The 72,089-nt window shown below is 40.4% G+C and overlaps 1 protein-coding gene and 1 pseudogene across 5 annotated transcripts; both read right to left on the bottom strand.

Annotated features, from left to right (window-relative positions):
- The window catches only part of LOC112609246, a 22,749-nt pseudogene extending 2,284 nt beyond the window's left edge, over positions 1 to 20,465 (bottom strand).
- A 1,703-nt stretch (positions 20,466 to 22,168) lies between these two features.
- On the bottom strand, positions 22,169 to 71,718 carry GOSR1 (golgi SNAP receptor complex member 1). Of its 5 annotated transcripts, none has more exons than XM_025361260.1 (9): positions 71,631 to 71,718; positions 67,806 to 67,920; positions 64,775 to 64,862; positions 64,325 to 64,432; positions 59,160 to 59,251; positions 55,975 to 56,049; positions 34,939 to 34,968; positions 26,362 to 26,444; positions 22,169 to 24,113 (listed from the first exon to the last, which is right to left on the bottom strand). In XM_025361260.1, exons 1-9 carry the CDS (start codon positions 71,659 to 71,661, stop codon positions 23,989 to 23,991), a joined length of 747 nt encoding a protein of 248 aa, XP_025217045.1. In that variant the 5' UTR covers positions 71,662 to 71,718; the 3' UTR covers positions 22,169 to 23,988. The 5 variants fall into 5 exon arrangements, with proteins under 5 accessions (XP_025217045.1, XP_025217043.1, XP_025217042.1 ...); XM_025361258.1 differs by having other exon boundaries at positions 34,939 to 34,963; XM_025361257.1 differs by having other exon boundaries at positions 34,939 to 34,963; positions 67,800 to 67,920; positions 71,631 to 71,690.
- Between the last annotated feature and the right edge of the window lie 371 nt (positions 71,719 to 72,089).

The following is a 72,089-nucleotide window of genomic DNA, read 5'->3' as shown; positions in this document are numbered from 1 at the left end:
ATATGCACATAACCTATGATCTACCAATTCCACTTCTAAGTATATACCCAACAGAAATGCACATACAACAGTGTTCATAGCTGCACTGACGTTGTTAGCCTCCAACTGGAAACAACCTAAATGTCCATCAATAGCAGAAAAAAAAATAAATTGTGCCATATTTACATAATGGGATACTTTACAAAATGAAAATGAAGAACTGTCTGCAACAATGTAGGTAAATCTTAAACATATTGCTTAGAAAATGAAATCAGGCACAGGTGAGTAAGTGCTTTTATTTGCATTTATGTGAAATTAAAAAGTAACCTACACTGTTAGAAATCAGGACAGTGGTTACCGTTGGATCCAAAAGACTAGGAGAAAATACAAGGAGCTTCCTGGAAAGCTGGTAATACTGTGTTGCTCGATATGAGTGCTAATCACATAGGTTTGTAACCTTAGGAAAAACATATCAAGTTGTACACTTAGATTTACACAAGTTTTCTGTAAGTTTGTTTTATTTCAGTGAAATCTGTCTCTGACACCCAAAGTAATTAAGAACACATAAGTGAGGGCGGTTCCAAGATGGCCGAATAGGAACAGCTCCAGCCTCCAGCTACCAGCGTGAGTGACACAGAAGGCGGGTGATTTCTGCCTTTTCAACTGAGGTACCGGGTTCATCTCACTGGTGCGTGTCAGACAGTGGGTGCACGACAGTGGGTGCAGCCCACTGAGCGAGAGACGAAGCAGGGTGAGGCATTGCCTCACTTGGGAAGCACAAGGGGGAAGGGAATTCCCTTTCCTAGACAAGGGAAACCATGACACACAACACCTGGAAAATCAGGTCACTCCTACCCTAATACTGCGCTTTACCAAGGGTCTTAGCAAATGGCACACCAAGAGATTATATACCGCGCCTGGCTCAGAAGGTCCCACACCCACGGAGCCTCCCTCATTGCTAGCACAGCAGTGTGAAATCTAACTGCAAGGTGGTAGCGAGGTTGGGGGAGGGGCGCCTGCCATTGCTGAGGCTTGAGTAGATAAACAAAGCGGCTGCAAAGCTAGAACTGGGTGGAGCCCACTACAGCTCAAGGAGGCCTGCCTGCCTCTGTAGACTCCACCTCTGGGGGCAGGGCATAGCCAAACAAAAGGCAGCAGAAACCTCTGCAGATTTAAATGTCCCTGTTTGACAGCTTTGAAGAGAGGAGTGGTTCTCCCAGCACGGAGTTTGAGACCTGAGAACGGACAGACTGTCTGCTCAAGTGGGTCCCTGACCCCGGAATAGCCTAACTGGGAGACACCCTCACTAGGGGCAGACTGACACCTCACACCTCACGCGGCCGGGTACCCGTCTAAGACGAAGCTTCCAGAGAATCGATCAGGTAGCAACATTTGCTGCTCAGCAATATTCACTCTTCTGCAGCCTCTACTGCTGATACCCAGGCAAACAGGGTCTGGAGTGGACCTCCAGCAAACTCCAACAGACCTGCAGCTGAAGGTCCTGACTGTTAGAAGGAAAACTAACAAACAGAAAGGACATCCACACCAAAAACCCATCTGTATGTCACCATCATCAAAGACCAAAGATAGATAAAACCACAAAGATGGGGAAAAAACAGAGCAGAAAAGCTGAAAATTCTAAAAATCAGAGCACCTCTACCCCTCCAAAGGAACGCAGCTTTTCACCAGCAAAGGAACAAAGCTGGATGGAGAATGACTTTGACAAGTTGAGAGAAGAAGTCTTCAGACGATCAAACTGCTTCGAGCTAAAGCAGGAAGTTCGAACCCATTGCAAAGAAGCTAAAAACCTTGAAAAAAGATTAGACGAATGGCTAACTAGAATAACCAATGTAGAGAAGTCCTTAAACGACCTGATAGAGCTGAAAACCATGGCACGAGAACTACATGACAAACGCACAAGCTTCAGTAACCGATTTGATCAACTGGAAGAAAGGGTATCAGTGATTGAAGATCAAATGAATGAAATGAAGCAAGAAGAGAAGTTTAAAGAAAAAAGAGTAAAAAGAAACGAACAAAGCCTCCAAGAAATATGGGATTATGTGAAAACACCAAATCTGCGTCTGATTGGTGTACCTGAAAGTGACGGGGAGAATGGTACCAACTTGGAAAACACTCTTCAGGATATTATCCAGGAGAACTTCCCCAACCTAGCAAGGCAGGCCAACATTCAAATTCAGGAAATACAGAGAACACCACAAAGATACTCCTCGAGAAGAGAAACTCCAAGACACATAATTGTCAGATTCACCAAAGTTGAAATGAAGGAAAAAAATGTTAAGGGCAGCCAGACAGAAAGGTCGGATTACCCACAAAGAGAAGCCCATCAGACTAACAGCAGATCTCTCGGCAGAAACTCTACAAGCCAGAAGAGAGTGGGGGACAATATTCAACATTCTTAAAAAAAAGAATTTTCAACCCAGAATTTCATATCCAGCCAAACTAAGTTTCATAAGTGAAGGACAAATAAAATCCTTTACAGACAAGTAAATGCTGAGAGATTTTGTCACCACCAGGCCTGCCCTGCAAGAGCTCCTGAAGGAAGCACTAAACATGGAGAGGAACAACCGGTACTAGCCATTGCAAAACATGCCAAAATGTAAGACCACTGATGTTAGGAAGAAACTGCATCCACCAACGAGCAAAATAACCAGCTAACATCATAATGACAGGATCAAGTTCACACATAACAATATTAACCTTAAATGTAAATGGGCTAAATGCTCCAATTAAAAGACACAGACTGGCCGGGCGCGGTGGCTCAAGCCTGTAATCCCAGCACTTTGGGAGGCCGAGACGGGCGGATCACAAGGTCAGGAGATCAAGACCATCCTGGCTAACACAGTGAACCCCCTCTCTACTAAAAAAATACAAAAAATGAGCTGGGCGTGGTGGCGGGCACCTGTAGTCCCAGCTATTCTGGAGGCTGAGCCAGGAGCATGGCATGAACCTGGGAGGCGGAGCTTGCAGTGAGCCGAGATCACGCCACTGCACTCCAGACTGGGCGACAGAGCAAGACTTCTTCTCAAAAAAAAAAAAAAAAAAAAAAAAGACACAGACTGGCAAATTGGATAAAGAGTCAAGACCCATCAGTGTGCTGTATTCAGGAGACCCATCTCATGTGCACAGACACACATAGGCTCAAAATAAAGAGAATGAGGAAGATCTACCAAGCAAATGGAAAACAAAAAAAGGCAGGGGTTGCAATCCTAGTCTCTGATAAAACAGACTTTAAACCAACAAAGATCAAAAGAGACAAAGAAGGCCATTACATAATGGTAAAGGGATCAATTCAACAAGAAGAGTTAACTATCCTAAATATATATGCACCCAATACAGGAGCACTCAGATTCATAAAGCAAGTCCTTAGAGACCTAAAAAGAGACTTAGACTCCCACACAATAATAATGGGTGACTTTAACATCCCAATATCAACATTAGATAGATCAACGAGACAGAAAGTTAACAAGGATATCCAGGAATTGAACTCAGCTCTGCACCAAGCAGACCTAGCAGACATCTACAGAGCTCTCCACTCCAAAACAACAGAATATACATTCTTCTCAGCACCACATCTCACTTATTCCAAAATTGACCACATAGTTGGAAGTAAAGCATTCCTCAGCAAATGTAAAAGAACAGAAATTATTACAAACTGTCTCTCAGACCACAGTGCAATCAAACTAGAACTCAGGATTAAGAAACTGAATCAAACCGCACAAATACATGGAAACTGAAGAACTTGCTCCTGAATGACTACTGGGCACATAACAAAATGAAGGCAGAAATAAAGATGGTCTTTGAAACCAATGAGAACAAAGACACAACATACCAGAATCTCTGGGACACATTTAAAGCAGTGTGTAGAGGGAAATTTATATAGCACTAAATACCCACAAGAGAAAGTGGGAAAGATCTAAAATTAACACCCTAACATCACAATTAAAAGAACTAGAGAAGCAAGAGCAAACACATTCAAAAGCTAAAAGAAGGCAAGAAATAACTAAGATCAGAGCAGAACTGAAGGAGATAGAGACACAAAAAAACCCTTCAAAAAATCAATGAATCCAGGAGTTGGTTTTTTGAAAAGATCAACAAAATTGATAGACCACTAGCAAGACTAATAAAGAAGAAAAGAGAGAAGAATCAAATAGATGCAATAAAAAATGATAAAGGGGATATCACTACCAACCCCACAGAAATACAAACTACCATCAGAGAATACTATAAACACCTCTACGCAAATAAACCAGAAAACCTAGAAGAATTGGATAAATTCCTGGACACATACACTCTCCCAAGACTAAACCATGAAGAAGTTGAATACCTGAATAGACCAATAACAGGCTCTGAAATTGAGGCAATAATTAATAGCCTACCAACCAAAAAAAGTCCAGGACTAGATGAATCCACAGTCGAATTCTACCAAAGGTACAAGGAGGAGCTGGTACCATTCCTCCTGAAACTACTACAATCAATAGAAAAAGAGGGAATCCTCCCTACCTCATTTTGAGGGCAACATCATCCTGATACTAAAGCTGGCAGAGACACAACAAAAAAAAGAGAATTTTAGACCAATATCCCTGATGAACATCTATGCAAAAATCCTCAATAAAATACCGGCAAACAATTCAGCGGCACATCAAAAAGCTTATCCACCATGATCAAGTAGGCTTCATCCCTGGGATGCAAGGCTGGTTCAATATACACAAATCAATAAACATAATCCAGCATATAAATAGAACCAAAGACAAAAACCACATGATTATCTCAACGGATGCAGAAAAGGCCTTTGACTAAATTCAACAGCCCTTCATGCTAAAAATTCTCAATAAATTCGGTATTGATAGAACGTATCTGAAAATAATAAGAGCTATTTATGACAAACCCACAGCCAATATCATACTGAATGAACAAAAACTAGAAGCATTCCCTTTGAGAACTGGCACAAGACAGGGATGCCCTCTCTCACCACTCCTATTCAACATAGTGTTGGAAGTTCTGGCCAGGACAAACAGGCAGGAGAAAGAAATAAATAAAGTGTATTCAATTAGGAAAAGAGGAAGTCAAATTGTCCCTATTTGCAGATGACATGATTGTACGTTTAGAAAACCCCATCGTCTCAGCCCAAAATCTCCTTAAGCTGATAAGCAACTTCAGCAAAGTCTCAGGATACAAAATCAATGTGCAAAAATCACAAGCATTCTTATACACCAATAACAGACAAACAGAGAGCCAAATCATGAGTGAACTCCCATTCACAATTGCTTCAAAGGGAATAAAATACCTAGGAATCCAACTTACAAGGGATGTGAAGGACTTCTTCAAGGAGAACTACAAACCACTGCTCAAGGAAATAAAAGAGGACACAAACAAATGGAAGAACATTCCATGCTCATGGATAGGAAGAATCAATATTGTGAAAATGGCCATACTGCCCAAGGTAATTTATAGATTCAATGCCATCCCCGTTAAGCTACCAATGACTTTCTTCACAGACTTGGAGAAAACTAAAGTTCATATGGAACCAAAAAAGAGCCCGCATTTCCAAGTCAATCCTAAGCCAAAAGAACAAAGCTGGAGGCATCACGCTACCTGACTTCAAACTATACTACAAGGCTACAGTAACCAAAACAGCATGATACTGGTACCAAAACAGAGATATAGACCAATGGAACAGAACAGAGCCCTCGGAAATAATACCACACATCTACAACCATCTGATCTTTGACAAACCTGACAAAAACAAGAAATGGGAAAAGGATTCCCTATTTAATAAGTGGTGTTGGGAAAACTGGCTAGCCATAAGTAGAGAGCTGAAACTGGAACCCTTCCTTACACCTTATACAAAAATTAATTCAAGACGGATTAGAGACTAATGTTAGACCTAAAACCATAAAAACCCTAGAAGAAAACCTAGGCAATACCATTCAGGCCATAGGTATGGGCCAGGACTTCATGTCTAAAATACCAAAAGCAATGGCAACAAAAGCCAAAATGGACAAATGGGATCTAATTAAACTAAAGAGCTTCTGCACAGCAAAAGAAACCACCATCAGAGTGAACAAGCAACCTACAGAATGGGAGAAAATTTTTGCAATCTATGCATCTGACAAAGGGCTAATATCCAGAATCTGCAAAGAACTCAAATATACAAGAAAAAAACAACCCCATCAAAAAGTGGGCAAAGGATATGAACAGACACTTCTCAAAAGAAGACATTTATGCAGCCAACAGACACATGAAAAAATGCTCATCATCACTGACCATCAGAGAAATGCAAATCAAAACCACAATGCGATACCATCTCACACCAGTTAGAATGGCAATCATTAAAAAGTCAGGAAACAACAGGTGCTGGAGAGGATGTGGAGAAATAGAACACTTTTACACTGTTGGTGGGACTGTAAACTAGTTCAACTATTGTGGAAGACAGTGTGGTGATTCTTCAAGGATTTAGAACTAGAAATACCATTTGACCCAGCCATCCCATTACTGGGTATATACCCAAAGGATTATAAATCATGCTGCTGTAAAGACACATGCACATTTATGTTTACTGAAGCACTATTCACAATAGCAAAGACTTGGAACCAACCCAAATGTCCATCAATGACAGACTGGATTAAGAAAATGTGGCACATATACACCATGGAATACTGTGCAGCCATAAAAAAGGATGAGCTCATGTCCTTTGTAGGGACACAGATGCAGCTGGAAACCATCATTCTCAGCAAACTATCGCAAGAACAGAAATCCAAACACCGCATGTTCTCACTCATAGATGGGAATTGAACAATGAGAACATTTGGACACAAGAAGTGGAACATCACACACCAGGGCCTGTTGTGGGTGCAGGGAAGGGGAGGGATTGCATTAGGAGATATACCTAATGTAAATGATGAGTTAATGGGTGTAGCACACCAACATGGCACATGTATACCTACGTAACAAACCTGCACGTTGTGCACATGTACCCTAGAACATAACATAAAGTATAATAAATTTTAAAAAAAAGAATACAAAAGCATGCCTCCTATTCCCAGGAGGTTTTAGGCAGTGGTTTTAGGTATCTGGATTATAATGTAGAGAAATAGAGAGGTCCTAGACTCATGTCAAAGACAGTAAGGAAACTGGAAATCAGCTATTCCATTCCACTCAATTTACGTGTGAGATTTGCCTCAGAGAATTTAATGACTTCCATCATGTGGCAGGGCCTGGGCTCTGCTATTCCACATGCTTATTGGGGAGGTAGTTTTTGTAGAGTGGGGCATATGATAGCAATCATCTTACGCCGACTGTACTACCCACACTTCAACAATGTCACGTTCATTATTTATTTGGTCTCAAAAATCTGAATGTGTGTGTGTGTGGTGGGGGCATGTATTACATCCATTTTAGATATAAGGAAACCAGAACTCAGAGATTAAATAGCTTGCTCAAGGTCACTTAGTCAAAAAGAGGACCATCCTAGTCCTTAAAAGAAAAATTTTAAATCTCAATAAACAACACTCATTCCTAGTTGAAAATGAACAATGTAGAGAAAGATAAGTCCTGTAGAACCCGCATGAACCAAGACCCCTCAAGTGATAAGTGAGAAATATTAGCCACTTTGCTCTTTACTATTCAAAACACTGATCCTTGCCGTTATAGACTGGAAGGTCTACCTTATTAATCATATGTATATTGTAGTGGCTTATATTGGTTTGTATTTTAGATGATAGACCCAAAGGAAAGAAATCTGAGTAAAATATAGTAAAATTGGGTAGCAATTTTTCATTTAAAGGATCATCACCTAAGTGCTACCATTTGAAATCCCATGCAATTTTGTAATTCATGTGTCAGGACTGTGCCATTACTGTTACCTAGATTTCATTGGAATTGCTGGTTTCACAGATACTTTCTAAGTGTCTTTGATATCATTTACTTCCTTCTTCTACCCCTATCAATGGAAGCTGAGAGACGTACATATGTATTTGCTTTCAAATTTCCTCGAATAAGTCTGACATGCATGCTCTGTTAAATGCTCCTTTTAAATGACAGTATTTGTTTAGTAAAATATTACAGTAAAATAAAAATAATTGTTCCATGGTTAAATAAATTTGGATTGAATATAGCAGGGATGAAAAAACCACTTGGCTGATGCTGGGACAACTTGCCAGCCATAGGCAGAAGATTGAAACTGATCTCTTCCTTATACCATATACAAAAATTTACTCAAGACGAATTAAAGACTTAAATGTAAAATCCCAAACTATAACAACCCTGGAAGATAACCTAGGCAATACCATTCTGGACATAGGAATGGGCAAAGATTTCATGATGAAGACACCAAAGCAATTGCAACAAAAGTAAAAATTGACAAACAGGATCTAATTAAACTAAAGAGCCTCTGCATGGCAAAAGAAACTATTAATAGAGTGAACAGACAACCTACAGAATGGGAGAAAATTTTTGCGAACTACGCATCTGACAAAGATCTAATGCCTAGCATCTACAAGGAACTTAAATTTATAAGTAAAAAGCAACCCCATTAAAAAGTGGGCAAAGGACATGAACACTTTTCAAAATAGGACAAAACATGCAGCCAACAATCATATGAAAAAAAGCTCAACATCAATGATCATTAGAGTAATGCAAATCGAAACTACAATGAGATACCATCTCACACCAGTCAGAATGGCTATTATTAAAAAGTCAAAAAATAACAGATGGTGGCAAGGTTGTGGACAAAAAAAGAAAGCTTATACACTGTTGGTGGGAGTGTAAATCAGTTCAACCACTGTGGAAGACAGTGCAGCAATTCCTCAAAGACCTAACAAAAGAAATACCATTTGACCCAGCAACCCCATTGCTGGGTATATACCCAAAGGAATATAAATCTTTCCATCATAAAGACACATGCATGCCTATGTTCACTGCAGCTCTATTCACAATAGCAAAGACATGGAATCATCCTAAATGCGTATCAATGGTAGACTGAATAAAGAAAATGTGGTACAGATACACCACGGACTACTATGCAGCCATAAAAAAGAACAAGATCATGTCCTTTGCAGGAACATGAATGGAGATGGAGGCCACAATCCTTAGCAAACTAATGCAGGAACAAAAAAAACAAATACTTATAAGTGGGAGCTAAATGACAAGAACACATGGACACATAGAGGGGAACAACAGACACTGGGGCCTACAGGAAGGAAGAGGGTGGGAGGAGGGAGAGGATCAGGAAAAATAACTAATGGGTGCTAGGCTTAATACCTGGGTGACAAAATCATCTGTACAACAAACCCCTGTGACAAAAGTTTACCTATATAACAAACCTGCATATGTACCCCTGAACTTAAAATGAAAGTTAAATTTCATCACATTGCTTTTTCCTCAGGTGATGAGAGAATAGTGAGGTAAAAAGAGTATTAAATATGGCACAAGAGAAATGAGGAATAAGAGGTTAAAGCTTATATGTAAATATGTATTGTACATTCTCTAATGTGGCTATTTCATGGGGAGATGAGAGCCAAGGAGAGAAATAATGTTCTTTTGGGGCACGGGTTGCCTAAAAGAAAGAACCTAGAAAACTCGAGAAAGTGGCTGGGCGCGGTGGCACATGCCTGTAACTTCTAGCACTTGGGAGGCCAAGGCGGGTGGATCACGAGGTCAGGAGTTCCAGACCAGCCTGGCCAAGATGGTGAAACCCCATCTCTACTAAAAATATAAAAATTACAGGCGGATGCCTGTAATCCCAGCTACTCGGAAGGCTGAGGCAGAAGAATCGCTTGAACCCGGGTGGTGGAGGTTGCAGTGAGCCAAGATCACGCCATGCCACTCTAGCCTGGGCAACAGAGCAAGACTCTATCTCAGTAATAAATAAAAATAATAAAATAAAAAAAATCTGGAGAAAGTTTGGTTCTTGAAGGACCCAAAGGGTGGGGTGGGATAGGTAGGGTGGTGTAGCCCCAGGTCCTCCAGGGCGAGACTCCCCTTTAAGGCAGGGGGTTTATTGATATGGGTATCCCCAGGGCCTGGCCAGTGGGTGTTTGCATTTTTCCACAGAGGCAAAGGGTGGGACTCAAGGTGTTGCTCTGAAGGATGAAGGGAGAGGAGCTGAAGGATGACTTGAAACAATCCCGGCTGGCCCATGTGTGCGAGAGAGAGGAAAACAAACCTGGGAAGGGCCCAAGAAGGGCTAGTTCTTCTGCATCAATAAAAATGCAGTGGGCAGGGACAAAAGGTAGCAACTAGATCCTAGGGAAGGGGCTGACCCAAAGAAACTGACCCAAGCGTCAGGGCATTGAGTTCAGGTTGAAGCCAAAGCATATACAGCTGGCCCTGCACTGCCGTGGGGGTGCAGCAGGCCTGGGCCCTTCATGTGTGCTGGACAGTAGCAGGCAGGAGGCGAAGGGAAGGAAAGCCAAGGTGGGTCACTCTGGGCTTTGGAAGGGAAAATCTCCCTGTTTGCATCCTTAGGTAAAAAGCAAATGTGAAGTGAGAACATGAGCCCCAGCAGGGACTGGCAGACCCTCTCATGGCTGTGGCTCCAGCCTTGTTGGGCCCGAGGATATGGCAGCTCAGGGGCATCTGTGACTGGGGTGGGGTGGGGGTAGGGGTTGATGGCCAGGGTCTCCGAGGAGGACGGTCCTCAGGTCTCTAGAACTGTCCTGAGTCTGGGGAGGTGGGAATGGGATGCAGATGCTTTCCTGGGTGGAGGGAGGGGGATGTGATGAGAGGCTGGGGTCCTGTCCCCAGAAGGGCAGCACTGGAAAGGGTCCCTGGCAGAGTCTCCTAGGAGCTGCAGTCTCTGAGACAGATCTTACCTCAGTCCTGGTCCTGGCACAGCCCCACCTCCATGATCTCCTGATACCAGGCCTGCAGCTCAGCATCCACCCTCACCATATCATCCCTTTGGAAGAAGAGGTGGACGATCTCCACACACCTGCCCAAGGGAGAAGGCGCCTGAGCCTCAGAGAGCAGGAGGCCTGGCTTCTGACCTGTCCTCCTCTTTCTGTGACATCTGCCCAATGCTTTCAGTGTATCTGGAGAGACCTCACAAGACATGCCTTCAGGACATCCCCAACCCTCTAAACACATTAGTGTCTCGTGGAAGGAGATGTGGGTCCTTAGTTCCAGGAATTCCCACAGTTGCTGCCATGCTTCCTCACAAAATCCTGTTTTGTCCCAGACCTCTGTCTCCCCCGACAGCTCCCCTTACCTCCTCTCTCTGCCCCATCCCAGTCTCCTCATTTTCAGAACCACCCACTGTGTCCTCACTCTTCCTCATCTCTCCCCATGATTGAGTTCTCTGCTCCTCCTGTCTGGACCTTCTCATTTTCACTTTGCTTTTTGCCCCATGCTGGCCTCAGGCCAGAGCTCCCCTCCTCCCCACTATGCCCCACTTCTCAGCTCCCCCTCACCCACCGGGCAATAATCTCCCAGGGCCTAAAGCATCATGGTCATGGAGAGCATGTGGGAGTCCCAGCAGGCCATGGGCAGCCAGGTCATCAGGACGACAGAGGGAGCAGCAGGTTAGCTGAGCCGCTGCCCGATGGAACAACTGCACATGGCCCCCTCCACCTGTGCTCACTGCCTGGGACAAGAGAGATGACAGGTCTTGAGGGATGGAAGCACAGCTGGAGAATGAGGACATACTATAAAGGGGGTTCACAGATGGGGTTTTCATATTTAAAGTCATGGCTATAAAAGGCTCAGGGGCTTAAGGTTCAGGACGTTCACACAGGTTGGTCTGGGAGATTTGAAGCTGGCAGGACAGAGATTGTTGGATGATTAGGTGGCCTCGTGCCCCATTCCCTTCTTATTTTAGCAAATATTCCACCTTCTGAGATACGTTGGGGTCAGGTCCAGGTGTTGGTTTCCATGATGTAGTAGATATGGGGGATCAGGAGCTGGCAAGGAGGAGATTGGAGGGGTGGTTGGTGGAGACCATGCTTGGCTCTTTCCTGGTAGGGCCCATCACATAGCACGGAGTCTTCTCCTCTCGATGCTTTCCTCACTGCTGCTGCCTTGACAGGCTGGTCTCCTGCTGCCCTGACACTCACGCTCCCGCTTGCTCGCGCTCTCCGACTTCCCTGTGCGTCGTGCCCTGGAGTCAGACTGACCTGGATTTGAGTCCATGCTCACCTCTAGCTTTGATATTGGCAATGTAATAAACTCTCTGAATGTTGATCTCCTTATCTGTCAGTGGGAGGTGATAACCAGGTCTCTTATTTCAGGCACTATGGTGATGTTTACATCCATGATGTAGAGACAGCATTTTTAGCACAGTGCCTCAGGTACACAAGTCCTCAAATAGCAGCTGTCATCATTACCTCTATTATTTCCACCTTGAGTACAGGTGCCCTTTAAGAATCAGCCCCTTAACTTTTGATTTTTTTTATACCTCCTCTATCATTCACACCCTTATAGCTTAAACTAGCCTCTGCTTATTTTCAAAGCTGTTCCTCCAATCTCTGATCATCCCACTCTTATTGTTTATATTGAAGTGGTGTTGAGTATGGTGCCTTCAGTCAGAATTCGTGGAGCAAAGCCAAGCTATTCTCACCAAATCTTCCCTGGCCCCAGTTAGATACTATTAGGTTTCCTCTTTCCTGCTTTTCTTTGACCCTTAAAAAAGGGGTCCCTGATTCTCACATTCATTTCTTTTATTCCTAACCTATTTGGGGCCAAACATGGTGGCTCACACCTATAATCCCAGTACTTTGGGAGGCCAAGGCAGAGGATCACTTGAGGCCAGAAGTTCGAGACCAGCCTAGGCAACACAGCAAGCCTCTGTCCCTAATTAAAGTTAAAAATTAGCCAGGTACACAGGTGTAGTGGTGTATGCCTATAGACTAAGCTACTCAGGAGACTGAGGCAGGAGGATCCCTTGAGCCCAGGAAACTGAAGCTGCAGTGAGCTGTGATTGTGCCACTGCACTCCAGCCTAGGTGACAGAGCAATACCCTGTCTCTAAAAATACAAAAAAAGAACTATTTTGTCTTCATTTTCAACTGGTTCATATGCAGGGTTTATGCTGTTGGCATCTATCTAAGGTCTTTAATGCCAGACACACGGGACCGGCCCAAAGAATACTCTTGAGGCAAAGATATCAAAGCAGCTCGCATTGGCTTGAACCTGGAAAACTCCATGGAAAGATGGTGAATGTCACAGAAAACCCAAAGTCCAGATGAGGTGGGCAGATACCCAAGGAAAGCAACTAATAATAACAACATGGAGTGAGTTGGCTGAAGGTAAAAAAAATAAATAAAAAATAACAACAACATACCCAAGGATAAACAATAACAACATATTGCTACATAGTAATAGGAAGAACTCACACATCTCTCCAACTCATCCTGAGTCATGCTGTCTGTCCTGTCATTTAATCCCTTAACAACCTCACAATGTAAATTCTGTTATCTCCATTCAGAGATGAGGACCCTGAAACATACACCTGTTAAGGACTGAGGACTCGGACTCCAACAGTCTGAGTCCACAGCCTGCACAGGTAACTTATATTTGCAGGCTTAGCCCTCCTCTGTGTCTTGACAACAACTCAGCTGTCTGCCATGGGAGGAAATGGTTATGTGAGGGAGACGGGTGTACAGGGGGGCTGAACTAGTGAAGAGGGATTCTGAGGTGTGAGGGTGGCCTTAACCTATTCAACCTGGGCATCGGATGGTGAGGCAAAGACAGCATGAAGGCAATCAAATCTAAGATTCCATATTACTGCCTGTCTTATCTATGTTCTCTCAGACCCAGAGGCACCACAACTAGTAACAGCCAGATTTGGGGGTGGAAGTGGTGACCAGCAGCAGAAACACAATCCAGCTGTCCTGCCTGCCAGGCGCTCACTTGCATCTCTTGCCAACTCTTCGAACTCCATGCGTCTAAAACAGAACACCTCATCTTTGTCCCCCAAACTGCCTCCCTCTCCTGACTTTACTGTTTCTGACAACTGCTCTGGTTCATAAGCTTATATCATTTTGCTCCCTTTTTCTATATATAAAATGTCATAAAGATTTTGAAAACATGTTTAAGCAAGCCTAAGTTTTATTATGCTGCTTTCTGCCTGGCAATAGATACTAGACTCACTGTTTTATAAAATGTCAGTATTTCTAGGGAAGTACAACATGACCCCTGTAGGCTCCTAGGTGATAAGGAGCTTACATCTCCAACAGAAGTTCTCCATTCCATCTTGGACACAGGCATGCTGCAGCTACTCTTCCCCCATCACCACGTATTTGATTTTTCTCTTCCATCCACCTGTCACTGCCATGCTAATGTCTTTATCTACCTCTCTCCTTGGTCAGGTATGAGAAACCCGCTGGGCTGCTCGCCTTGCCCTTTGGTCTTCTACCTAAAGACTCCCCACTAGTGGTGGAACATTCTCCATAGATACTATAGTGATTACAGCTATTTCTCTTCATCTCAAACTCTGTTTCCAGATTGTGTTAGTCTGTTCTGCATCACTACGAGGGATTATCTGAGACTGGATAATTTACTAAGAAAAGAGGTTTAAGTGCCTCCTCGTTCTGCAGGCTGTATAGGAAGCATGTTGGCATCTGCTTAGCTTCTAGTGAGGCTTCAGGAAACTTTCAATCATGGTGGAGGGTAAAGGGGGAGTACAGCAGGCATGTCACATGGAGAGAGGGAGCAGGAGAGCAGGAGCAAGAGAGGGGAGGCGCCATACTCTTTTAAACAACCAGATCTTGTGTGAACTCAGAGTGAGAACTCACTCGTTATTGGGAGGACAGCATGAAGCCATGATCCAAACACCTTCCACCAGGCCCCACATCCAACATTAGGGATTACACTTCAACAAGAGAACTGGAGGGACAAACATCCAAACCCTATCACAGATATTGTTTTCTGTTTTTTTCTCATATGTACTGCCTGTCTTTCATGATAAATGATAAATCTCCCAGTGCAGACGCAACACTTTTGCTTATTATTTTTGTTTTCCTACTCTACTCGAGACCCATTGCTAGAGAATTTCAGAGAACCACCCTATAACATGTACTGGATAAATGCTAAGTGACTTGACCTAATGGGATACCTGGGATCTCTTTAATATTTCTAACAACTGCCTGTGAGTCTATAATTAGTTTACATTAAATTAATTTAGACATTAAAAGTACAATCATAAGGCTGAAGGCCCTGGCTCAATTATCTGTCTCCTCCTCTTGCCTCCATTTACAAATTGCCATGAAGATTCTTTGCTGCAGTATCATACGGATGTTTGTGAAATTTTAAGCAGCTCTGTTTACATGTTGTCCCAGGTGCCTTAGATTTCTTAAAAACTAGGCAGCTGTTGGGTTGTTGCTTTGGGACATGGAGAGTGGTAGAGCTTGTACCTTGAAGACAGGGCGCAAACGTGGGAGGCACATTATGGTGACGACAGCAATGACTTCAGCTACCAGATGAGTGTTCAGCAAATAGTATCAGAGCTTGTGCAGTTGGAATCTGAGTTTCAGATCCAGGATTTGGCCAGGAGCCAGGCAAGCAGAGGATCTGAGGGCAGGAACAGTATTGGGGTGGGAGAGCTGAAGCTGGGAGGCGGGAGCCAGAAAGAGGAAGAATTAAGCATTTATTCACCTCTCCCCCATATGGATGACGCTATGCTGGTGTTCTGGGGGAAACATATGGCTAATGTAAGATTATTGCCTTCCAAGTAGTAGGAAGAATGAAGACCCCTCCAACCTGCCTCTCACTATCTGTGGTGCCCTGTGAATGCAATGATAGGTTAAGTGCAGGAGAGAATGGTAGAAAGAAGCCAAGTAAGGTTAACGGTGCTTTGGGAGAAATGTCATGAGGGTCTGAGTCAGGACAGTAGAATGAGAAGGAGAAGCTGGATGTATGAGAACTGACAATTCCTGTCCACTCACTGTGTGAACAATAGGAGTGAAAAAAAATCATAAAAACCAAAAGGAGAAAACATGTTTAAGAGGGAATATTCAGTAGATTCAAAGGTCACAAAGAGGTTGAGTAGCCTCAGGATGAGAACAAAGAGATGCCGTTATGACTCTCAGAAGGTAGTTCCAGGTGAGGAAGGTCAGGAAAAGACAGCAAGCAATCACTGGGTGACTGAACACAAGGTAGACCTGCTGAGTGGGGGTAGCTTTGGGAGCCAAAAGCCAGGAGGCTGGGTCCCTGGGAGCAGAGGTTAAAATGAACAGAGCAAAGAGTTGGCAGGGAGGTCCAGGGCCCTCACCTGGATGACCATGGGTAGCAGCTTCCCAGAAGGCTCCATCTTCACCATGACGAGGGCTGCAGCCTGGTACTGCTTCCCTCTTTGGATCACATTGGCTGGAATTCCATCCAGCAGGATGAAGTTAGCCTGAAACAGGGACCTGTTCTGTGGAAAGGAAGAGTGCATGGATGGTTAGAGTTCAAAGACTACACCTGGAGGGACAGGGCAAAGGGCAAGACACTTACACTCAATCTAGCTTCTTGCCATCATCCTCCATCAGTACCAGTGTTCTAGTGGCAGAGCTGAAGGAAGCATCCAGAGCATCAGGTCCAAGTCCTCTCATTTCACGGTGAGGAAAGAGGCCCAATGAGGGGAATCTTCTCCAGGGGCATGCAGCTTTTTTGTGATGAAGGGAGTTTTAGGACCAGTCCTGTCCAATCCACACATACTAAGCTCTCCTCTTGCCAAAGTGTCCAGGCTTCTTTCTCCTTTACATCCCATTGTCTGCTACCCAGTATGACTGTAACCAGCCTTGTGATTTTTTCCTTACATACTTAATCATCTCCAGCACAGGACCCTGTACCAAGGTGCAGTGGGTTACTGCAGCCTCCCTTCCTCTGATTCCTATTTGGTCTCTTCCCTTCACCACCTCTCCTTGCCACAGTCAAGGAGAGAACCATGGAGGGTAGGAGGCGACATCTGGAGTTCTTTCTCCAAGTGTACCCAAAGCTCGTCCATCCCAGAGGCCAGCACCAGCCTGGAGGGCAGACAGGTGGAGCAGTACTAAAATATTAACAGGACGGAAATAAGTGGAGGGAAATATCATGACATGAACCGAAAGAGTCAACATTGTAATGATGTTCATTCTCCTCCAACTGATCTACATATTTAGTATAATACCAATCAAAATCTGGCAAGTTTTTCTTGGAAGCTGACAAAGTAATTCTGTAATTTATATAAAAATGCAAAAGACCAAGAATAGCCAAGACAACCTTGAGGAAACAGAACAAACCCGCAGGACCTGTACTACCTGGTATCAGGACTTATTGTAAAATTACAGTAATTAAGATAGAGTGGTATTTTCTCAAGGGTAGAGAAACAGACCAATGGAAAAGAATGAAACATCCAGAAAAAGACTCCCACTTAGACAATTGCTTCACTCATGACAAAGCTGGTGCTCCAGTGCCGTGAAGAAAGGATGACCTTGTCAAATGGTGCTGGATCAACTGCATATCCATATAGAAAAATGAATCTTGACCCCTGCCTCAAATCATACATAGCAATCAGTTGCAGAATATTTATAGTTCTAAACTGAAAAGCAAAATAATACAGCTTCTAGAAAAAAAAAAAAAAAAAAAAAACTTGGGAGAATATCTTCATGGCATTGGAGGCAGGCAGATTCCTTAACAAGATATAAAAACACTAGCCACGAAGGAAAAAAATGGATAAATTGAGTTACATTAAAATTAAGAACTTCATCAAAACCACCATTAAAAAGTAGAATAAGGCGGGGCATGGTGGCTCATGCCTGTAATCCCAGCACTTTGGAAAGCCGAGGTGGGCGGGACCAGCCTGACCAACATGGTGAAATCCCATCTCTACCAAAAATACAAAAATCAGCCGGGTGTGGTGGCCCACACCTGTAATTCCAGCTACTTGGGAAGCTGAGACATGAGAATCGCTTGAACCCAGGAGATAGAGGTTGCAGTAAGCTGAGATCACGCCACTGCACTCCAGCCTGGGTGACAGAGCAAGACTCCATCTCAAAAAAAAAAGAAAAAGGAAAGAATGGCTGGGTGCAGTGGCTCATGCTTGTAATCCCAACACTTTGGGAGGCTGAGGCAGGCGGATCATTTGAGGTCAGGAGTTCGAGACCAGCCTGGCCAACATGGTGAAAACCAATCTCTGCTGAAAATACAAAAAAATTAGCTGGACGAGGTGGCACACGCCTGTAATCCCAGCTACTGGGGAGGCTGAAGCAGGAAAAATTGCTTGAATTCGGGAGGCGAAGGTTGCAGTGAGCCGAGATCACACCACTGTACTCCAGCCTGGGTGACAGAGTGAGACTCTGTTTCAAAAAAAAAAAAAAAAGAGGAAAGAAAGTAAACAACAAGTCACAGAATGGGATGGTATATTTGCAACGTATTTATCCAACAAAGGAAAAATTAACTGGAAAAAGACAGTCCAATTAATCAATATGCAAACATCTGAAGGGATATTACATAAAGAAAGATATCCTAATAGCTAGTGAGTATGTAAAAATGCCCAACTTCATTAGCCATCAGGGAAATGCAAATTTCGACTGGCATCATTAAGTGTTGCTGAGGATGTGAATGAAATGGAATATTCACACATTACTGGTAGGCATAGGCATTGGCACAATTGCTTTGGAAAACTGTCTTGACAACGTATCTTAAAACTGAGTATGTGCATCACCTACAATCCAACAATCTTATTCCTAGGTATAATCAACAGAAAAGTGTACATGTGTGTCCCAAAACCCCTGTTTGAGAATGTCCAGAGCAGCACAATTTGTAACAGTTCCCAACTAAAAATAAAAGCAATCGGTCAAGAATGGAATGACTAAATAGAATGTGTGTACCCGTAGAGCGTGACACTCAAGAGTAGTGGTTCTCCACCTTTGGTGTGCATCAGAGCCGCTTGGAGGCTGGTTAAACTGATTGCTGGGTTCCACCTATCTAACTACAGAGAACCTAACTTACATTTCCCCTCTTAGTTGCCTTTATCAAAGGTAAGGATGTCTGCTGATCACCTCTTGAATGTTCTCCTCTACCACATCAGCAAGAGGGAACGAAAGAGGCTAAAGAGGCCCGGTTTCTCACTATTAGGACAAACCCAAGGATATCTCTTATGTCAGGTCAGTCCTGCACCCCTGGCTTTGCTGAGATGCTTATGAGCATTTCCTCACATAACCCTGACAATATAATCAGGGTACAATTATGGTAGCCATCCTTATCACCATTTTATAGAGGAGGAATTGACACACTGGCTGGCTGAATTGCAAAGTTCTAAAATTAGACAGTGGTGCTGGTTGCACAACTAATGTACTAAAGCCCAGCAGTATACTATTTTTTAAAAATTAATTTATTTTTGAGACAGGGTCTCTGTCACCCAGGCTGGAGTACAGTGGCACAATCATTGCTTACTGCAGCCTTCACCTCCTGGGCTCATGATCCTCCCACCTCAGCCTCCTGAGTAGCTGGGACTATAGGTGCACACCATCATGAATGGCTAATTTTAGTTTTTGTAGAGACAAGGTCTTTGCTATGTTGCCCAGGCTGGTCTTGAACTCCTGGTCTCAAGCAATCCTCCTGCCTCGGCCTCTCAAACTGCTGGGATTACAGGTGTGAGCCACTGCACCCAGCCAAATTCTACAATTTTAGATTCCCGTCATGCCTCCTGAAGTTTCATGTTGGTAAGAGATTCCCCTTCACTTCTAGGGCTAAAATACTAGTGGACTGTTCATATGATGGTTTCTGAATGACACGTGACAGCTTTTCAGCACCTGTATTATTTCATCCTGGGTTTCAGGACATCATGAGAAACACTTATCAACACCAAAGATACCATAATCTCCATCCCCAAACTACCTTGATGGTTACTGTTTCAATATAAACAACCACAAATGCAATCATTTAATTTCTAATTTATTATTAAATTACATACCAAAGCTTCTTCTATACAGTCAGAAAATGCACATTTAGATGAGAACAAAAATTAAGTACAAATACAATAAAATTGGTTCCAAGAAGCTATTTTAAAAGCAAAAACTTACAAAGTGCATTTGGAAAATAATAGGTTTTAAAAATCTGTATTGGCATTTTTTCAAGAGGAAACATCTTCCATCACAGGAAAGTCTAGCTGGAATTGATTTTCCTCCTCCTTAAGAGCTAACAGGGTGGGAATGGATGCAAACACTTTGATATTAAAGTGAGCTCTCAGGTACAGAGAAAACGAGAAAGATCCCTCAAGACCATGCATGGTTCAGCTTTGGGCTTCTTATCCACTAAACTCCTCAAAATTTACTTGCTCCTCCCTCAGTTTCTTTTTGCCTACAAAACCTAAGAGTACGCAGGTTTATAAAGGAAGAAACAAGATTAGTTTATTAAGACCGTGATGAAAAGTTCTGCATCTTTTTGGAGACCAGGGTAAACAACCCTTAACCTAACAGGAGAGTGGAACACAATGATTCTAACTTTCTGAGCAGAATCCATTTGTTCTTTACTTACATTTGCCATAAAATTCACTGTAACACTAGACATGGCCAGTTATTCCCAACAACTTAAATCTTCCAAGTTAGAAAACTCAACCCATTTCCAAAAATCGTACCTGACAAATGATCAAAATGAGGTATCAGAAACCAAAAGGCTAGTCCAGTTCTTTAAAGTCATTTTCATCAGGTTGAGATCACTAACAGTGAAACAGAAAATTAATAGTGGGAATGCAAACCCAAGGTGCCTGAATTCCATAGAGGCCAAGAGCCACTGCATCTAAAGGCTCAGTATCTTTTACTATTCGGATGTATTCACACTCAGTATGAAAGAGCTAAAGTATTATTTGGTTCCGGGTATAAGGATTTTGCCCTCACGGTATCTCCTCTCATCACCTGTCTCCATTTTCTTTCATGCCTGATCTGAGTACCAGGCAGTACAGAAAAAGACAGGAGAATCATAGAGAAGGAAAGCCCCTTTCTAAAATGAGAGAAAGAAAAGGTGAGCAATGCAGATTACAGGGAGTCCTCCAGCATCATTAATAAGAACTGACAAGAATGTAGAGATTGCCAGGATAGATGAGCTAAAGCACTTGGATCTGAGTTTGAACTTGAGTGGTGAATTCATTAAACATTTTTACTAGAGTCATCAGTACACATTAAAACAAAATGTCAGAAATACGTCTTTTGGAATTTCCTGCCTTTTCATTGCCATGTCTTTTTTCTTTTCTTTTCTTTTCTTTTTTGGAAACAGGGTCTTACTCTGTCATCCAGGCTGGAGTGCAGTGGTGCAATCATGGCTCACTGAAGGCTTGAACTCCTGGGCTCAAGTGATCCTCTGGCCTCAGCCTCAGTAGCTGTGAGCTAGGACACAGGCACTCCCCATCGTGCCAGGCTAATCTTTTAATTATTTTTGTAGAGACAGAGTCTTGCTACGTTGACCAGGCTGGTCTCAAACTCCTGGCCTCAAACGATCCGCCTGCCTTGGCCTCCCAAAGTGCTAAGATTACAGGCGTGAGTCACTGCACCCAGCCCTATTGTCATGGTTTTTCCTATTTTTTCAGTGAAATGAAAAGTTTTGAGTAGTTACTTAAAAGGATCAAAAAGGAAAGATTCATTATAGTAAGACAATAGTTGAGGGGGCATAACTTCCCCTAAGAGGCAACATATGGATCCAGAAGTAAAAAATTCCTTCTGACCTCCTGGCTGAGACTAGCATTAACAAGTAACTAACTGTTAGCCTCTGAATCTGGCAACTGGTCCATCAGGAGGACAGCAAAAAAGGAGAGAAAGCCAAGGTGGTTAAACAAAAAAGTTAAATGACATGGAGCTAAAAGAGCTCAAATCCCTTCATGGGATCCACATGGAGCCCCTTCCTGTGGACACACACCTCTCTTCCCTTGCTGGAGGTTTCTTTCTGCAAAGAAACCCTAAGAGGAAAAAGCACTGGCCTAGCTGTCTACATGTGGCCCTTGGTCATCTCACATGGGGAGGTTAGTCAGACCTATCTGACACCAACATCTACACCAAGCCTTTAACTTCCTTGGAAGAACCGGTTTATTTTTAAAAAGAAAATAACCAACTTAATTCCATTACTTCACATAAGCAAAACCCTAATGGAAAGGCCCATCAGCCATCAACCTGGTTTGTTTGCTTGGCTGCAGTGAGCTAGACTAGCTTGTGTCCCAGTTCACTCTCACACAATCAGCTTTAATGAATGCAACAAAGAATCAGACCAGTAAAAAAGACTGGTAGTATAATTAAATAAATAACTTTATTTATGATACTTCAGATTTTATAAATGCCAACTACATAGCAAAGTCCCATAAATTCTAACCGAGACACAACCACCAATCAAGGCCCTTTGAAAAATCAAAGATAATAAAGTGTCAGGGGAGAAAAGTTTTGTTCTCCCAACAGAGAATTTAATCAATGAACTTACTACCCTGATCCTTTAAGGTTCACAATGGGAAAAGAAAACTTTTCTTTTAAGGGTACCCTGAATCGATGAACAGTCAATCAACCCATACTTAGAAAAATAAACCCCATAGTTAAGAAAAATATATCAAATGCCCTTCACACCCATAATGTAACAAAACTTTGACACCAGAATGAAAAACTTCTCAGTCTCTGTACCAAACCAGGTGTTAGTCCACCCATGAGCAAGTTCACCTGAATAACAGCATCTATATACCATGATGTAGCTGAGAACTACATGCTGATATCCTTTTATTCCCCGTGGCTCGGACTGAAGCCAATACTATGAATACCACAGTGAATTCCAATGGTGAAGAGCAGCAGTGTAGATGCTGGAAGTCTACAAACCAGGTTGTAGTTCAGTAAGACAAGTCATGAATTTATAGAAACTAAGAAATTATTAACTCAAAAATAATTCTGGTGGCTGGTTTAAAATCTGTCACTGTGCAGGGATGGTAACAGAACACAGGTGCAGAGACAGACAGATTCTGCCACATGCACCCTCAACAGTGAAACCATTCTCCAGATGTTTGGAAATGCTTACCAGATTTGGAATGAACAGATTTTCACAGAGCATGGGACTCCTGGTACATCAGGCAGTAGTCCTTAAACTTTTGCCCATACATTGTGGAACATTTACAAATGGAATTCTCTGGACAGTGAGCCCTCAATGCCTTTTTATATGTGGCTTTTTGAATAGATCACATTAGAAACTGAGCAGTTCCCTTCCTCAGTTACCAGTGTCACTGCTGGTATGATGAGGAGCAGTGGGGGCACTGACAGACACCGGCGATTCGTTTCTTTTATCCTAGTGGAACTGAGATTTCACTTCTTTTCAGTAGAAAATATTAATCCAAGGGAAGAATTTTTTTAAAATGGAAACAATGACTGGTGCCTTAAATACGAGACTGTCATTCTTGATGTTTTTCCAGCAATACAATTAACCCCAGTGTACTTGTAATTTAAAAGAAAAAAAAAGACAGTTTTACAGTGATCTCCATTTCAGACAACCTCAAACGTGCTGAAGTTGGTCCAACAGCATCTCAAAGAATCTATGAAAAACAGAATTTTCCTTAAATATCAACAGAGTTGAGGAGACAGAGTAGAAATCTATAGCACAGATTATCGAGAAGGAACTTGCGATTTCTCATTATGAGTGTAAAATAAGAGGACAAGAATTATTTTTATTCACAATCCAATCTGGTGGCTAAAAGAAAAGCAGTCTTTGGATGTAGAAACCTGGTTTTCTAAAGAGCCCAGCTGTAAGACTTGGCTTGTCATCAGGCTTCAACACTATCACGGAAACACAGAAAACTCTGTTTTTGATTGGTTTACTTGCCTCCTAGGAGACAAAAGCAACTGAAAACCTTTTTGGTGTTTTTTAATTAAAAACAGAAAAATGTGTTAGAAAAGACAGCACAGAAAAACTGTGGCTTCAGCTCAACCTGACCATGTCACAGAGTCCATCACTGTCAGCCTTGCATTCATCCTGCTGGTCAGGCTAATTATCAAGACAGTCAACTTCTCCCTCAGACGTTTCCTTATTCCAGACCAGGGCGTGAAAGTGGTGGTTGTCAAGAGTCCCTGCAGATGTCCCATCAATGGAACGCATACAGCAGCAACAGGATGGTACAGATCCCAATAACACCCCCTAGGATGAGCGAGTCCCGCCGCTTCCTCAGGTTGATCCTTTGGATCAGGCTGTTTACAGCAGGAAAACGATCTTTGGGAAATCTTTATTAAGGTCATAATTGGAAGAAGCCTCTCCGGCAAAAAGTCACAGGAATCACAAAAATAGAGATCAGCAGTGTCTAGAAACAGTGATGAAAGGCATAGGGGAAGAAACTCATACCAAGGGAATCTTTAGCAGATGCACTTGCCCAAACTGGGAATGTGCTGCGGCTCAAGGCCCCTAATCAATACATATCTCCCAGTCTTGTGTGTAACACAAATAAGAATAATAACAGAGAAGGAGGGAGAAGAAAAGGATGATAACAGTTCCCAAGCACTGAGGGTTTACTGCCAGGCTGCAGGACAGGGTGGGAGCCAGCGTGGCCAGGAATGGAGGAACTCTGGCAGGGAGGCACAGGCAGAGCCAGCTCCCATCGCCACCACCGTCCATTTCCCTCCCTTTCCTCATTTTCATTCTCTGTCTCTTTTTTCCTCTTCTCTTAGGAGACTGGGGAGTTCTGCCTGAGAGTTTGAAGATACCTGATCCTTTCCTGCCTTGGATTCAGGCAATTCGTGGGAACCAACCTTAGGGTCTATATAATCAGACACTGGTGAATTATTAACATTTTCAAAGTTACTTCGCAGCAGAAGGCAGATACAGGAGGAAAGTGAACTAAACTTTAGCCCTGACTAACCCACACCCATTTTGTTTGATTTTTTTTTTTTTTTTTTGAACACACATTCTTTTGGAATAACTGTGAAATTCCTGTGTGACTAATTTGTATGAGGTGCTATGCTAGGTTCCGGTATACTACTTTGTCTTAAGAGAACTTAGTGTTGGGCTGGGCAAGGTGGCTCACACCTATAATCCCAGCACTTTGGGAGGCCGAGGCTGAACGATTGCTTGAGCCTAGGAGTTTGAGACTCACCTGGGCAACATGGTGAAACCCCGTGCCTACAAAATATACAAAAATTAGCCAGGCGTGGTGGCACACGTCTGTAGTCCTAGCTACTTGGAAGGCTGAGGCAGGAGGATTGCATGAACCTGGGAGGCTGGAGGTCGCAGTGAGCTGAGATCGTGCCATTGTACTCAGCCTGGATGGGTAACAGGGTGAGACTCTGTCTCAAAAAAAAAAAAAAAAAAAAAAAAAAGAGAAAGAACTTATGGGAGAGATGCGTACAGAGTAGCAGAGAAGAGGTCACAAAGAAGACTGGTGGTAAATTCTAATGAACAACTGAGAAAGGCTTTAGTGTTTTAAATCACCAGCTATCTGACTCACACTTCTATTCCAAAGTTTCAAAAGTTTCACTAAATACAAACTCTTATATTCACTAATTAGCTTTTGCTCTGGCTGGCAATCGAGTTCATAGTTTAGTAGAATGAGATAATGTCTATAACAGCACTCTGTAAATTTTATAGCCCTATCTAAAATGTGATTTTGGACATGTGGTTTTATACTTAGGGTGACAAGGGAAGAACAAAATTCACAGCAGACTGGAGAATAACGGCACACATCAGGATAGTCTTTTCCTTAGGCAAAGACATATCAAACTAAAAGTGACCTTAAATTATCTAGGACTACAAGATACTCAGCTTTTGAAAATTCTAGGTACCTTCCCCTTTGGCAGTTGGGAAGGAAAGCTTTTTTTGCCTAGAAGGCTTGTCTTTTCAGAGGTTCGCTGAATCAAATGACTCAGAGTGTCAGGCTTTTCTGGTTCCCTAGTGGGTTTCTGGGAAGTGGTAATAATCCTATTTAAAATGGAAAACTGAAACATTTTAAAGTAGAGGTTACAACAAACAAGTGGAGAATGTATCCCAGAATTCAGCCTGTACAAACTCTATCAGTAGCTACAGCTCATCTGCACGGGTGGCTGTCTCCTTCCTTCCCCGTTCCAAGCATCTGCCACTGACTTATCTCTAAATGGGAAAAATAACAAAAGAAAAGGCATATAATTTATCATGTTTAGGTAAGAATAATGTATAGTGTGGAGTTCTAACATGAATTTAAAAGCTTTCTAAAATGTGAAAGAATCTGGTGAATAATTTTTAAATTCACATTTATAATTTTTTTCTTCTACATCTAGTAGTAAGAAACTTCTGAGGTGCAGTCTTTTAGGAACAGTACTAAAGAGCATAAACTTTCACAAAGTAGGAATGCACAGTATATTCATATTATGCAATTACTGATGGGCTCTACTGCTACTGAGTGATGGCGACCTGCCCCCTATAAAAAGCACACACAGACACTTCTCCCCTCTACCCTCAAAACACAGAAACTGCGAACATTCAAAAAGGATACTGGCCAAAGTGTTCATTTTGCTGTGAATTGACTTCAACATTCCTCTCTGTGAAGTCATATTTTCTTTTGTTGCCATAGCAATGCTGCAAGGGGAAAAAGATGACAAATGACCATTTAAGATTATCCTGCCTGGAACCATCATGCCCTTAAAAGTGAAAGAAAACTACAGTGAACAACATCATCTTAGAAAGCACTGTGCCAGAAAATAAGGGGAAAAAAATCACTTCCCAAGCCACTTTCCCACTGTGCTTTTTCCAAATGACTCCACTCTTCTGGTATCTTTTTATACAAGGCAGTAGGCCACTTCCTATGTTTGCTTCAAAATAACAAACAAGATAAGACATAAACAGACAAATCACATATTACAAACGCTTCTTAAAATTTAAAGTTTAAAAACTTTAAAAAGTTTAAAAAGAATTTAAAAAGAGACCAGCTACTAAAATATCTTTAATCAGGAAAAACTGTTGAAAGGGAATTATAAAAATAGAAAAGAAATATAAAATATCATAAAATACGCATATACAACCAGCCCTTAATTTATGAAGAGATTATGTTCCAAAATTCTACTTAAGAACCAACTAGGCATGCATGCAACATTATGCTGAGTTTCCAAGATGGCTGACAAAGGTCACAGATTCATTAAACGTGGCTAAAACAGCTGGGTGTGGTGGCTCATGTCTGTAATCCCAGCACTTTGGGAGACCGAGGTGGGAGGATCTCTTGAGCCCAAAAGTTCGAGACCATCCTGGGCAATGTGGTGAAATCCCATCTCTACCAAAATACAAAAATTAGCTAGACATGGTGGTGTGTGCCTGTAGTCCCAGCTACTCGGGAGGCTGAGGTGAGAGGATCAATTGAGCCCAGGAGGGGGAGGCTAGAGCAAGCTGTGATGGAGCCACTGCACTCTAGCCTGAATAACGGAGCAAGACCCTGTCTCAAAAAAAAGAAAAGATTAAGAGAAAAGAAAAAGTCACTTTTTGTAGAACACAATCTCTTCCATGTGACTATCTTGATGTCCTGTTTAAAAGATACTTGAGTTAATATCCTTTTTGAGGGTGGCGGGGGGCAGACAGGGTCCTGCTCTGTCACCTAGACTGGAGCCCAGTGGTGTGATTGTGGCTACTGCAGCCTTGACTTCCTGGGCTCAAGCAATCCTCCCACCTCAGCCTCCTGAGTAGCTGGGACTACAGGCATGTGCCATCATGGCTGGCTAATTTTTTTTTTTTTAAATTTTTAAATTATCTGTAGAGATAGGGTCTCCCTATGTCGCCCACACTGGTCTCAAAACTCCTGGGCTCAAGCTATCCTCCTACCTCCGCCTACCAAAGTGCTGGAGTTATAGGTGTAAGCCACCAAGCCTGGCCCGAAGTTATTACCATTTTGCTATCACTTCCAGGATTATTCATTTCCCATAGTCTTATCTCTCTGGACATTAGAGTCATAGAGGGCAGGGTCAGTATCCACTTTGATATGTAACACACAGAGTGCTTTGCATGTTGACATTATAAATAGCAACAGAAAATGAAATGCTATTGAGCAATTTTGAAAATATTTTTTTTTTTAAATCAAGAGATTGAGATTTGGAGAAGATGATGGTGAGAGTATAAGTTCCTGACTTGACCTTTGGCCCATTTCCTCCATAGAGTAGCACAAGAACAAAAGCAGACACACTGGGGAGGGTCCATCTGAGGCCCTTGAGATCTCCAGGGAAGAAAGCCAGGTGGAAGGCTATACTCTCTCAAGTGAAAAGAGAACCAGGGAACTGACAGCAGGGAAGCTTAGATTTTTCTTCAAGCTTGAGGCAAAGACCTAGGACTTCATTACTTCCTGAGGAACCCAGACAGTGGAAGACAATGGATCTGCATATACAGGGGTTGCAGTGAAACTGCTCCCAGGCACTGCAGCTGGGAAAGGACTGCTACATGCAGCCACAAAGAGGACAAGCAGAGAGCCGACAGTCTTGTAGCTGGTGTGATGCCCAGCCCCTAAGGGGAAGAGCTGCTGGGCTTTGCCCAGTGATGGATGCATCACTACCTGGTATGACACTGCTTAAGAGGCTCTCATAGCTGGACCTATCTGGGAGCTGAGTGAACACATTTTTGGTCAGGTGAGGTCTCACAGAGTAAACCACCATGCATCTTACTGAAGGGAAATCCTAGAGGTAGTATTCTAAACAAATGACACATGAATCAAAACTTGAACTGCAAGATTTGAGATGGCAAAAGAGAAACAAAATTGGGTAAGGAGATATACACAGGTTGAGCATCCCTAATCTGAAAATCAGAAATCCCCAAGACTTCTGATCCCAAGTATTTTGGATAAGCGACATTCAATCTGTAAAACAATATTTATTGAAAAACTTTTGGAATAGTAAAAAACGAACAACAGCAGCAAGAAGACCTCCCCAAAAAAATCCCCCAAAATTGGAAGGAACATTCAAACGGTATGTTGTGTAAGATACATAACTGTCACTTAACACAAGTTACTTCAGAGGTTAAGAATGGAGGGGTACTACCAGGAGACTGACTTTTCCTTTATCCATTTTAGTATTATTTAAGTTGTTACGATAAGAATATTTTGATAATATACAAATGTACTTTGATAATGTATAAATGTCTAATAAAAATGAAAAGAACATTAGAAAAATCCTACCTGAGAGATTAAGAAATGTTAATAACAAGTGAAGGTACACACACACACACACACACACACACACACACACAATTAACATGGACATGCTAGGATTTAGATCACTTTCAACTGAAATCACAGGCAGTGATTATACAGTATTTAGTTATTTAAAAAAATGAGTTAGGGCCAGGTGCGGTGGCTCATGCCTGTAATCCCAGCACTTTGGGAAGCTGAGGCAGGTGGATAACTTGAGGCCAAGGAGTCCAAGACCAGCCTGGCCAACATAGTGAAACGTTGTCTCTACTAAAAATACAAAAATTAGTCAGGCATGGTGGTGAGTGCCTGTAATCCCAGCTACTGGGAGGTTGAGGGTGGAGAATCACTTGAAGCTCAGGAGACGGAGGTTGTAGTGAGCCGAGATCGTGACACTGCACTCCAGCTTGGGTGACAGCGCAGACTCGGTCTCAAACAAAACAAAACAGTAGTATTTCTATTAACTTGAAGGGATGTTTATAACATATTGAGTGATTAAAGCAAGCCACAGAATGTATAGAATATGAATCCTCTAATATTTTCAGAAACAAACATCTTTGGAGATGTTTGTATGACAGTGAAAAAGGTATCAGAAAGTTACACAACTGTCAGTTAATGCAAATTGCTTCAGGGGTTAAGAATGGAGGGGTACTACCAGGAGATTGACTTTTTCTTTATCCATTTTAGTATTATTTAAGTTGTTACAATAAGAACACTATACTTTTATAATATACAATATACAAGTGTCTAATAGGCACTCCAGCCTGGGCCAAAGCGAGACTCCGTCTCAAAAAAAAAAAAAAGAAAAAGAAAAGGGAAAAGAACATTAGAAAAATTCCACTTAAGAAATGTTAAATAACATTTGAAGCTACACACACACACACACACACACACACACACACACAATTAATATGGACATACTAGGATTTGGATCACTTTCAACTGAAATCACAGGCAGTATCTCTGCAAATTTAGAAAATGAAAAGTCCTGGAGAATATTACAGTTCTTCCGGGGTCCCGATTTCCCATGTGTTCTAATGCTGACAATCCCATCTTCCCAATACTTTTAGGCCTATTCTAGAAAAATATCTGTTCATGTGGAAATATTATGGTCTGGTCTTTTTAAATGACATTTCAGAATAAAGAAATGTAATTGGGTAAAACCAAAACAAACATACAAACAAAAAAAAACACATTAGCAGCTCCAAATCCACCACTGTGATTCACCTCAATAAAATTACGAGTCAAGCAATTATTTTAAAAAGTTTTCCATAGATCTTGGAAAAGCTCAAGAATTGAAGGGATCAGTCTCTCTGAGGGAAGAACTGTGGAGTAGGGTTAAAAATGGAGATTTGGGCCGGGCACGGTGGCTCACGCCTGTAATCCCAGCACTTTGGGAGGCCGAGGCGGGCGGATCACAAGGTCAGCAGATTGAGACCATCCTGGCTAACACGGTGAAACCCCATCTCTACTAAAAAATACAAAAAATTAGCCAGGTGTGGTGGCGGGCGCCTGTAGTCCCCACCACCAAGGCTGCAGTGAGCCATGATCATGCCACTGCACTCCAGTCTGGGTGATAGCAATGAGTGATTGGAAGCTCATCCTCTTTTGGAGTCACACCCTTAAATATGAAGGAACGGCCAATACTCACTAGATGTGTGAGAAGATAACATAAAAGACAGAGTTCAAATAAAACCACCCAGCAAACAGAAAAGTGAGGCTGAGCAAACAGGGGCAATAAACGAAGCTCAAGAAACTCTAAAATAAAATTACATTTAATGTTTTCAGAGAGATAAAAGATTATTACATCCACAATGCATACACATAAATGTGTGTATCTATCTCTCAGGAAAGAGCTCATGTAAATTAAATGAAGAGCTGATATAAAAATGTAATAGAAGAATTGGAAGGAGAAATTCAGTAAATCTCCCAGAATGTTAAACAAAAAGATCAATAGAAAACAGAGAAAAGGTAAGAAAGGATCAATTCACAAGGCTCAACACTTAATATTTTTAATATTTTTTTGAATGAAACAACAGAGAAAGAAGAGTGAAGAAAATGATAAAGAACGTAAGACAATTTCCAAGAACTGAAGATGAGTTTCCAGATTGTAAGAGTTCACTCAATGCCCAGAGCATTGGACTGGAAAAGATGCATGCCACTGTGTCCAGCCTGGACTTTAGAAGCAATTCTGGAAACAATGCCTTTAAAAATTTCAAAATTATTTCCAACTCAGAATTCTATCTTGGTTAAGTTAAATAATGAATCAAGAATATGAGCAGAATAAAGACATTTTGGATGTGGGCAGTCCAAAACAATTTACCTCCTGTTCTTTCTCAGGAAGTTACTAAGGACATGGTTCAGCATAATAAGGGAATAAAGTAAGAAAGTGGAGGCACTAATCCCAAGAAATAGGTAATCCAATAGAGGAAATTATTTTAGGATAATGGAGGAAGGACATCTAGGACCATAGCAATGTTGGAGGTGTAGAGAATCACCAGTCAAGATTAGAGCAGAAGGAGGGAGCAATGTCAACCGCACAATACACTGAATTTTTGATCCCCAAATGAAAGGAACACAAAAGAGCTTAACAAACAACTTCCTTTGCATCATTTAGTTCTTATTCATAATTTTTCAGTTTGAGAGATTATGACAAAATATGATACACTGAAAATGTGGTTGTTTTGTAAAAAAATTTATAAGGTATTACAAGTAGATACTATAGTCTTGTATAAAGTAACAGCTTTCAAACCTACACTGGCCCATATATCAATCTTTGAATGATATATGCCTCTGTTTGTTATTATATATTATTATTTTTTTGAGACAGGGTCTCACTGTGCGATGCAGGCGGGGCTGCAGTAGCACCATCACGGCAGCCTTGACCTCATGCATGCAAGTGCTCCTCCTGCCTCAGCCTCCCAAGTGGCTGGCTTACAGATGTGCACCACCATGCCTGGCTTTTTAAAAACAACTTTGTAAAGATGGGGTCTCACTATGTTGCTCCGGCTGATCTCGAGTTTCTGGCCTCAAGCAGTCCTCCCGCCTCAGCCTCCCAAAGTGTTAGGATTATAGGCGTGGGCCACCATGCTGGGCCTGCTTCTGTTTTTTAAACTGGAACTATCACCATTTCCTGTATACTTTGACTCACAAGTCGACAGAGGTTAAAAAATAATTTCTGCAAAGGACTTTGTATTCCTTTGGGAATAGATATCATCACCATACATTATGTTAACTTGTTGAAGAAGCATGATTTCCAGTACCACAAAGTATATCTAGACATACTTTCCCATCTCATTTCATGACTTACAGTCAAGCAGAACGAAATCTAGGCTGTTATTTCAAGGGTCAAATACTTAGAAGCAAAATATAAGCTCTAAATAATATATAATGCTTTTAAAATGATAAATCATTGATATGCTTATGGGAACTTCAACTTTCTTACCTCTTACCTATTCTGTGAACTGAACTCAGTCACGTTTTTTTCAACAACAGATAATACAAGTCATACATTTAAAGGTTAGAAATAAACATATAAATATTAAAAATGCTAGCTCTTTTCAATAACTTGTTGTCAAAGTCTATATTCAGTTACTCACATAGTTTTAAAATGTATCTCTAAAAGGAAAAGGTGAATTTTTCCACATGGAATATGCAAAAATATTATTTGACACAAATTTTACATTCTTCATAAGAAATCATAACTAGCTTTATACTCAGTGAAACTTTTCTTGTAATGCCTATCACATTTTGAAGCAAGGGAAAATACTGAAATAAAAGACCTTCTAATAACAAGTTTTTTAACTAGCAAAATAATGGTAACAATTCAATGGTTCTCAATTGTTCCTTTTCTTTTTTGTCCTATGAGGTACCCCAAGTTTTTATACTCATATTATCAGCCCTTAAATAGGCCAGTGCTGAAGTGGAAGCTTAATTAAGGCAGCCTGGCCCTAGAAGAGAAGTCAGAAAGAAAGGGAAGTAAAGAAAAAAAGAAAAAGGATTATTGGGAAACTTTAAGCAAATAATTCCTGGCAAAATGTGATCAGATCTCATGTGCTGATGAAAAGGAAAAAGTTACAAGGAAGATACTTCAGTCAACATTAGGCAATTCTGTGAAAACTTTCTTCAAGTGGAAGGCTCAGCACATACAATTTAAACAAAAATTCAAGACACAATAATGGCTTATTGTTATAAAAGATTATAATGTATTAAGATTATTAATGATGGAAAATATTCTAATCCATTGAATAAAGAATCCATGAAGCCATACAAAAGAAACAGATATTTAGGAAATGAACACTGAAATACTTAGGAGTAAAGAGGATCAATGCATCTTAAACTTTGTAGAAGTTGGGTAAAGGGTATATAGGACTTCTTTTCACTACTGAAAATTTTCTGAAATCTGAAATGATATCAAAATAAAAAGCTAAAAAAGAAAGGAGTGGTTTTAATAATATAGTTACCATTTACAAATTACCTAGTATTAGATCAGGCATTTTCTTCACATTATCCTTAACGGTCTTACAGGTAAGTATTATCATCAATACTGTATTTTTAAACAGATAAGAAAATGAAAGTTCCAAGAAGTTAAAGTAAATTATCTAAAGAACAGAGATCTAAGATCTAATAAACAGCACAGGCAGGTTCCAAGCCAAATCAGACCCGAAACCTTGTATTCTTTCTACAATGTGGTTTAGATAGAGCTCTGTTTCTAGAGTTAGACTAAGACTGAAGGATCTGAATCCTTAATACTATTTACTAGTCATGTGACCAAAGACTAATTACTTAATTTCTTCTTTGTTTTGGAAATAGTTCCTAATGATTCGTGTCTATCTAACGGGTTATTGAGAAAATTAAATAAAATAATGCAGGCAAAGTACTTTTAGCACAGGCCCAATATCCGTGGTCAGAATACAATTGTGGCTGGGTGCGGCGGCTCACACCTGTAATCCCTGCACTTTAGGAGGCCAAGGCGGGCAGATCACCTGAGGTCAGGAGTTCGAGACCAGACTGGCCAACATGATGAAACCCTGTCACTACTAAAACTACAAAAAATTAGCCGGGCATGGTGCCACACACCTGAAATCCCAGCTACTCAGGAGCCTGAGGCAGGAGAATCACTTGAACCTGGGAGGCGAAGGATGCAGTGAGCCGAGATGGCACCACTGCATTCCAGCCTGGGCAACAAGAGTGAAACTCTATCTTAAAAAAAAAAAAATATATATATATATACACACACACACACACACACACACATATATACACACACACACATACATACATACACACACACACATTTGTTATTGTCATGTACTTTGATTTACCTTTCCTGAAAACCAATGCTTTACATATTGGTGAATTCTAGAGCACAGAGACTGTATCTAGTTAATGTTCTTTTTTACTGTCATAAAATAGATATTTTAAAATTCATCAAACCTAGAAAGCTAAGTAGTTCAAAACAACAAATAAATGTCCCTTAACTTAAGCAAGAAACTAGTTCAATGTTATTACAGATACTACGAACTATTACTGCAGATTTTTTGCAGGTGCTATAACAGAAAAGTCTATATGAATGGCATAAAATTATTTATCAAATTATGCTTAAAATCGCTTTCCTTTAAAAAGTGAGAATAAAAAGATTGAGATTGAAAATATTAAATATAAATTAATTGGAAAAATTAACTTAAGCAAAACAACTTAAAGTAACTATGGAAATATACTTGGGTGTCAAACATCTCTTACAAGGGAAGGACACAGTAAAAATTTCATCTTTAAGGAGGATAAATGAACTTTAACTCTGATCTGTTCATTAAAATGTTTTTTCTTTAATTCTAAAACAGCTGTAACACTGTTCATTAAATTTATGTGCAAACAAACAAAAACCAACAAAGCAAAACAAAAACTTATTCCTACCTTATTGTCTCTTCTATCAGACGATCTGAGCTGCAAATAAAAAGAAAATTCAAATTCTGAATTTACTAAATGAACACTTAAAACCTGTATTAATTTTTCTACATCTATAGATAAACTTTTTAGTCATTTAGGTATACAGAATGTCTAGCTTTTTGAAAGCATCTGGGGAAAATTCTGGACTCTAATTTTTTTTTTTTTTTTTTTTTTTAAGACAGTCTCGCTCTGTTGCCTGGGCTGGAATGCAGTGGTGTAATCTCAACTCACTGCAACCTCCGCCTCCTGGGTTCAAGTAATTCTCCTGTCTCAGCCTCCCAAGTAGCTGGGATTACAGGCACCTGCCACCATGCCTGGCTAATTTTTGTATTTTTAGTAGAGATGGGGGTTTCACCACGTTGGCCAGGCTGGTCTCGAACTCCTGACCTCAGGTAATCTGCCCAACTCGGCCTCCCAAAGGGCTGAGATTACAGATGTGAGCCACCGTGGCTGGCCTGGACTTTGAAATAAATTTAATTTTATTCGCATACAATATATATAATTTCCATCTTATGAGCAGGCATGGTGGCTCATGCTGGTAATTCCAGCACTTTGGGAGGCCAGTGCAGGTGGATCACTTGAGGGCAGGAGTTCGAGACCAGCCTGGCCAACATGGTGAAACCCTGTCTCTATCAAAAATACAAAAATTAGCTGGGTATGCTAATGTGTGCCTGTAGTCCCAGCTATTCAATAGGCTGAGGCACAAGAACTGCTTGAACCTGGGAGGCATAGGTTGCAGTGAGCCGAGACCATCGTGCCACTGCACTCCAGCCTGGGCCATAGAACGAGACTCTGTCTCAAAAAAACTCCAAACAAATAATTTCTATCTTACTTTTGCTAGCTTAAATCGATTTTTTCCACAGAGATACCTGATAATTAAAGTTGGAACAGTTTTAATGACAGCATAAAGAAATGAACTTTCTCTTTAAATAGCTCAAAGTTGTCACTATCATCTATTCAGAACTTAAGAATTAGAACCAACTTGTTGAGATAGGATAGGCAAATATAATTTTGATGTCTGTAAACAGTAAATATTTACACCCTAATGTTTATTTCTTTTTTGGGAAACAGGTTTTTTTTTTTTTTTGAAACTAAAACAAATTTCAGACTTTAGAATTCAAGAATATTAATAAAGATACCAAATACACCTTTCATCTGTAAATTGTTTCCCTTTATGCAGCACACATTGGAAAGAAACAAACAAACAAAGCCATTTTAGGGATAAATGAATAGGTAAAGTTTGGTGAAGGGCTCGCTTTACAGCAGAAGTAGGAAAACAAACTTCCAGACATCTGTATCCACTTGGCATAGAGTAAGGTACACAGTAGGCACTCAAATAAATATTTGCATGTATTTTTCCAACTACTTATTTCCAAAAGAATTTCTAAGTTCATGCTACAAAGCAGTTGAGTCAAGGTTTCATTATAAAGTAGTGGACTAGGTAATCTAAATTATTGCATATATTAGGGAACAAACGAGCTTTAAAAAGTCATAAATACCAGCCGGGCGCAGTGGCACATGCCTGTAATCTCAGAGCTTTGGGAGGCCAAGGCAGGTGGACCATGAGGTCAGCAGTTCTTGACCAGCCTGGCCAACACAGTGAAACCCCGTCTCTACTGAAAATACAAAAATTAACTGGGGGTGATGGTAGGTGCTTTTAATCCTAGCTACTTGGGAGGCTGAGGCAGGAGAATCGCTTGAACCCGGGAGGCGGAGGTTGCAGTGAGCCGAGATCGCGCCACTGCACTCCAGACTGGGCGACAAGCTAGACTACATCTCCGGGTGGGGAGGGGGACGTCATAAATAGCATATATAAATCCTGTTATTAAAAATTTCAAAAATTACAAAGATGGTAGTGAAAGACAGACTATGTGGCTATTTAAATGCTGAATCTACCACTTACTAGTTATTCGACACAAGGCAAGTTTCTCCGTGCCCCAGTTTTCTCATCTGTAAACTGGCAAGGATCATAAAACCTACTTGTTCAAATAAAGGGGTTTGTATAGATAGTGACTGGATCAATACCTCGCATATAGTAAGTGTCAAGTATTTTTTGCTATTAGTTTCTCAATAACTACAGATGGTAAATCTAAGTATAAAATTGATATAAATTTCCAGATAAACTCACTATTCTGATGAAATCTACGATTACTAAGTATGCACTTACTCTTCTAACAAACACATATAGAAGCACCCCTGGAGGGTATCGGGTCAGAAGGTGGCTACAAAGATACGGCACTAACCTGCCAAGATCTTACAATGAAGACTGACAAGACACATGCCAAAAGGCATCTGGTGAACTGGTCACAAGGTCACAACAGAGAAAGACCCTGTCTCAAAACAAAACAAAAAAACTCCACACATACACAACATTTATTAAGTTCACCCTCCTTCTATCAGTGAGGTTGTAAACAATTACAAGAGTAACATCAAGGATCACTGATCACTATAACAGATAAGATAATAATGAAAACATCTAAAATACTGTTACCAAAATGTAACACAGAGACATGAAGTGAGCATATGCTGTTAGAAAAACGGCAAGACTTGCTTGACACAGGATTGCCACCAACCTTCCGTTTGTAAAAAATAATATCTGCAAAGTGCAATAAAGCAAAGCACAATAAAATCTGGTAGGCCCGTACATGACATTTCTTTGTATTATTACTGTTTTTCCTTGTAGAGATGGGGTCTCACCGTCACCCAGGCTAGAGTGCAGTGGCACCATCACAGCTCACTGCAACTTTGAACTCCTGAGCTTCAAGCGATCCTCCTGCCTCAGCCTCCCAAGTAACTGGAATCACAGGCATAAGCCACCACACCTAGCCTCTCTGTATTATTTCTTAAAACTGCATGCATGCAAATCTATAATTAACTCAAAACAAAAAGTTAAACATTTATAAAGTGACCAATGTACCAAATGACAATAACAAAAACCCAATTCCAATTTAGATTGACTACAAAGCTACATACCTTAAGTAGTATATAACTGTGAAGCAGCATTTAAAAAAACAGATAACCAGTCTATTTCTAACTAAATAAATTCAATGTATCAGCCTAGAAAGAAATATAAAATTACAAAGCCAAGCATTTCACGCAAATTGTCAGAAAGTCAGCCAGGTACACTTCATCATTTCCACTATCTGCTTTCTGTAATTCTCTTGTATCTATTCTCAATCATACAGGTCAGAACTAAATTAACTAATAAACTAGCTTAACTACTAAACTTTAGTTGGAAAATAAACTCATTATAATTTGTACTCAATGTTCCTGAGGAACTGGAGTTGAAATGGATGCTAAGGAACAACTTTCTGTGTCATTATATATAAAGAAAATTCTTTGAAGTTGTTTGTGGCACACAGATAGAATCCTTATTCTATGTAATGAGACTCGCTTTTTGTACTCATTACGTAATGAGTACATATGTTTTATGTATACTTTCTGAAAATGTCATTTTGACCAATTTAAATCACATTTTACATGTAATAAAACCATTTTCTATTTACATGAATCAAATAAAGTCTCATAAAGCAAACACTTGCGCCCCCACTTATTTCCCACTTTTTGCACAAAATTGGATTTTCATAGAATAGGTTTTCTTAAAAGGATAAAAGGTCACTGAAATTGGTCACTTTATGTATTTGAGACTGACAACTATCCCCATATTACAGTAATTTTATAGCAATACTGGAACTGCAAGTCAAAGAAAAGAGTGTTTGCTGGATTCACTCGAAAATGAAACCAACTGGCCGGGCACAGTGGCTCACGCCTGTAATCCCAGCACTTTGGGAGGTTGAGGCAGATGGATCACCTGAGGTCAGGAGTTCGAGACCAGCCTGGCCAACATGGTGAAACCTCGTCTCTACTAAAAACACAAAAATTAGCTGGGTGTGGTGGCGGGTGCCTACAATCCCAGCTACTCAGGAGGCTGAGGCAGGAGAATCCTTGAACCTGGGAGGCAGAGGTTGCAGTGACCCAAGATCACGCCATTGTCCTACAGGCTGGGTGAACGAGTGAGACCCCGCCTCAAAAAAAAAAAAAAAAAAAAAAAGGAAACTGAAAGCAACCTAAAGAAAATGAAAATTATAATCCCAAATATGCTACCCTATAGAAGAAGGGGTTTTTCTTCCCTTTAAGTCCCCTTACACATCAGTTACCTTTATTAAGTCCTAAAATATCCTCTAAAACATATTTCAAAATATAACATACATGAGTCTGCAGGAGTCCTGCTCACAGAAGGGATCTTTAACTTACAGAAAGACGATGCTGATACCAGCTTAACCATGCATTTAGCATACCAGTTACAGTGAATCACACAGGAATTCCACACACATTCCCTACCCACTGTCATCCTTAGTTTATATGGTAGCATCAACAGAGAAAAGCCAGTGATTCCTAAATGTCTTTTCAAATTGCCCAGTCTCCAGGTCTTTACTCATTTGTCTAAGACCAAATAAAGTAAACAAACACCATTCATTAAAACCTTTCTTGGACAGTGTGGACACAACATCAGAGTGACTCCATGCAGATGGCATCATCTGGTTAAAATCAAATTTAAACTTATTTTCCTTTGGGTTAAAAAATATATAATCAAGTAGAATTATCCTTCTTAAGCAAGTACTTGATAATAGCCCAGAGATATTCTATAAAGTCATCTAGAGCCTGTAATTAAGAAACAAATTTCCATTTGTCTCAAGACCAATTTAAAGTAACTGAAAACAATAAGCTACATTTCACTACCAGTTATCATACTGAGGAATCACCAAAGCCATATTTAAATAATTCTCTTTTTAAAAAATAACTTATTTTCCCCAACACACACACTACAAAAGGCACACATTTCAAGAGCAAACATGCGATTTCATGCAAATATATTAAAGCAATTTAAACCAACAAAATGTAAGAACTTGGCGAAATCACTTAGATAGTACCTTCCTCTTTTAAAATGGTAGGAAAGTAATAAGCAAATAAGTAAGCAACTAAATGAGAAAACAAGTAAGCAAGTACATAATAATAATGAATAATAAATAAAAATTTGAAAATCGATTCCTTTGCAAGCTGCAATAATTGATGAGGTTGTCACTAACCAATCAGACTATTTACATCAAGCATTGTGGGGAGACAGTCTTTCACTTACAGTCAACCAGAGAGATCCTTAAGATCTAGGTCTGACTTATTTCTACATTTCTTATTTAATCTCTTCAATTATGTTAACTGAATACAATTAAGCTGCAGTAGAATGCATATATACTGTTTTAGTGCTAAGAGCTTTTTATTTTACAGAGAACATTCGGAAAATACAGGAAAACAAAGATGAAAGTGGAAACCAGCTATAACCTCTCTTTCATTAACACTGATGCGGTGGCATATTTCCTTTCAGTCTGGGTAGACGAAGGAATATCTTTATTTGCTTTGTTCATGGGTTGTTTAGCACAAACATTTTCATAATCACAGCAAGTTACCGGGAGACAGAAAGTGAAGCACCTGACAGATTCCTGCTCAGTTCAAGGAGAAAATAAAAAAATAAAAGCTAAGTCATTAGCAGTGAGATCCTGGAAAATCACTTTTTCCTTTTTAAAAAATGAATAGCATTATTGTTAGAACAGTTTTAGGCAGATAGAAATATTCAGTAGAAAGTACACACTATAAACCCATTCTCCTCTACTTGTGATTAGTGTGGCACATGTGTTACAACTGATCACCCAGTACTGATACATTACTAGCTAAATGCCATGCTTAGAGTTGACTCTGCATTGCACAGTGGTGGGGGTTTTGTCATGGATCCATCCTTGCAGTATCATACAGAAGAGTTTTACTGCCCTAAGTATCCTGTGCTTCACCTATTCATTTTTCCTCCCTTTCCCATCCTCAATCCCTGAGAATTGCTGATCTTCTTACTGTCTCTATAATTTTGCCTTGTCCAGAATGTCATATACTTAAAATCATACAGTATGTAGCCTTCATAGATAGGCTGCTTTTATGTATTTGAAGTTCCCCCATGTCTTTTCCGGGCTTGATAGCTTATTTCTTTGTATGGCTGAATAATATTCCACTGCATGGATGTACCACCATTTGTTTATCCATTCACTTACTTAAGACATCTTGATTGCTTACAACTTTTGGCGATTATGAATGAAGCTTCTGTAAAACGTTCATGTACAGGTTTTTGTGTAGACATAAGTTTTCAATTCATTTAGGAAAATCACTAGGAATATGACTGCTAGAATGTATGGTAAGACCATATTTAGCTTTTTAAGAAAACTGCCAGGATGGGCACAGTGGCTCATGCCTGTAATCCCAGAATTTTGGGAGGCTGAGGTGGGTGGATCACAAGGTCAGGGGTTCAAGACCAGCCTGGCCAAGATGGTGAAACCCCGTCTCTACTAAAAATACAAAAATTAGCTGGGTGTGGTAGCACACACCTGTAATCCCAGCTATTTGGGAGGCTGAGGCAGAGAACTGCTTAAACCCGGGAGGTGGAGGATGCAGTGAACCAAGATCGCGCCACTGCACTCCAGCCTGGGTGACAGAGCGATACTCCGTCTCAGGAAAAAAAAAAAAAGAAAAAGAAAACTGCTAAACTGTCTTCCAATGTGGCTATACCATTTTGCATTCAAACCAGCAATGAGTGAGAATTCCTGTTACTCCACTTCCTTCAGTGTTCCTTTTAATGTTGTCAGTGTTTTGGATTTTAGCCATTCTAACAGTTGTGCAGTGGTATCTCACTGTTGTTTTAATTTGCAGTATCCTAATGATACTTAATTACATTAAGTATCTTTTCATAAGCTTAATTTATTATCTGTATATCTTCTTTGGTTAAGATGGCTGTTCAGATCTTTTTTCCACTTTTAAATTGTTGAATTTTCAGAGTTCTTTGTATATTTTCATACAAGACCTTGTTCCTGTATTGGAAGATTTACGGTTGTTAAGATGGCAATTCTCTCCAAATGGATCTCTAGATTCAATATAATCTTATTTGAAATTTCAGCAGGCTTTTAAACAATCTGATATTAAAATTTATATGGAAGTACAAAGGACCCAGGGGAGTCAAAATAACTTTGAAGATACAGAATAAAGTTAGAAGACTTACACACTACCTCATTTCAAAACTTATAAAGCTACGGTAATCGGAGTGCAACTGGCCTAAGGATGGATCCATAGGTCAATGGAATGAACAAAGTTCAGAAATAAACTAGCGGTGTCCAGTGAATTCTCTACAAAGATGTCAACATCTTTGAACAGATTAAACAGAGGAAAGCAGAGTCTTTTCAACAAGTGGTACTGAAACAATGGAATATTCATGTGTTTAAAAAAAAAATGAATCCCGACCCTTAACTTACACCACACAAAAAAGTGAAGCCAACGTGGATTATAAACCTAATGTTAAAGCTAAAACTGTATGGAGAGGGCGCCAAGATGGCCAAATAGGAACAGCTCCAGTCTGTAGCTCCCAGGGTGAACGACGGAGAAGACAGGTGATTTCTGCATTTCCAACTGAGGTACCGGTTTCATCTCACTGGGGCTTGCCAGACAAGTGGGTGCATCCCACGGAGCAGGGCGGAGCATCGCCTCACCCAGGAAGTGTGAGGGGTTGGGGAGTTCCCTTTCCTAGCAAAGGGAAGCCGTGACAGACAGCACCTGGAAAATTGGGACACTCCCATCCTAATACTGCGCTTTTCCAACAGCCTTAGCAAACAGCACACCAGGAGGGTCCTACACCCACTGAGCCTCGCTCACTGCTAGCACAGCAGTCTGAGATCGAACTGCAAGATGGCAGCCAGGCTGGGGGAGGGGTATAAACCATTGCTGAGGCTTTAGTAGGTAAACAAAGTGGCCGGGAAGCTCAAACTGGGTGGAGCCCACCACAGCTCAAGGAGGCCTGCCTGCCTCTGTAGACTCCACCTCTAGGGGTAGGGCATAGCTGAACAAAAGGCAGCAGAAACTTCTGCAGACTTAAACGTCCCTGTCTGACAGCTCTGAAGGGAGTAGTGGTTCTCCCAGCACGGAGTTTGAGATCTGAGAACTGACAGACTGCCTCCTCAAGTGGGTCCCTGACCCCTAAGTAGCCTAACTGGGAGGCACCTCCCAGTACCTCATAAGGCCAGGTGCCCCTCTGAGACGAAGCTTCCAAACGAAGGATTAGGCAGCAATATTTGCTGTTCTGGAGCCTCTGCTGGTGATACCCAGGCAAACAGGGTCTGGAGTGGACATCCAGCAAACTCCAACAGACCTGCAGCTGGGAGTCATGACTGTTAGAAGGACAACTAACAAACAGAAAGGACATCCATACCAAAACCCCATCTGTACGTCACCATCATTAAAGACCAAAGGTAGATAAAACCACAAAGATGGAGAGAAACCAGAGCAGGAAAGCTGAAACTTGTGAAAATCAGAGCGCCTCTTCTCCTCCGAAGGAACACAGCTCCTCGCCAGCAACAGAACAAAGCTAGACGGGGAACGACTTCGACGAGTCGAGAGAAGGCTTCAGACGATTGGTAATAACAAACGTCTCCGAGCTAAAGGAGGATGTTCAAACCCATCACAAACAAACTAAAAACCTTGAAAAAAGAGTAGACGAATAGCTAACTAGAATAAATAGTGTAGAGAAGTCCTTAAATGACCTGATGGAGCTGAAAACCATGGCATGAGAACTATGTGACGCATGCACAAGCTTCAGTAGCAGATTTGATCAAACGGAAGAAAGGGTATCAGTGATTGAACATCAAATGAATGAAATTAAGCGAGCAGAGAAGTTTAGAGAAAAAAGAGTAAAAAGAAACGAACAGTCTCCAAGAAACATGGGACTACATGAAAAGACCAAATCTATGTCTGATTGGTGTACCTGAAAGTGACGGGGAGAATGGAACCAAGTTGGAAAACACTCTTCAGGATATCATCCAGGAGAACTTCCCCAACCTAGCAGGGAGGCCAACATTCAAATTCAGGAAATACAGAGAACACCACAAAGATACTCCTCGAGAAGAGAAACTCCAAGACACATAATTGTCAGATTCTCCAAAGTTGAAACAAAGGAAAAAATGTTAAGGGCAGCCAGAGAGAAAGGTCAGGTTACCCACAAAGGGAAGCCCATCAGACTAACAGCAGATTTCTCGGCAGAAACTCTACAAGCCAGAAGAGAGTGGGGGACAATATTCAACATTCTTGAAGAAAAGAATTTTCAACCCACAATTTCATATCCAGCCAAACTCAGCTTCATCAGTTATGGAGAAATAAAATACTTTATAGACAAACAAATGGTGAGAGATTTTGTCACCACCAGGCCTGCCTTACAAGAGCTCCTAAAGGAAGCACTAAACATAGAAAGGAACAACCGGTACCAGCCACTGCAAAAACATGCCAAATAAGACCATTGATACTAGGAAGAAACTGCATCAACTAATGAGCAAAATAACCAGCTGACATCGTAATAACAGGATCAAATTCACACATAACAACATTAACCTTAAATGTAAATGGCCTAATGCTCCCACTAAAAGACACAGACTGGCAAACTGGATAAAGAGTCAAGACCCATCAGTGTGCTGTATTCAGGAGACCCATCTCACGTGCAGAGACACACATAGGCTCAAAATAAAGGGATGGAGGAAGATCTACCAAGCAAATGGAAAACAACAAAAAAGTAGGGGTTGCAATCCTAGTCTCTGATAAAACAGACTTTAAACCAACAAAGATCAAAAGAGACAAAGAAGGCCATTACATAATGGTAAAGGGATCAATTCAACAAGATGAGCTAACTGTCCTACATATATATGCACCCAATACAGGAGCACCCAGATTCATAAAGCAAGTCCTTAGAGACCTAAAAAGGGACTTAGACTCCCACACAATAATAATGGTGACTTTTACACCCCAATGTCAACATTAGATCAACGAGACAGAAAGTTAACAAGGATATCCAGGAATTGGGAACTCAGCTTTGCACCAAGCGGATCTAATAGACATCTACAGAACTCTCCACCACAAAACAACAGAATATACATTCTTCTCACCACCACATCTCACTTATTCCAAAACTGACCACATAGTTGGAAGTAAAGCACTCCTCAGCAAATGTAAAAGAACAGAAATTGTAACAAACTGTCTCTCAGACCACAGGGCAGTCAAACTAGAACTCAGGATTAAGAAACTCACTCAAAAGTGCTCAAATACATGGAAACTGAACAACCTGCTCCTGAATGACTACTGGGTACATAACGAAATGAAGGCAGAAATAAAGATGGTCTTTGAAACCAATGAGAGCAAAGACACAACATACCAGAATCTCTGGGACACATTTAAAGCAGTGTGTAGAGGGAAATTTATAGCACTAAATACCCACAAGAGAAAGCAGGAAAGATCTGAAATTGACACCCTAACATCACAATTAAAAGAACTAGAGAAGCAAGAGCAAACACATTCAAAAGCTAGCAGAAGGCAAGAAATAACTAAGATCTGAGCAGAACTGAAGGAGATAGAGACACAAAAAACCCCCCAAAATGATCAATGAATCCAGCAGCTGGTTTTCTGAAAAGATCAACAAAATTGATAGACTGCTAGCAAGACTAACAAATAAGAAAAGAGAGAAGAATCAAATAGACGCAATAAAAAATGATAAAAGGGATATCACCACCAATCCCACAGAAACTACCATCAGAGAATACTATAAACACCTCTATGCAAATAAACTAGAAAACCTAGAAGAAATGGATAAATTCCTGGACACATACACCCTACCAAGACTAAACCAGGAAGAAGTTGAATCCCTGAATAGAACAACAACAGGTTCTGAAACTGAGGCAATAATAGCTTACCAACCAAATAAAGTCCAGGCCCAGAGGGATTCACAGCCAAATTCTACCACAGGTACAAGGAGGAGCTGGTACCATTCCTTCTGAAACTATTCCAATCAATAGAAAAAGAGGGAATCATCCCTAATTCATTTTATGAGGCCAACATCATGCTGATACCAAAGCCTGGCAGAGACACAACAAAAAAAAGAGAATTTTATACCAATATCCCCGATGAACATCGATGCAAAAATCCTCAATAAAATACTGGCAAACTGAATCCAGCAGCACATGAAAAAGCTTATCCACCACGATCAAGCTGGCTTCATCCCTGGGATACAAGGCTGGTTCAACATATGCAAACCAATAAACATAATCCATCATATAAACAGAACCAAAGACAAAAACCACATGATTATCTCAACAGATGCAGAAAAGGCCTTTGACAAAATTCAACAGCCCTTCATGCTAAAAGCTCTCAATAAACTAGGTACTGATGGGATGTATCTCAAAATAATAAGAGCTATTTATGACAAACCCACAGCCAATATCATACTGAATGGGCAAAAATTGGAAGCATTCCCTTTGAAAACTGGCACAAGACAGGAATGCCCTCTCTCACCACTCCTATTCAACATAGTGTTGGAAGTTCTGGCCACAGCAATCAGGCAAGAAAAAGAAATAAAGGGTATTCAATTAGGAAAAGAGGAAGTCAAATTGTCCCTGTTTGCAGATGACATGATTGTATATTTAGAAAACCCCATCATCGCAGCCCAAAAGCTCCTTAAGCTGATAACCAACTTCAGCAAAGTCTCAGGATACAAAATCAATGTGCAAAAATCACAAGCATTCTTATACACCAATAACAGACAAACAGAGAGCCAAATCATGAGTGAACTCCCATTCACAATTGCTTCAAAGAGAATAAAATACCTAGGAATCCAACTTACAAGGGATGTAAAGGACCTCTTCAAGGAGAACAAACCACTGCTCAACGAAATAAAAGAGGACACAAACAAATAGAAGAACATTCCATGCTCATGGATAGGAAGAATCAATATTGTGAAAATGGCCATACTGCCCAAGGTAATTTATAGATTCAATGCCATCCCCGTTAAGCTACCAATGACTTTCTTCACAGAATTGGAAAAAACTACTTTAAAGTTCATATGGAACCAAAAAAGAGCCCGCATTGCCAAGACAATCCTAAGCCAAAAGAACAAAGCTGGAGGCATCACACTACCTGACTTCAAACTATACTACAAGGCTACAGTAACCAAAACAGCATGGTACTGGTACCCAAACAGAGATACACACCAATGGATCAGCATAGAGCCCTCGGAAATAATACCACACATCTATAACCATCTGATCTTTGACAAACCTGACAAAAACAAGAAATGGGGAAAGGATTCCCTATTCAATAAATGGTGCTGGGAAAACTGGCTAGCCATATGTAGAAAGCTGAAACTGGATCCCTTCCTTACACCTTATACAAAATCAGTTCAAGATGGATTAAATACTTAAATGTTAGAGCTAAAACCACAAAAACCCTAGAAGAAAACCTAGGCAATACCATTCAGGCCACAGGCATGCACAAGGACTTCAAGACTAAAACACCAAAAGCAATGGCAACAAAAGTCAAAATAGACAAATGGGATCTAATTAAACTAAAGAGCTTCTGCACAGCAAAAGAAACTACCATCAGACTGAACAGGCAATCTACAGAACGGGAGAAAATTTTTACAATCTACACATCTGACAAAGGGCTAATATCCAGAATCTACAAAGAACTTAAACAAATTTACAAGAAAAAAATCAACCCCATCAAAAAGTGGGCAAAGGATATGAACAGATACTTCTCAAAAGAAGACATTTATGCAGCCAACAGACACATGAAAAAATGCTCATCATCACTGGTCATCAGAGAAATGCAAATCAAAACCACGATGAGATACCATCTCACACCAGTTAGAATGGCAGTCATTAAAACGTCAGGAAACAACAGGTGCTGGAGAGGATGTGGAGAAATAGGAACACTTTTACACTGTTGGTGGGACTGTAAACTAGTTCAACCATTGTGGAAGGCAGTGTGGCGATTCCTCAAGGATCTAGAACTAGAAATACCATTTGACCCAGCCATCCCATTACTGGGCATATACCCAAAGGATTATAAATCATGCTGCTATAAAGACACATGCACACATATGCTTACTGCGGCACTATTCACAATAGCAAAGACTTGTAACCAACCCAAATGTCCATCAATGACAGACTGGATTAAGAAAATGTGGCACATATACACCATGGAATACTATGCAGCCACAAGAAAGGATGAGTTCATGTCCCTTATAGGGACATAGATGAAGCTGGAAACCATCATTCTCAGCAAACTATCGCAAGGACAGAAAACCAAACACCGCATGTTCTCACTCATAGGTGGGAACTGAACAATGAGAACACATGGACATGGTGGGGAACATCACACACCGGGCCTGCCGGGGAGTTGGGGGAGAGGGGAGGAACAGCATTAGGAGATATACCTAATGTAAATGATGAGTTAACAGGTGCAGCACACCAACATGGCACATGTATACATATGTAACAAACCTGCACAGTGTGCACATGTACCCTAGAACTTAAACTAAAGAAAAAAAAAGCTAAAACTGTATAATGCTTCAGGTTTAAAAACAAACAAACAAAAAAGCTAAAACTAAAACTCCTGAAAGAAAACAAAAGAAAAAAATTTGTAACCTTAGGACAGCCAAGAAATCTTAAATAGACCAAAAATACATGAATCAGAAAGAAAAAACTGATCAACCAGACTTTATCAAAATTAAAAACCTCTGCTCTTTTGAAAGTCACCAGATGAAAATGAAAAGGAAGTCACAGGCTCAAAGAAAATACTTGCAAAACCTTTATCTGACAAAGGACTTACGTCCAGAATACACAAAGAACCCTTTTAACACAACAGAAAAAGGCCCACAACAAAAGGCAAAAAGACTTGAACAGACCCCTCACTAAAGAAGATACACAAATGTCATAATAACCTGTGAGTTGTGAATAATAAAAAAGAAGATACGCAAATGGCTAATAAGCACTTGAAAGAAGGCTTAACATCACCAGTCCTTACAGAAATACAAATCAAAACGACAATAAAAACCCTTACACTTCTACTAAAATGGCTACAAAAGAAAGGCGTGTTGGCAAGGACTTAAAGCAATTTGAACTCTCACGCATGACTGACAGAAATGCAAAAATGGTATAACCACTTTGGAAAAGTTTGACACTTTCTTATAAATTGGAACACATACTTACCATACAACTCAACAATACAACTCCTAGTATTTACTCAAGAGGAATGAGAACGGCCAGGTATGGTGGCTCACGCCTGTAATCCCAGCACTTTGGGAGGCCGAGGCGGGTGGATCACGAGGTCAGGAAATCGAGACCATCCTGGCTAACATGGTGAAATCCCCTCTCTACGAAAAATACAAAAAATTAGCCGGGCTTGGTGGCGGGAGCCTGTAGTCCCAGCTACTCGGGAGGCTGGGGCAGAAGAATGGCGTGAACCGGGGAGGCGGAGGTTGCAGCGAGCCAAGATTGCACCACTGCACTCCAGCCTGGGTGACAGAGCAAGACTCCATCTCAAAAAAAAAAGAAAAACAAAAAGGAATGAGAACATATGACCACACAAAGTTTTGTTTATGAATGTTCATAATAATTTTGTTTGTAATAGCCAAAAACTGAAAATAACCCAAATGTGCAACAATGGTTGAATGGATAAAGAAATTGTGGTATATCATACAATGGAAGTCATTCTGCTATAGAAAGAAATCAATTACTGACATTTAAGAAAAACAACGAATCTTAGAAACACTATGCTAGGTGAAGTAAGTGCAGACTGTATGAATTCATCTGTATAAAATTCTGGAAAAGGTAAGACTCATCTATAGTGACAGAAAGCCAGTAAGCAGCTGCCCGTGACTAGGGGACAGGAACTGACTCCAAAGGGGCATAAGGATCTTTTCTGAGGTGATAGAAATATTCTCTGCCTTGACCATGGTGTCAGTTAAGGGTCTATACATTTGTTAAAACGTACCAAACTGTAAACTTAAAATGGATACATTTTTACTGTAAGTATGTTCTACCTCAGTAAATCTGATTTATGAGGACAAAGAATGGCAGCCTCGGCTGACCCCCATGACCCTCAGAGCCCCCCCACTGCTCACTTTCTTTTGCCCTGTGTATCCTCTTCAGGTGCATGAGTGAGGCCTATAACCTGGGGGAGAGGGTTTGGACTTGGAGTAAATGCACGACGTTTCAAAATAGATCCATTTAATAATGTATCAGGAATGATATGGATTTAAGAAGAGAACACAGGAAGGCATGGTCATCAGGTCTGAGTTTCAACTTTTCAATCTTTTTCTATCTCTACTTGGAGAACACCTACTCATTCCTCAAGAATCAAATCAAATGTCTGACTTCTCTAAAGCCCTTTCAGAAGCTTCAGGAGGTTAATGACTCCCTTTTATGTGCTCCTCTAGGGTGCGCACAAACCTTTGCACATCATAATAAAGCACTTATTACTTCGCACTGAAACTACCGATTCACGTTTTTCTGCTCCTCACCCCCTCTGGCTGAGCTCACTAAGGACAGGGATGATGCCACTGTGCTATCTCCAGGACCCAGCACAATACTTTCCACAACACAGATGCTGAACAAACACTCGTTTAAACAACCAAAACTGGTACCAACAAATTACATGTGCATCCAGACACGCACATGAAGAAACAGGTGGAATGCAACTGAAATTTTATTATCTCCGTCTAAAAAAAAGAGAAGGTTTTGAATAAAGTATTCATTATACTGATATATAAGACTAATGACTAATAAGAGTAATTTTAAAATAGAGTTTTTTTTTTTTTTTTTTGAGACGGAGTATTGTTCTGTCACCCATGCTGGCATGGCGTGGCACGATCTCAGCTCACTGCAACTTCTGCCTCCCAGGTTCAAGCAATTCTCCTGCCTCAGCCTCCTGAGTAGCCGGGATTATAGGCGCCTGCCACCACGCCTGTCTTATTTTTGTATTTTTGGTAGAGATGGGGTTTCACCAGGTTGGCCAGGGTGGTCTTGAACTCCTGACTTCAAGTGATCCGCCCACCTTGGCCTCCCAAAGTGCGGGAATTACAGGCGTCAGCCACTGCACCTGGCCATACATTGAGTTTCAATAGACAATCAGGGTCAGGTGACATTAATATATCTAGTCCTACATACCATTCTGGCATTGACAGGTTCCACAGGGCTAGAGTCACTTAGCCCTAGGTGCACAATTCTAATGTACGAGTATACTTTTCTTTTCTAAAGCCACTATAGGAAAAATGGCTCAGTATAATTTTAGAATTCGTCTACTACATATCAAGCACTGTAATAAGTAAACATTTCACATACATCCTCTCTCATCTTTGCAACAGTCCATAAAGTAAGGGTTATATTACCCATTTAAAAGACACTGGAAAGTCAGAGGATTTAAACGACCTTACCTCAAAAGATAGAATCCACACCAGGATTTGAACCCAGGTCTCTCTGGTTTCAAAACCCTGCCCAAATAATTTCATTATACTACCAATCCAAGGAATAAAGAAACTTAAGGTATCTTAGTCAGACAAAAGTGGTAAATTAATGAGAGAAAGATGAAAAAAAATTAACCCTAGAAACCAAGAAATATGCTCAGTATTATTATTATTATTTTAGAGACAGTCTTGCTATGTTGCCCAGGCACATCTCGAAGTCTTGGCCTCAAGCAATCCTCCCAACTCAGCCTCCTGAGTAGTGGGGATTACAGGCATTACAGGCATGAGCCAATGCCCCCAGCAAGAAGTCTGTATGTTCTTATCATACATGTGACTAAATGAAATTATACTCTAGGAAACCAACAAATTAGAATAATATTTTAAATATCATGACTACTGCACAACTCTGCCAAAGGTATTTTTAAAATGTCAAGGATTTTTAGGCTGATGTATTAAACGCACACAATCTGCAATTCTAGTTGTGATCAATAACATGCCCATAAATCAGAGAGTACTTCTATGAAAACAATCGCAGCCTACAAGTATGGATAAAACTCCTCAGCTTTACCTCTTAGATGGTTCTAGACAGTTTCAGAATTCATGTCTCTTTCTTCAACTCTCTCATTAATCTTATTATCCTTGGCAGTAAAATAATCTTACCAATTGCTTTCCCTATGAAATTGTGAATGAAAATTCCCATTTCTCTTTGCTAGGTCTTGTTGTTAGCTGCCATCTCTGGGAAGGAGAAAGTGTTTTTATAGACAGGCATGTCAAGGACAAATAACGGAGCTGAAATGCAAGGGTGGATGGCAAATAAATTGCATCTTGTGAACTAACTCCAACTAATTTCTGCCTGGAGCACTGTGTTTAAAAGGATTCCTAGGCCATACCTGGAGGGACTCAGGAAAAAAACAAAAAGAAGTAAGGAAGGTAAGTGGCGAATCAGTAAAGTGTAGTGCTACAGTAGCCTAGGGTTTCAAGGAAAGGAGATTATAATATCAAGTCAGGCAGAGCAGCAGTCAAACAACATGAAGAAAAATGTCCGTGAGACTTGGCATGCAGGAGATCACCAATGTGCCTATTGACAAGTTCAGTAGTGTTGTCAGGGAAGAAGTCAAGGGGCTAAAGCTGAAATGAGTAGACACAGAGACAACAGGTATAAACCAGAGATAGAGACAGTATACCGGATGGCTGAAGAGTCAAATACTTACATAGCAAATGGGGATACAGAAAAGTGTCCGATGTGTGTATTGGCCTTCTCAGGACAAATATTCTATCCCCTAACAACTATAGAAAAGGGGTAAAGAGGGATACCCCTATAGGTCAATTTATAGAAAAGAGCAAAACCTTAAACATCTCATTGAAGTAGGAGCTAAGAACCTCTGTATCAGGTGAAGAGACAGGAAGGTCAAGAGGGGGAAGGAGAAGATTTGGTAAAGTTCTTGAAGAGAATGAGAGAACTAAACAGGAGGACTAGGCAAGCAAAAGGCATCAGACAAGGCTGAGCACTCAGATGAGGTTGAAAAGATTTAACAGTTACTTTAAAACAGGGTTCATATGTATGACTAGTTGCTTTTTCTTTAGCCCTCTCATACAGAAGTAGAACAACAGACTATGGATTGGGCTGGCATTTTACCAGGGTACAGAAGGAAGACAGGGGCCCAGGAAAGGCCCAACGTTGGGAGTATTTCAGTTAATCTCCTATGAGATCCAGGCTGGATAGGGTAGGAAGGTCAGTCATAAGAAAAATACAAACTCGTGAGACTGCAGAGGCTTGGAAGGAGAAAATGTGTTGGGTGACAGTGAGATGCAGAAGATTGCTAAGGTGACACATCTATAGATGAGAAGGTGGAGGTCCCAGCCTGGGTAAAGGGTGACTGATCTACACCTGGTGATGACCACCGGCATTAAAGGAATCCAGAAGAGATGAGGCTTTTTCTGCTTGTGTAAGTTATCTCCTTATTCAAGTTTGTCTTCACCAGTGAAAACCTCTGAAAGTTGTCAACTTCATTAAGGTAAATACAGAAGACATATTCTATTCAAAATGACAAAATGCTTCTAGAGAAAAAGCATCATATGCATGGTCAGGAAATTGAATGCATGATTCTGGATAAATCATGGCATTTCAATGTTTGAGGTAATATAGTCTGTCTGTCCTCTTTACTCCTTAATTCTCTGTCTATAAAGACAGCAACAATATAATCAGCCATATATCTTTTTTTTTTTTTTTTTTTTTTTTTGAGCTAGAGTCTCATTCTGTCTGTCACACAGGCTGGAGTGCAATGGTGCGATCTTGGCTCACTGCAACCTCCGCCTCCCGGGTTCAAGCAATTCTCCTGCCTCAGCCTCCCAAGTAGCTGGAATTATAGGAGCCCACCACCACACCCGGCTCATTTTTGTATTTTTAGTAGAGACGGGGTTTCACCATGTTGGCCAGAATCAGCCATATTAGACAGAGTGAAACCCCCAAGTCAAAAAAAAAAAAAAAAAAAAAGCCTGGGCACATTGGCTCACGCCTATAATCCCAGCACTTTCAGAGGCTGAGGCAGGTGGATCTCTTGAAGTCAGGAGTTCAAAACCAGCCTGGCCACATGGTGAAACCCCATCTCTACTAAAAATACAAAAGTTAGCTGGGTGTAGTGGCAGGTGCCTGCAGTCCCAGCTACCCAGGATGCTGAGGCAGGAGAACCGCTGGAACCCGAGAGGCAGAGGGCACAGTGAGCCGAGATCACACCACGACACCCAACCTCGGCAACAGAGTGAGACTCTGTCTTAAAAAAAAAAGAAAGAAAAGATTATAAAGGCAGAAATTCTTGGGGTGAGGAGAAGAACTTTAAAATATAAAATTAACTAGATACTTTTTCAAGAAGAAAAATATCAGGGAATACTGAAAAAGAACAATTATATAAAGAAAGAGAAATTAATCTAAATAGCAACCGAAAACCCTATAAGAATGTATCAGCAGTCCATCAAAAAACAAGTAGCTACAAGCTTGACACTAATTCAAAGTCAGTATTTTCTTCTGACTGACAGACTCAGGGAAAGACAAGCCAAAAATGAAAGTTACTTTATCCACCATATAGGAAAAGAAATTTGTCATCCATAACATAAATTGCTAAAACCTAACAGCATTTATTTTTAGATAAAAAGAGTATTAAGGAGAGCTGGTAAAAACAATTCATTACAAAGTAAGTTTTGTGTGTGTATGTATGTTTAAGTCTGGCATTCATTTTCAAAAACTGACTTGCTCTTTTTCCAGGCAAAAATATGTACTTTTGGAACAAGTAAAAAATTATAATAACATGAAGAAACAATATTTATGAAGAAGTGTAAGCTTAAACATAGTTCTAGCCATAAAAAGTCTGACCCTATTGCAAAACATCAAACTTGGAAATTTGCCAATATTATAGGAAACACTTTACAAATGAGTGTGTTCCCTAATCCTGCAATTCTAATTTAGGAATTTATCGTGAGGAAATCACGATGGATACACGCAAAGGCTTTACTATGTATAATAGTAAAAACAGAACATAATCCAAAAGGCCAACATTAGGGAAATGGTTACATAACTTATGGTTTATCTTTATTATGGAATATATGCACCATTTATTTTAGAAAAACAAACAAAAAAATCAAATTACATGGGGAAAAGCTTGGACTACTGAAGAGTAAACAATGTTACAGAATTTGTAGTAATGTGTGATTTCAACTTTGTTTTTGTGTTGTTGAACTATCCGTACTTTCTAAAATGAGCACTACAAAAGGCATTTATAGCTTTTGTTATTTAAAGTTACTTCAAAAAAATCTTGCCACTTCTTCCTCAAAGCACTTAGCAAATGAAATACAAAAACACTGGAAAACTAGTTTTTCACATTATTTTGTAAACATATTTTACTAATAATTTTAATGCTATTTTATTACCTAGCAAGTATTTGTAATTTACAAAAAAAAATTGATTTAAGAAAAGTATTTAGAAGCTCGTGTTATCATATTGAGAGCAATGACTAAGCCCGTCTTTTCAGTCTCAACAACTCATCTAATTCATCAGGAGCTCTTATTACATTCAGTTTCATCCTGTCTGTTTCCCTCTATAGAGAATTGGCGCACGCACTGGCCAGGTGCGGTGGTGGCTCATGCCTGTAATCCCAGCACTTTGGGAGGCGGAGGCGGGCAGATCATGAGCTCAGGAGATGGAGGCCATCCTGGCTACATGGTGAAACCCCATCTCTACCAAAAATACAAACAAATAAACCAGGCATGGTGCCACACGCCTGTAGTCCCAGCTACTTGGGAGGCTGAGGCAGGAGAATCGCTTAAACCCGGGAGGCAGAGGCTGCAATGAGCCGACATCAAGTCACTGCACTCCAGCCTGGGCGACAGAGCGAGACTCATCTCAAAACAACAACAACAAAATCATATTAAGGTAACAATTAAGTGATGTGAAATAGTCAACAGCATGGGATCTTTCCTAATTGTGGTTGGAACAGTTGCAATTCCTTTTCTATTGAAAAGAGTCATTAGGAAAATAAAATGAATTAGCACGGACAAGGCACTTATTATAATAAACATAAAATGTTGGTTACATAAGTAAATGAATTAATAAACATGGAAAACCACATAATGCACATACATTCAATACCTACTTTCGAAGGTGGTCATGTTCTTTCAAAAATAGCTCAGTTCTTCTGTTGTTTACTCCAGACCCACTTTTATATGATCTGGAACAAAAGAGAAAATTTAAAAACATTTTTGGCAGAGAATACAAAATCAGATTAAGTGACTGACCCTAGTGATCTTGAAAGTAGAAAAACTGAGCCTCTCCACAGTTTTGAACGAACAATGAAAGTGCATAATCCTTTGCATTTCCCTCTGAAAAATGTTATTATAAGTAGATAAATATTAATGCCTCTGCCTCTCTAATTTAGGCCTCACAGTTTACAATGTTTTTCACCAAAATAACTCAACATTCTGAAACAACCCACCAAAAAAATCTTACTTTTCCTTTACCTCCTATCTCTGATATCTTCATATTTCTCCAAGTGGAAGTAAAACTTAGGACTGATTTAGTACATAGCACACAGGGTGGGAAAGCTGTTGAAATGAAATGTTTTCTTTCACAATAATACATGTAGTCCACCATCTGAAGCCTAAGGAACACTGAAATCAAGCTAAAGATTTGCTCATCTTGGCACACTTAAGGATAACCGTTTTGGTCTTCAGTGTATTGAAGTTGACAAAAAAATTACTCTTGGGCCAGGCGCGGTGGCTCACACCTGTAATCCCAGCACTTTGGGATGCCAAGGCGGGTGGATCACGAGGTCAGGAGATCGAGACCATCCTGGCTAACATGGTGAAACCCTGTCTCTACTAAAATTACAAAAAATTAGCTGGGCACGGTGGCGGGCACCTATAGTGCCAGCTACTCGGAGGCTGAGGCGGGAGAACTGTGTGAACCTTGGAGGCGGAGCTTGCAGTGAGCAGAGATCACGCTACTGCGCTCCAGCCTGGGCGACAGAGCAAGACTCCATCTCAAAACAAAAACAAAAACAAAAACTACTCTTATCACTACTATTGAAAATTTAATTTTTCTGTTTCCACTAATAATAAAGTATCAGGAACAATTTTTTTTTTTTTTTGGAGACACAGTCTCACTTTCTCACTTTGTTACCCAGACTGGAGTGCAGTGGCACAATGTTGGCTCACTGCAGCCTCCTCAACCTCCCAGGTTCCAGTGATCCTCCTGCCTCAGCCCCACAAGTAGCTGGGACTACAGGAGCACACCACCATGCCTGGCTAATTTTTGCCCTTTTTTTTTTTTTTTTTTTTGAGATGAAATCTCACTCTGTCAACCAGGTTAGAGTGTAGCAGTACCATCTCGGCTGACTGCAACCTCTGCCTCTCGGGTTCAAGCGATTCTTGTGCCTCAGCCTCCTGAGTAGCTGGGATTACAGGTGCCCACCACTATGCCCAGCTAATTTTTATATTTTTAGTAGAGACGGGGTTTCACCATGTTGGCCAAGCTGGCCTTGAACTCCTGAGCTCAAGTGATCCACCTGTCTCGGCCTCCCAAAGTGCTAGGATTACAAGCATGGGCCACCATGCCCAGCCCAAAATTTTTAAAATTCAAGTTAACTGTACAAATACTACAGTAAGACAAAAAAGAGTCCTGCTGTTAAAACTGAAATACTGGCTGAGATGCAGGGCTACTGTGCAAAGCACAGGAGAAACCACCACCCAGGAAGGCAGAATGATATAACCAAGAACACATGATGACTTGGATTTAAATCTATACTCCATCATTTCACAGTCACTTCACCTTAGACAAGTGTCTCAATACCTAGTTTTGTAAAATGAGACTGATGATTTCTATCTTAACCAAAAGATTGCTGTGAGGCCAAAAAATATAATATATTAAAAATTACAGTGTAAATTACTACATATACTTTCCTCTAGCACCTAGATTCTAAACTCCTACAGGGCCACATTGGTCTTTTCATTTCTCTCTCTTTTTTTTTTAAGACAGAGTCTTGCTCTGTCATGCAGGCTGGAGTGCAGCGACATGATCACAGCTCACTGCAACCTCCACATCCCAGGTTAAACTGATTCTCCTGCCTCAGCCTCCCAAGTGGCTGGGATTACAGGCGCCTACAACTACACCCAATTAATTTTTATATTTTTATAGAGATGGGTTTCACCATGTTGGCCAGACTGGTCTTGAACTCCTGACCCCAAGTGATCCGCCTGCCTCTGCCTCCCAAAGTGCTGGGATTAGACGCGTGAGCCACCGCGCCTGGCCGGTCTTTTCATTTCTACCTTCTACTGTGGCTAACTCAGAGTTGGTACTGAGGAGACAGTTTAACGAATAGATGAACATATCTTTTATGGCCATTTTGCATTCCTCAAAATGTATATATAAATGGACTATACAGAAATTAAACAAAAGTCCTCAAGGACTAAAAATATTACAACAGTTTTACTGCTGAAACTGTTATTGTTACAACAAAATAAAGGATCTCTAGGAAAGTGTTTCTGAGAGTACATATAATATATAGTTTATGATAAATGTGTATCATAGTTTATAAAACATATCACATAGTTTATCACAAATGAGATGATGACAAGTATCATTCGATAGCTCCAAACTGGAAAGTCTTCAGCTTCAATGAGATGCCCACCGGACTTTGTCAGTAGCGTTCAGTTGTGAAAAAATCTCCAAAAATGCATTTGAAATGCTAGAATAGATCATTAAAAGTGAGGTAAAGGGACAGAGGAAAAAAACAAATATTTAAAATTATAGATTGAGATCAGTATGAGAATGCTGGGAGTCCTTAAATAATTTAACATAAGGCTGTGAGTTTGTACATATTATTGTTTGTAATATATAATTGTTGGGACAAGGGAGAGGGGCAAGTGATAGGTGATAATCAGGAAGAGAAACATGGAGAGCTTCAGTTACGGATAATGTTATAATTAAAGAATTTCTTTTTTCTTTGACACATATGCAGAGGATCATAAAAGTAACATTATAATTCTTAGGGTGGATGGTAAGAGATGAGAGAACCATGAAGATACCATCTAAGCTGGACTTTGAATTAAGACAGGAAAGTCAAGGTTGGCAGGAGCCAATGATAGAGGAAGCATGAGATAAAAATGGAAAAGTAGATTAGGATGACGCTGTAGCAGCAATGCTCAAAAGACAGTGAAATGGGAATTGGAAACCCTGAAACCTCAACCATGGTTCTGCCACTCAATTTGCAATTAACCGTGAACATATCCTAAAGCTAAATCTGAATAAATATTCTACAAAATAATATAAAAGGCAACTTACTCAATATCTTTTCGTACTGATCCCATGAGATTCTCCCTTTCCCGTATTGCCATAAAGTTTGCTTTGGTTTTATGGAATTCATGTGTATAATCCTGTAATAAATCAACATCCAGTCTCAACAGAAGCTAATTAAGGATTTTCATCTCACTGAACCAGTTATGCATTATCATCACACTGTAAATTTGTCAAGAAAACTGCTATTTAAAAAATTAAATTAACCAAAGGTAAAAATAACTTTAAAATTACTTTGCTGAAGAGTGACCAACTTCTTTCAAATGAAAATAATTCAGTGCTAGGGAAACACAGCCGTTAAATCACTTTCCTTTGTACCTCCTAGTACTTTGTCTTATGAGAGAGAATTAAGAAGAAAAAAATTCTGACATAAAATAACTTCAAATAGTCTAGGAGAAAACTTGAGAGGCTCTTTCTACTTAACAGTAAACGTAACAGAGTTTATTTTCAAAGTTCATCATTTTGGAGCTCTCACAAAAAATTTAATTCCTAAACAAAAAAGAATCAAGAGAACTGTAAGGAACAAAATAATCTTTAAACATTTTCTATTATTTTTGTACCACTGTTAAAAGATATTAAGAATATTCACTACTTTTCATAAATTCGGAGATGTAGATAAAGAAGAAAATAAAAGTCTTGTCTCCCACAGAGTCCCTGTTGACCTTTTAAAAAACAAAAGTAACACATAAACACGGAGGAGAATATTAAAAGAGCACCAAAAGAAATAAAGGTGAAACAAAGGAAAACAAACATTCTGCTCCATCCCTCATCACTGTTACCATCATTTTGCATTTTCTTCCAGGAAATTATTATTTTCTTTCTTTTGGAGACAAGAGTCTTGCTCTGTCACCCAGGCTGGAGTACAGTGGTACCATCTCAGCTCACTGAAACCTCCACCTCCTGGGTTCAAGCGATTCTAGTGCCTCGGCCTCCCTAGTACTGGGACTACAGGAGTGTGCCACTACATCCAGTTAATTTTTGTATTTTTCGTAGAGATGAAGTTTCACCATGTTGGCCAGGCTGGTCTTGAACTCCTGACCTCAAGAGTTCCACCTACTTTAGCCTCCCAAAATGCTGGGATTACAGGCGTGAGCCACTGCACCTGGCCAGGAAATATGTTTTTACATATACAAGCTTATCTATTTCTTTCACTTTGCCAAATAAGTCATAATATACATTCTGATGTACACCCTGCTTTTTGTACTTCATAAAGTATCAAGCAATCTTTCCATATTAGGAAAAAGAAAACTACATCATTCTTTTTAATAGTTGCATAGAATATTATCTTATGACTACCACAATTTAATAAATTCCCTACTGATAAACACTTTAGTTTTCATTTTGTTTGCTATTAAAAATACTGCAAGATCCAGGCACGGTGGCTCATGCCTGTAATCCCAGCACTTTGGGAGGCTGAGGTAGGTGGATCACTACAGGTCAGAAGTTCGAGACCAGCCTGGCCAACATGGTGAATCCCCGTCTCTACTAAAAACACAAAACTTGGCCAGTGTGGTGGCACGCAACTGTAGTCCCAGCTACTTTGCTTAGAAGGCTGAGGCAGGAGAATCACTTGAACCTGGCAGGCAGAAGTTGCAGTGAGTTGAGATCATACCACTGCACTCTAGCCTAGGCAACAGAGCGAGACACTATTTAAAAAAAAAAAAAAATACTGCCAATAAACATTCTTATATGTATTTTTTTAACTGAACTCTTTTATTTTTTTTTAAAAAAAAAGTATATTTAGGCCAGGCATGGTGGCTCACACCTGAAATCCCAGCACTTTGGGAGGCCAAGGCAGGCAGATCACGAGGTCAGGAGATGGAGACCATCTTGGCTAACACGGTGAAACCCCATCTCTACTAAAAATACAAAAAATTAGCCGGGCATGCTGGCAGGCACCTGTAGTCCCAGCTACTCAGGAGGCTGAGGCAGGAGAATGGTGTGAACCCGGGAGGCGGAGGTTGCAGTAAGCCAAGACCGTGCACTGCACTCCAGCCTGGGTGACATAGTGAGACTCTGTCTGAAAAAAAAAGAAAAAAAAAAGTGTATTTAAAGAGTAAATGTCTATTAAGTTCAACAGAGCTTAAAAAAAAAAAAGGAGTAAATGCCTAGCAATAGAATAATTAGATCAGGGCTGGGCACGGTGGCTCACGCCTGTAATCCCACCACTTTGGGAGGCTGAGCTGGGTGGATCACGAGGTCAGGAGTTTGAGACCAGCTTGACCAATATGATGAAACTCCATTGCTACTAAAAATACAAAAATTAGCCGGGCGTGATGGTGCATGCCTGTAGTTCCAGCTACTCGGGAGGCCAAGGCAGAAGAATCGCTTGAACTCGGGAGGCGGAGGCTGCAGTGAGCCGAGATTGCACCACTGTACTCCAACACTCCAGCCTGGACAACAGAACGAGACTCCATCTCAAAAAAAAACAATAACTGGATCAAAGAATGTTACATTCATTTACATTCTGGTAGTGCTAAACTGCCTTCTAGAAACATTACATCAATTTATGTTCCCACCAGCAATATAGGAGTGCCGTTTTTTTATTTTTATTCTTGCCAATAATGGGTTATAAATGTTTCAACATTTGCTAACCTGACAGGTGAAAAATCACCTCTTTTAGATGTCTGTATTTTTATTTGGAAATACTGCTGAAACTGTTTTTATAGTTTTGGCCACTCATTTTTTGTAAGCAATTTTACACCCTTTGTCCATTTTCCTACTGTCTTTTTCTTATTTCTATTATTTCTCTGTGTAGTAAGCAAATTAGTCATTTGTTACAGTTTCCAGTATCAAGTCTTATTTAGAAAGTCCTTTCTGCTCAAAAGTTCATAAATTTCACCTCTGCTTTATGGTTTCTTTTTCTACACTTCTTGGATCCATTTGGAATTTGTTCTGGATGTGAGGATTGAGATAGAATTCTTTTTTTTAAATCCCTGAATAATTAGGCAATGGTTATAGTTCCATTTATTTTATAATTTCTCTTTGCCGCACTGATTTTAAACAACATCTTTATCAGAAACTAAAAATTTCCATACATAATTGGGTCTACATATAAACTCTACTCTGTTTAATTGTTCTTATTTATTTAATTTTTTTTTCCTCTAGTATCAAACTGTTTCAACTATTTCAGCTTTTTAACAGGTTTTAAGATCTGGGAGAACTACAAACCCTCTACCACTTATCTTCATTTTCAAGTTGTTCTTCTTGGTTGTTCTTGTATGTCTATGATTCCAAATGAACTTTGGTATCATTCTGTCATTTGTTTTTAACTAAACAAACAACAAAACAACCCTGCTGTTTCCACTGGGATGCCATGCAATTCAGACGAAAGTCTTCCCATCCAAAAACGGACTGATTCTTTCCTTTACTTAAATCTTGTTCTATGTCCCTCAATAGAATTTTGCACATACAAGTCCTACACATTTCTTATTTAATTCATACATAAATACTTTATAGTTTCTTCCATTATATTTTCTAACAGGTTATCATTTATTTCCTACCATAGTAGGAAAACTATTTGCTTTTATGTATTCATTTTATAATCTACCATCTTACTGAATTTAATTGTTTCTAACTTTTTATCAGGTAATTTTCCTGGGTATACTAGACATAAAATTTTATCCTGCTACCTCACAGAAATTTTGCCTCTTCCTTCCCAATATTTACAACTTTTTTTTTTTTTTTTTTTTTTGAGACAGTCTCACTCTGTTGCCCAGGCTGGAGTGCAGTGGCACAATCTCGGCTCACTGCAACCTCCACCTCCCGGGTTCAAGGGTTCAAGCTATTCTCCTGCCTCAGCCTCCCAAGTAGCTGGGATAACAGGCACCCACCACCATGCCCCGCTAATTTTTGTATTTTTAGTAGAGAAGGGGTTTCACCCTGTTGGCCAGGCTAGTCTCCAACTCCGAATCTCAAATGATCCACCCACCTCAGACTTCCAAAGTGCTGGGATAAGAGGCGTGAGCCACCATGCCCAGCCTACATTTCATTTCTTTTTACTGTCTAATTACACCATCAAGAACTTCAAAAACAATGTTATGCATTTGTAGCGATCATGGGTATCCTTGTGTTGTTTTATTTAATGGGAATGTTTTTATTGCCCGGCTTATTTTTGTACTTTAGTAGAGACAGGGTTTTGCCATGTTGGCCAGGCTGGTCTCCAACTCCTGACCTCAGGTGATCCACCCACCTCATGCCTCCCAAAGTGCTGGGATTACAGGCATGAGCCACCGCGTCTGGCCATCTATTCCTACTTTTAAAAACAGTTTTTAAAATTAGAAATAGTTGCTGACTTTTCACAGTATTAAAAATATTTGTGGCTGGGTACAGCAGCTCATGCCTGTAATTCTAGTACTTTGGAAGGCCGAGGTGGGTAGACTGCCCACACATAGGAGTTAAGAGAACAGCCTGGGCAACATAGTAAAAACCTGTGAACACAGGAGTTAGAGACCAGCCTGAGCAACACGGCAAGGACCTGTCTCTGCTAAAAAACTTTTAAAAAATTGACCAGGTGTGGTGGCATGTGCTTGTGGTCCCAGATGCTCGGGAGGCTGAGGTAGGAGGATTGTTTGAGCTTGGGAGGTTGAGGCTGCAGTGAGCTGTGATTGCACTACTGCACTCCAGCCTGAGAGACCCTATCTCAAAAAAAAAAAATTGCCTTCCTATTTGTACTACTATATTTTTAACATATCCTCCATTTAAATCTTTAAGAGTTTAGTTTTATTGGTACATAAACATTTATTGTTTTCTCAAACAATATACTAAGTATAGTAAATTAGTCCCCCTCCATATCATCTTCAAAGCCAGATGAAAGCACACTCTAACCCACAATGTTACTGTCTATACATGACCATTGACTAGTTCACGGTTACAGCTAGCTAGCTAGGTCTCCAAGAAAGGAAGTATATTACCCAGTGATGAATATTAGTCAACTTCGCCAGGAAATAGCAAGAGCTATTAGATATTTTCAGAATTTTATAATGGCGACCAAAAAAAAAAAAGTAAAACAAGTCCCTCTAGCATGGCATTTATTTTCTCAGATGTTTCTCTTTGTCATTTTAAATACATGTGCACATATCCAATGCAGGGATTTAAAAAAAAAAAACCCGAACTCCTGTGATAATGAAAATGTCTCGAGCCCAATATATTACCTGCAATATGTCTCTATGCCGCTGTAATGTATGCATCAGGGCCGCATTCAAGGAGGGGACACCTGCACTGTTGGTATATTCTGCCATTTTATCGTTTACCCCTGTAAGCTAGAAATAAAGAAAAAAAAAATAAAAATCTTTTACTAAGCACTATAAACAGCTAAAAGCAAATTATTTGCCTATATGCCCTTTTGACAGCAAAACAAAACAAAACAAAAAACAAACAAGATATCAAGTAAGAATTAAGCATTCCCCCACATAATCCATAAAGACCAAAATAACATCATATCACCTGAGAATGGCTGTCATCAAAATTCAAGTGGTGTGGGGAGGTACACATCTTGAATGGAATGGATAATTTCATTAAACATGTCTGTCTCAATACAATCCAGGATCCTATCTAACAAGTATACAGTTATTTGCAAAACAGCCATTTAACAAAGAACTTACCCTTGCCAAAAGTTGTTCAATCTCAATCGCCATTGTCTCAAACATTCTGTCTTGGCTTGATCCATTTAAAAGGGGTGTTGTATCAGAACTAAAAAGAAGTTCAGTTAAAGAGGATCCATTACTCAAATGCAGTCCTTTAAAACATACTTAAAATAATAAGGTAATTAATATGAACCATAAAATGAATTATGGATTATGTTATATAGGGTTTGTGAGAAACAATCTTTTACATTTTTACCCCAAAGGAATTATGGTTCCTTCAACCTCAACATTAAGTTCTCTCTTCTTTCCTTGACTCTTACCAAGAGGAAGTAAGATTGAGGTTTAAATGATCCACAGATTGGATAACTAGCTAACGAATACTCAGGAACTGGCTTTAAATTCAATATATACAGCCACCTGCATACTGTGGTACTAATCTTCTACATTTCCACTTACAGTATGCAATCATCTTTTTGTTTCGTAGAATTGTGTTAAATTGCCTTTTCAAATCTGAATGGTCAAAAATCTATCTTTTTATAAGTGAAACTTATGTTTGACAGATTCAAATTCTAAACCCACCTGTCCTGAGTGTTTCTTTTGCCTTTTCTAAAACACCACTAACTTTCATCAGGTTAGGTATGTATTAGCATCCGATGAGCAGCTCAATACAGATCGGAGTTATACCGGACACAGATAAATGCCCAGGCAATGACTATGCTCTCCAATCTTACCAAAGACTTTGTCCTACCCTGTGACAGTGCTTGGGTGTGGCAAATGAAAAAGATTAAAAAATGCTCTGTAGACTACTAATATAAATCCTCCTCTACCAGATATATGAAAAACAACAATATGCCAATAGAATTAAAGCTTCACGAAGGGAGGAAAAAACTGCTCTATCTTATTCATTGATATATGCCTAGCACCTAGTATAGAGCCAGGCACATAGTAGATGCTCATTAAATGTTTGTTGAATGAATGAATGAGAGAGCAATCTCTACTGCTGGTTATTCCATACTCCTTATATTCATATATTCATCAGGACAGTGTAAGACTAAAGGGAAATGGCCAAAAACTAATTCTTCACAATACTAGGATTCAGTTAAATTTAATTCATCTTATAGGTGGGTAATGAATGATTCATAGACCTTGAAGTTTTCAAAATACAGAAAGTTAAAAAAAAAAAAAGAAAGAAAGAAAGAAAGATTCCTGGAATAAATAATATTCTAGTTATTGCTTAGTTGACTCATTGTGACATGCTTCCAACCTGGGCATCAAACAAGACACTTTAGAATACACATCAAATCTTGATCCTCATGGCCTTAGATTTTTATTTAAAAGGGTAGTTAGGCTGAAGTAATTCTACAAAGCCAGTTTCAGTTTGTGGTAGAATTTCTTAGGAAATGTTTTCAAGATAGTTTTTCCTTTAGAGGAATAAAAAAAGTATTAGTTCGTGAAGCACACAGAACATAGAAAATGCATAGAAAGAACATTCTTCATTCTCTTGCTAAATAAAGCCAAGTCCAAAGCAATGCAATCTATTTGATGTGTTAGTAATTTATTTTGAGATCCTAGAGTCAATGTTGGCCCTGCTGCCTTTACAACCAATGAGTCCTTATGAAAAAGAAACAGTACTTTGGCTATAGTGTTGAAATTAGCTTTTTGTTCAAAAGTACACAATATAGTAGGGTTTAGACTGTGGGTCTGGAGATAGACCTAGATTCAAATCCAAGCTCAGATTTTATTGTTTTTATTAGCTGACAAATATCCTACTCACTTCTAATCTTTGAAAAAGTATGTAAAATAAGTGTGGATTAACAACAACTCTGCTACCAGCAATTTCACCACTAGGTATATAGAAACATTCTGTGTAAAAATGTTCCCAGCAGTATTTATAGAAAGTGCTTACCTAACATATAATGAACACTCTATGTCAGCTATCAAAATTGTTATTATTAGCAAAAATTAGAAACAATGGCCATCATCAAATGATACAGTCATAAAATACTACATATAAATTACAAATGAATATACCAGAGTTAAATGAATCCATTGCTGAATCTCAAAAATGTTAAAGAAAAAAAAAGTTGTAAAATAACTATACTATATATACACCATATAACATAATAGAATACGATGAATTGCTCAGGAATACAAACATGCAGTAAGAATACATGTTGATTAAGGGGTGGGAGAAAGTGGGGGGCCATAAGGGGCTTCAATGGAATGAGTAATTATCATTTTTTTAAAATGGGAGAAAGGCACTTGGGGGTCCATGGTATTACTCGTTGTAACTGTCTTAAATATTGCCTAATTTAAAACAATTTTTTTTTATTTCTATTTTTTTTTTAGAGACAGGGTTTCACCATGTTGCCCAGGCTAGTCTTGAACTCCTGGGCTCAAGTGATCCATCCACCTCAGCCTCCTAAAGTCCTGGGATTACAGGTGTGATCCACTGTACCTGTCTACTCCTAATATTTTCTTGAAACAAGTGGATGACTTAAAGTGAGCATAAGCTTCAAAGATAAGAACATATTTTCCATACATTTAATATGGTAATATACTAGTTTCTCCAAAAAGTACCAAAATTAAAGACAGCTTTGATAATGAATAACAAGGATACACAGTGCATTAGATACCCTCTAATAGAATAAACACCAGAAAAGCAGTATGTATACTTGGTACTTGGGTAGATCCACAGGTCCATTTAGCAATTGGAAAACACAAGAAATACATACCACATGGGCAAATCAGCCACCTTTTCCCTACACTGGCTGAATTAGACACTCATATTTTTAATACAAACTTATTCTGAGGTTCTAGCAGGCTTCTCCTGACACTGTAACAATCTTTGTCTAAAGATTCCAAATAAATGCTAGTCTCAAGAATTTGGAAGAATTTTAGTAAGTCACTAAAAAATAAAACAGTCAATGACAAAACACCAAAACTTCACCAACAGACCAACTTACAGAAGTTATATATTTTAGTTTGTTTTTTAACACTTTAAAAGCATAGTTAAAGCATAAGAGACAGAATCTGGTAGTACCTATACCTGTCGCGTCTTCCATCTCGGGTACTGCTATGACTGTAACTTGTACATAGTTTGCTGAAGGAAACTAGTTTCAGGTCAAGTTCATTTTCCAGCTGTCGAGCCTGTTTCCTGAGATCTTTAACAAAATTACAACAACAAATAATTAGACATAAAAAGTAGACACAAAAATCACAAGACTATTCTGAAGAAAACAAACTATGACAATGATCATATACTGATCTAGCTACACCCATAAAGAAAAGTGTTGGCTGGACACAATGGCTCACGCCTGTAATCCCAACACTTTGGGAGGCCAAGGCAGGCAGATCATCTGAGGTCGGGAGTTCGAGACCAGCCTGACCAACATGGAGAAACCCCATCTCTACTAAAAATACAAAATTAGCCAGGCGTGGTGGCGCACGCCTGTAATCCCAGCTACTCAGGAGGCTGGGGCAGGAGAATCGCTGAACGCGGGAGGTGGAGGTTGCAGTGAGCTGAGATTGTGCCATTGCACTCCAGCCTGGGTGACAAGAACAAAACTATGTCTGAAAAGAAAAAAAAAAAGAAAAAGAAAAGTCTTAAAAGAAGGAAACCAAGGACTTGCCCAGCAAAGCAGATTAGTCACTTATAAACTTCAGAGGGGACAGGAAGGGAAGTAGTAATGGGAGATGCAACTTTGCAGCTTTACTCCAAAGATGGCTAGAAAATAAAAGTTGTTCTACCATTCCTGAAACTATTTATATAGCGATAACTAAAATTCTGTAATTCAGAGAAAAACAAGAAAAGAATACAAATCACAAATGAACTAAAACTATGGTTTATGACCAGCATTATCAACTTACCAGTTAATGTTATAAGAAAGAAGCCATTATTCTTTTGAAAGAGATTTTGCTTTTTATGTTCCAAAGCTTTATTAGGCTCATGAACTTCTTTGCATAACAGCAAAATGACTTTTTTTTTGAGATGGAGTCTTGTTCTGTCACCCAGGCTGGAGTGCAGTGGCATGACCTTGGCTCACTGCAGACTCCACCTCCTGGGTTCAAGCAACTCTCATGCCTCAACTACCTCCCAAGTAGCTGGGACTACAGGCACATACTACCACACCTGGCTAATTTTTGTATTTTTAGTAAAGACAGGGTTTCACCATGTTGGCCAGGGTGGTCTTTAACTCCTGACCTCAAGTGATCCACTGACCTTGGCTTCCCAAAGTGCTGGGATTACAGGTGTGAGCCACTATGCCCAGACCAAAATGACTTCTCAATTGAACATAAAGAAAAAAAGTTACCATGAAAATTGCCTTTTTCTTTCTTTTTTTCTTTTTCTTTTTTTTCTGTTATTAGAGATGAGGTCTCACAATGTTGCCCAGGCTGGTCTCGAACTCCTAAGCTCCAGTGACCCTCCCACCTGGGCCTCCCAAAGTGCTAGAATTACAGGCATGAGACACCGCGCCTGGCCAAAAATCGCCTTTAAAAAACTTACTGAGGCCAGGCACAGTGGCTCACGTCTGTAATCCCAGCACTTTGGGAGACCAAGACGGGTGGATCATGAGGTCAGGAGATCCAGACCATCCTGGCTAACACAGTGAAACCCTGTCTCTACTAAAAATACAAAAAATTAGCCGGGCGTGGTGACGGGTGCCTGTAGTCCTGCTACTTGGGAGGTTGAGGCAGGAGAATGGCATGAACCTGGAAGGCAGAGCTTGCAGTGAGTGGAGATTGAGCCACTGCACGCCAGCCTGGGCGACAGTGCGAGACTCCGTCTTTAAAAGAAAAAAAAAAAAAAACTTACTGAAAGTAATTTGGAGGGTTAAAACTAACAATAAACTATGTGCTACTAACAAGGTCGAATATGAGTATGACAGAAATAAGTACATAAGTTTTAACAGCAGAAGCAAACAAGCAAGTAGATAAATTGGTTTAGCAGTCTGGCATCTAAGGGGTTGTGTGACAGAAGCCACAGTCTGGACAACCACACACTGACACGAGTATTCTCATTCAAGGTAAGTAAAGGTTAAAATAAAAGGGCAGAAGTACCAGAGGTAATGGTATAAGAATCTCTCTTTCAGTGATAAAGAATACAAAACATTATTTCAATATGCTTTTCAACCAGAAATAGAAAGCGTAGTTAACATAGTGGAGCATATTTACCCAGAGACCAAAAGCCAGTTCGAATCTCGGCACAGCCACTTACTGACTCTAAGATGTATCAACAATCTACTTAACCTATGACCTTCAGCTTCTGGTTTTTTAAACCCCTACCTTCAGTGTTTGCCTATGTATTGGTAATCATATGCTTAAAGCAGCTGGCACAGAGTAGGTTGTCAGTAATGAGCTGCTGTAATATCATAGCATGCTGCTTCAAAAAACCACAGCCTAATGACTAGTAATAAAGATATCAGTAGCCTCTTCTACATAATTTTAAAAAGTTTTCTAGCAGCCAGGCGCGGTGGGTCATACCTGTAATCCCAGCACTTTGGGAGGCAGAGGCGGGTGGATCACGAGGTCAGAAGATCAAGACCATCCTGGCCAACATGGTGAAACCCCATCTCTACTAAAAATACAAAAATTAGCCGGGTGTGGTGGTGCGCACCTGTAGTCCCAGCTACTCAGGAGGCTGAGACAGGAGAATCTCTTGAACGCAGGAGGTGGAGGCTGCAGTGAGCCGAGATCAATCGCGCCACTGCACTCCAGCCTAGGCAACAGAGCGAGACTCTAGATTCTGTCTCCAAAAAATAAAATAAAATAAAATAAAAAGTTTTCTATCTAGTACACACATTTCAAATGGGCATGGTGGTGATACACGTTTTAAACTATAAGCACGCTTTTCTGTGATTGGAATAATTGTCTTCTCCAGTAGGAAACACAAGTAAAAGCATTTAGAAAGTATGATAGGCAAATCTGGATAAATTTAGAATGAAGTTTCTTAGACCAAGGGGCTGATAGTGACAATATTGTGGTTTCTAGAGGCTTCAGTGGATAGCAATAGAAACAGGTCAAAGGAATTTGGAAAGTAGTTTCTATGCTGCAGTAAAGCAAAGAGAGAGTTGGGAGAAAAAGGTGAGCTTCTCTGCTCTTGTTGATCACCACGGTCCAGGAATGAGTTTTACGTAAGCTCACTTTATCGGACTATATTTTCAGGAATTAAATAAATGCATTTGTCAAATCACAAGAAGGTTTTTTGGTGGGAGAAGTATAGCAAATGTAACTGCAATTCACACAGGTTCTCTCAACTTTTTCATTAAAACCGATTCTAAGACTCCAGAGCAGTATGGTAAGTTATTTTCTCTTCCTTAAAACACCCAATCCTGAAGTTCCCAGCCTGTAGTTGTCATGCGGACCCAACAGGAGACATTCTGTCTCCCATTCTCTTCATACTTCCTCCGGCGGACCGGAATGCAAGTTCCTCCTTTCTTTTCCCACTCAGATTTCCAATAGTGACCTCAACTCCACTGCGCCGACTCCTCCAGTCTCCCGGGCTCTGGATCTTCTCCCTCAACATTCGTTTCCTCTCAGAGTTCGTACCCCAAGCCCCTTCGTCCGAGTTCCATTACTCCCTCAACATAATTCTACCCAGGCGATTCAGATCCCTCTTCCTCCGCATCCCCGCTCTGTCCACTCTGTCCAACCCCTGCCCCACGTCCCGCTCACAGGGGCCGGCCAGGCCAGACCCCTATCCCAGACCGTTCGGTATCCCCAAGGCCCTGGGGCTCCCACTTAGGCAAGCCCCGCTGCTCAGCTCGGCCGCTCCGGGGGTCTGGTTCTTTCCTCTGCTGTTTCTCCCAAGATCTGTCCTCACTCAGCCCCTCTCACCCTCGTGGGACGCACCCGGAGGCCTTCTCGCCCTCACCTTCCCAGTAATTGCTGGTTCCTGCCGCCATCTTTGTTGTCCAACGTCAGCCGGGATAGGGGAGCAGACGCGATGCAGGCCAGAAAGTCACCACCGCGCCTGTTTCCGCCCGGAGCGCCAGGGCTGACGGGATGCGAGCCTCCGCGGACACTGCCACCTGCTGATCAATTCGTTATCTTACAGCTTTTAAGTAGCGACAGATAAAAAACTTCAGCTTTAGCTCCTGACATTCTCAGAATGTCTGTCTTTGATTCCCGCTTTCTGCGCCCCAAACCATCATCATCTCCCTTATCCCGGCTTATCCTTTCTCTCAGCAGGTGCCTACTTGACTGGGAGGAGAATCATCCTCAGGCAACTCCCTCAATTTCCTTCACCTTGTCTCTAATGAGTATCTTCAGCCAATTTCTTCTTTTCTCATACACAGAGACCCTTTCTTCCCAGAGCCATTTCCTTCATCCT

This window comes from Theropithecus gelada, chromosome 16 (assembly GCF_003255815.1).
Source record: "Theropithecus gelada isolate Dixy chromosome 16, Tgel_1.0, whole genome shotgun sequence".
In the NCBI taxonomy this organism is placed as follows: domain Eukaryota; kingdom Metazoa; phylum Chordata; class Mammalia; order Primates; family Cercopithecidae; genus Theropithecus; species Theropithecus gelada.
The sequence above is the reverse complement of the archived record's forward strand: the minus strand, read 5'-3'. Positions and strand labels throughout refer to the sequence as shown.

Bases quoted from the DNA above. Each gene is read 5' to 3' on its own strand.
- GOSR1 (XM_025361257.1), bottom strand. From the start codon at position 71,661: ATGGCGGCAGGAACCAGCAATTACTGGGAAG. The intron at 64,863-67,799 runs GTACTACCAGAT...ACTTCTTTTTAG, and splicing joins GGAAGACGCGACAGGTATAG to TTCTGATACAACACCCCTTT. The intron at 64,433-64,774 runs GTAAGTTCTTTG...CTTTATTTCTAG, and splicing joins TTGAACAACTTTTGGCAAGG to CTTACAGGGGTAAACGATAA.